The following is a 72089-nucleotide window of genomic DNA, read 5'->3' on the forward strand; positions in this document are numbered from 1 at the left end:
GCCTAGGGCTCCGAAGAGATCTCGTAATTCACTCATATTTCTCTCTAACAAGCTCTAATTTTTTTGATCCATTTCCCATCTCAATAATATTATATAGGGCTGTTATTGACCATGAATTGGGGTCCTAATTCAACCAAACAAAAAAATTGACCTTTCAGGCCAAATCTCCTAGGCAGCTACCTAGGGCTCCGAAGCGATCTCGTAATTCACTCATATTTCTCTCCAACAAGCTTTAATTTTTTTGATCCTTTTCCCATCTCAATTATATTATATAGGGCTGTTATTGTCCATGAATTGGGGTCCTAATTCAACCAAACAAAAAAATTGACCTTTCAGGCCAAATCTCGTAGGCAGCTGCCTAGGGCTCCGAAGAGATCTCGTAATTCACTCATATTTCTCTCTAACAAGCTCTAATTTTTTTGATCCATTTCCCATCTCAATAATATTATATAGGGCTGTTATTGACCATGAATTTGGGTCCTAATTCAACCAAACAAAAAAATTGACCTTTCAGGCCAAATCTCCAAGGCAGCTGCCTAGGGCTCCGAACCGATCTCGTAATTCACTCATATTTCTCTCTAACAAGCTCTAATTTTTTTGATCCATTTCCCATCTCAATAATATTATATAGGGCTGTTATTGACCATGAATTGGGGTCCTAATTCAACCAAACAAAAAAAATTGACCTTTCAGGCCAAATCTCCTAGGCAGCTGCCTAGGGCTCCGAAGCGATCTCGTAATTCACTCATATTTCTCCCTAAAAAGCTCTAATTTTTTTGATCCTTTTCCCATCTCAATAATATTATATAGGGCTGTTATTGTCCATGAATTGGGGTCCTAATTCAACCAAACAAAAAAATTGACCTTTCAGGCCAAATGTCCTAGGCAGCTACCTAGGGCTCCGAAGCGATCTCGTAATTCACTCATATATCTCTCTAACAAGCTTTAATTTTTTTGATCCTTTTCCCATCTCAATAATATTATATAGGGCTGTTATTGTCCATGAATTGGGGTCCTAATTCAACCAAACAAAAAAATTGACCTTTCAGGCCAAATCTCCTAGGCAGCTGCCTAGGGCTCCGAAGCGATCTCGTAATTCACTCATATTTCTCTCTAACATGGTCTAATTTTTTTGAACCTTTTCCCATCTTAATAATATTATATAGAGCTATTATTGACCATGAATTGGGGTCCTAATTCAACCAAACAAAAAAATTGACCTTTCAGGCCAAATCTCCTAGGCAGCTGCCTAGGGCTCCGAAGCGATCTCGTAATTCACTCATATTTCTCTCTAACAAGCTCTAATTTTTTTGATCCATTTCCCATCTCAATAATATTATATAGGGCTGTTATTGACCATGAATTGGAGTCCTAATTCAACCAAACAAAAAAATTGACCTTTCAGGCCAAATCTCCTAGGCAGCTGCCTAGGGCTCCGAAGCGATTTCGTAATTCACTCATATTTCTCCCTAAAAAGCTCTAATTTTTTTGAACCTTTTCCCATCTCAATAATATTATATAGGGCTGTTATTGACCATGAATTGGGGTCCTAATTCAACCAAACAAAAAAATTGACCTTTCAGGCCAAATCTCCTAGGCAGCTGCCTAGGGCTCCGAAGCGATTTCGTAATTCACTCATATTTCTCTCTAAAAATCTCTAATTTTTTTGAACCTTTTCCCATCTCAATAATATTATATAGGGCTGTTGTTGACCATGAATTGGGGTCCTAATTCAACCAAACAAAAAAATTGACCTTTCAGGCCAAATCTCCTAGGCAGCTGCCCAGGGCTCCGAAGCGATTTCGTAATTCACTCATATTTCTCTCTAACAAGCACTAATTTTTTTGAACCTTTTCCCATCTCAATAATATTATTTAGGGCTATTATTGACCATGAATTTGGGTCCTAATTCAACCAAACAAAAAAATTGACCTTTCAGGCCAAATCTCCAAGGCAGCTGCCTAGGGCTCCGAACCGATCTCGTAATTCACTCATATTTCTCTCTAACATGCTCTAATTTTTTTGATCCTTTTCCCACCTGAATAATATTATATAGGGCTGTTAATGACCATGAATTGGGGTCCGAATTCAACCAACCAAAAAAATTGACCTTTCAGGCCAAATCTCCTAGGCAGCTGCCTAGGGCTCCGAAGCGATCTCGTAAGTCACTCATATTTCTCTCTAACAAGCTTTAATTTTTTTGATCCTTTTACCATCTCAATAATATTATATAGGGCTGTTATTGACCATGAATTGGGGTCCTAATTCAACCAAACAAAAAAATTGACCTTTCAGGCCAAATCTCCTAGGCAGCTGCCTAGGGCTCCGAAGCGATCTCGTAATTCACTCATATTTCTCTCTAACAAGCTCTAATTTTTTTGATCCATTTCCCATCTCAATAATATTATATAGGGCTGTTATTGACCATGAATTGGGGTCCTAATTCAACCAAACAAAAAAAATTGACCTTTCAGGCCAAATCTCCTAGGCAGCGGCCTAGGGCTCCGAAGCGATCTCGTAATTCACTCATATATCTCTCTAACAAGCTTTAATTTTTTTGATCCTTTTCCCATCTCAATAATATTATATAGGGCTGTTATTGACCATGAATTGGGGTCCTAATTCAACCAAACAAAAAAATTGACCTTTCAGGCCAAATCCCCTAGGCAGCTGCCTAGGGCTCCGTAGCGATCTCGTAATTCAGTCATATTTCTCCCTAACAAGCTCTAATTTTTTTGAAGCTTTTCCCATCTCAATAATATTATATAGGGCTATTATTGACCATGAATTGGGGTCCTAATTCAGCCAAACAAAAAAATTGACCTTTCAGGCCAAATCTCCTAGGCAGCTGCCTAGGGCTCCGAAGCGATCTCGTAATTCACTCATATTTCTCTCTAACATGGTCTAATTTTTTTGAACCTTTTCCCATCTTAATAATATTATATAGAGCTATTATTGACCATGAATTGGGGTCCTAATTCAACCAAACAAAAAAATTGACCTTTCAGGCCAAATCTCCTAGGCAGCAGCCTAGGGCTCCGAAGCGATCTCGTAATTCACTCAAATTTCTCTCTAACAAGCTCTAATTTTTTTGATCCATTTCCCATCTCAATAATATTATATAGGGCTGTTATTGACCATGAATTGGGGTCCTAATTCAACCAAACAAAAAAATTGACCTTTCAGGCCAAATCTCCTAGGCAGCTGCCTAGGGCTCCGAAGCGATCTCGTAATTCACTCATATTTCTCTCTAACAAGCTTTAATTTTTTTGATCCTTTTCCCATCTCAATAATATTATATAGGGCTGTTATTGACCATGAATTGGGGTCCTAATTCAACCAAACAAAAAAATTGACCTTTCAGGCCAAATCCCCTAGGCAGCTGCCGAGGGCTCCGTAGCGATCTCGTAATTCAGTCATATTTCTCCCTAACAAGCTCTAATTTTTTTGATCCATTTCCCATCTCAATAATATTATATAGGGCTGTTATTGACCATGAATTGGGGTCCTAATTCAACCAAACAAAAAAATTGACCTTTCAGGCCAAATCTCCTAGGCAGCTGCCTAGGGCTCCGAAGCGATCTCGTAATTCACTCATATTTCTCTCTAACAAGCTCTAATTTTTTTGATCCATTTCCCATCTCAATAATATTATATAGGGCTGTTATTGACCATGAATTGGGGTCCTAATTCAACCAAACAAAAAAAATTGACCTTTCAGGCCAAATCTCCTAGGCAGCTGCCTAGGGCTCCGAAGCGATCTCGTAATTCACTCATATTTCTCTCTAACAAGCTTTAATTTTTTTGATCCTTTTCCCATCTCAATAATATTATATAGGGCTGTTATTGACCATGAATTGGGGTCCTAATTCAACCAAACAAAAAAATTGACCTTTCAGGCCAAATCCCCTAGGCAGCTGCCTAGGGCTCCGTAGCGATCTCGTAATTCAGTCATATTTCTCCCTAACAAGCTCTAATTTTTTTGAAGCTTTTCCCATCTCAATAATATTATATAGGGCTATTATTGACCATGAATTGGGGTCCTAATTCAGCCAAACAAAAAAATTGACCTTTCAGGCCAAATCTCCTAGGCAGCTGCCTAGGGCTCCGAAGCGATCTCGTAATTCACTCATATTTCTCTCTAACATGGTCTAATTTTTTTGAACCTTTTCCCATCTTAATAATATTATATAGAGCTATTATTGACCATGAATTGGGGTCCTAATTCAACCAAACAAAAAAATTGACCTTTCAGGCCAAATCTCCTAGGCAGCAGCCTAGGGCTCCGAAGCGATCTCGTAATTCACTCAAATTTCTCTCTAACAAGCTCTAATTTTTTTGATCCATTTCCCATCTCAATAATATTATATAGGGCTGTTATTGACCATGAATTGGGGTCCTAATTCAACCAAACAAAAAAATTGACCTTTCAGGCCAAATCTCCTAGGCAGCTGCCTAGGGCTCCGAAGCGATCTCGTAATTCACTCATATTTCTCTCTAACAAGCTTTAATTTTTTTGATCCTTTTCCCATCTCAATAATATTATATAGGGCTGTTATTGACCATGAATTGGGGTCCTAATTCAACCAAACAAAAAAATTGACCTTTCAGGCCAAATCCCCTAGGCAGCTGCCTAGGGCTCCGTAGCGATCTCGTAATTCAGTCATATTTCTCCCTAACAAGCTCTAATTTTTTTGATCCATTTCCCATCTCAATAATATTATATAGGGCTGTTATTGACCATGAATTGGGGTCCTAATTCAACCAAACAAAAAAATTGACCTTTCAGGCCAAATCTCCTAGGCAGCTGCCTAGGGCTCCGAAGCGATCTCGTAATTCACTCATATTTCTCTCTAACAAGCTCTAATTTTTTTGATCCATTTCCCATCTCAATAATATTATATAGGGCTGTTATTGACCATGAATTGGGGTCCTAATTCAACCAAACAAAAAAAATTGACCTTTCAGGCCAAATCTCCTAGGCAGCTGCCTAGGGCTCCGAAGCGATCTCGTAATTCACTCATATTTCTCTCTAACAAGCTTTAATTTTTTTGATCCTTTTCCCATCTCAATAATATTATATAGGGCTGTTATTGACCATGAATTGGGGTCCTAATTCAACCAAACAAAAAAATTGACCTTTCAAGCCAAATCCCCTAGGCAGCTGCCTAGGGCTCCGTAGCGATCTCGTAATTCAGTCATATTTCTCCCAAACAAGCTCTAATTTTTTTGAAGCTTTTCCCATCTCAATAATATTATATAGGGCTATTATTGACCATGAATTGGGGTCCTAATTCAGCCAAACAAAAAAATTGACCTTTCAGGCCAAATCTCCTAGGCAGCTGCCTAGGGCTCCGAAGCGATCTCGTAATTCACTCATATTTCTCTCTAACATGGTCTAATTTTTTTGAACCTTTTCCCATCTTAATAATATTATATAGAGCTATTATTGACCATGAATTGGGGTCCTAATTCAACCAAACAAAAAAATTGACCTTTCAGGCCAAATCTCCTAGGCAGCAGCCTAGGGCTCCGAAGCGATCTCGTAATTCACTCAAATTTCTCTCTAACAAGCTCTAATTTTTTTGATCCATTTCCCATCTCAATAATATTATATAGGGCTATTATTGACCATGAATTGGGGTCCTAATTCAGCCAAACAAAAAAAATTGACCTTTCAGGCCAAATCTCCTAGGCAGCTGCCTAGGGCTCCGAAGCGATCTCGTAATTCACTCATATTTCTCTCTAACATGGTCTAATTTTTTTGAACCTTTTCCCATCTTAATAATATTATATAGAGCTATTATTGACCATGAATTGGGGTCCTAATTCAACCAAACAAAAAAATTGACCTTTCAGGCCAAATCTCCTAGGCAGCAGCCTAGGGCTCCGAAGCGATCTCGTAATTCACTCAAATTTCTCTCTAACAAGCTCTAATTTTTTTGATCCATTTCCCATCTCAATAATATTATATAGGGCTATTATTGACCATGAATTGGGGTCCTAATTCAGCCAAACAAAAAAAATTGACCTTTCAGGCCAAATCTCCTAGGCAGCTGCCTAGGGCTCCGAAGCGATCTCGTAATTCACTCATATTTCTCTCTAACATGGTCTAATTTTTTTGAACCTTTTCCCATCTTAATAATATTATATAGAGCTATTATTGACCATGAATTGGGGTCCTAATTCAACCAAACAAAAAAATTGACCTTTCAGGCCAAATCTCCTAGGCAGCAGCCTAGGGCTCCGAAGCGATCTCGTAATTCACTCAAATTTCTCTCTAACAAGCTCTAATTTTTTTGATCCATTTCCCATCTCAATAATATTATATAGGGCTGTTATTGACCATGAATTGGGGTCCTAATTCAACCAAACAAAAAAATTGACCTTTCAGGCCAAATCTCCTAGGCAGCTGCCTAGGGCTCCGAAGCGATCTCGTAATTCACTCATATTTCTCTCTAACAAGCTCTAATTTTTTTGATCCATTTCCCATCTCAATAATATTTTATAGGGCTGTTATTGACCATGAATTGGGGTCCTAATTCAACCAAACAAAAAAATTGACCTTTCAGGCCAAATCTCCTAGGCAGCTGCCTAGGGCTCCGAAGCGATTTCGTAATTCACTCATATTTCTCTCTAAAAAGCTCTAATTTTTTTGATCCATTTCCCATCTCAATAATATTATATAGGGCTGTTATTGACCATGAATTGGGGTCCTAATTCAACCAAACAAAAAAATTGACCTTTCAGGCCAAATCTCCTAGGCAGCTGCCTAGGGCTCCGAAGCGATCTCGTAATTCACTCATATTTCTCTCTAACAAGCTTTAATTTTTTTGATCCTTTTCCCATCTCAATAATATTATATAGGGCTGTTATTGACCATGAATTGGGGTCCTAATTCAACCAAATAAAAAAATTGACCTTTCAGGCCAAATCTCCTAGGCAGCAGCCTAGGGCTCCGTAGCGATCTCGTAATTCACTCATATTTCTCTCGAACAAGCTTTAATTTTTTTGATCCTTTTCCCATCTCAATAATATTATATAGGGCTGTTATTGACCATGAATTGGGGTCCTAATTCAACCAAACAAAAAAATTGACCTTTCAGGCCAAATCTCCTAGGCAGCTGCCTAGGGCTCCGTAGCGATCTCGTAATTCACTCAAATTTCTCTCTAACAAGCTCTAATTTTTTTGATCCATTTCCCATCTCAATAATATTATATAGGGCTGTTATTGACCATGAATTGGGGTCCTAATTCAACCAAACAAAAAAATTGACCTTTCAGGCCAAATCTCCAAGGCAGCTGCCTAGGGCTCCGAAGCGATCTCGTAATTCACTCAAATTTCTCTCTAACAAGCTTTAATTTTTTTGATCCTTTTCCCATCTCAATAATATTATATAGGGCTGTTATTGACCATGAATTGGGGTCCTAATTCAACCAAACAAAAAAATTGACCTTTCAGGCCAAATCTCCTAGGCAGCTGCCTAGGGCTCCGTAGCGATCTCGTAATTCAGTCATATTTCTCCCTAACAAGCTCTAATTTTTTTGAAGCTTTTCCCATCTCAATAATATTATATAGGGCTATTATTTACCATGAATTGGGGTCCTAATTCAGCCAAACAAAAAAATTGACCTTTCAGGCCAAATCTCCTAGGCAGCTGCCTAGGGCTCCGAAGCGATCTCGTAATTCACTCATATTTCTCTCTAACAAGCTCTAATTTTTTTGATCCATTTCCCATCTCAATAATATTTTATAGGGCTGTTATTGACCATGAATTGGGGTCCTAATTCAACCAAACAAAAAAATTGACTTTTCAGGCCAAATCTCCTAGGCAGCTGCCTAGGGCTCCGAAGCGATTTCGTAATTCACTCATATTTCTCTCTAAAAAGCTCTAATTTTTTTGATCCATTTCCCATCTCAATAATATTATATAGGGCTGTTATTGACCATGAATTGGGGTCCTAATTCAACCAAACAAAAAAATTGACCTTTCAGGCCAAATCTCCTAGGCAGCTGCCTAGGGCTCCGAAGCGATCTCGTAATTCACTCATATTTCTCTCTAACAAGCTTTAATTTTTTTGATCCTTTTCCCATCTCAATAATATTATATAGGGCTGTTATTGACCATGAATTGGGGTCCTAATTCAACCAAACAAAAAAATTGACCTTTCAGGCCAAATCTCCTAGGCAGCTGCCTAGGGCTCCGAAGCGATCTCGTAATTCACTCATATTTCTCTCTAACAAGCTTTAATTTTTTTTATCCTTTTCACATCTCAATAATATTATATAGGGCTGTTATTGACCATGAATTGGGGTCCTAATTCAACCAAACAAAAAAATTGACCTTTCAGGCCAAATCTCCTAGGCAGCTGCCTAGGGCTCCGTAGCGATCTCGTAATTCACTCAAATTTCTCTCTAAGAAGCTCTAATTTTTTTGATCCATTTCCCATCTCAATAATATTATATAGGGCTGTTATTGACCATGAATTGGGGTCCTAATTCAACCAAACAAAAAAATTGACCTTTCAGGCCAAATCTCCTAGGCAGTTGCCTAGGGCTCCGAAGCGATCTCGTAATTCACTCATATTTCTCTCTAACAAGCTTTAATTTTTTTGATCCTTTTCCCATCTCAATAATATTATATAGGGCTGTTATTGACCATGAATTGGGGTCCTAATTCAACCAAACAAAAAAATTGACCTTTCAGGCCAAATCTCCTAGGCAGCTGCCTAGGGCTCCGAAGCGATCTCGTAATTCACTCATATTTCTCTCTAACAAGCTTTAATTTTTTTGATCCTTTTCACATCTCAATAATATTATATAGGGCTGTTATTGACCATGAATTGGGGTCCTAATTCAGCCAAACAAAAAAATTGACCTTTCAGGCCAAATCTCCTAGGCAGCTGCCTAGGGCTCCGAAGCGATCTCGTAATTCACTCATATTTCTCTCTAACATGGTCTAATTTTTTTGAACCTTTTCCCATCTTAATAATATTATATAGAGCTATTATTGACCATGAATTGGGGTCCTCATTCAACCAAACAAAAAAATTGACCTTTCAGGACAAATCTCCTAGGCAGCAGCCTAGGGCTCCGAAGCGATCTCGTAATTCACCCATATTTCTCTCTAACAAGCTCTAATTTTGTTGATCCATTTCCCATCTCAATAATATTATATAGGGCTGTTATTGACCATGAATTGGGGTCCTAATTCAACCAAACAAAAAAATTGACCTTTCAGGCCAAATCTCCTAGGCAGTTGCCTAGGGCTCCGAAGCGATCTCGTAATTCACTCATATTTCTCTCTAACAAGCTTTAATTTTTTTGATCCTTTTCCCATCTCAATAATATTATATAGGGCTGTTATTGTACATGAATTGGGGTCCTAATTCAACCAAACAAAAAAATTGACCTTTCAGGCCAAATCTCGTAGGCAGCTAGGGCTCCGAAGAGATCTCGTAATTCACTCATATTTCTCTCTAACAAGCTCTAATTTTTTTGATCCTTTTCCCATCTCAATAATATTATATAGGGCTATTATTGACCATGAATTGGGGTCCTAATTCAGCCAAACAAAAAAATTGACCTTTCAGGCCAAATCTCCTAGGCAGCTGCCTAGGGCTCCGAAGCGATCTCTTAATTCACTCATATTTCTCTCTAACATGGTCTAATTTTTTTGAACCTTTTCCCATCTTAATAATATTATATAGAGCTATTATTGACCATGAATTGGGGTCCTAATTCAACCAAACAAAAAAATTGACCTTTCAGGCCAAATCTCCTAGGCAGCTGCCTAGGGCTCCGAAGCGATCTCGTAATTCACTCATATTTCTCTCTAACAAGCTCTAATTTTTTTGATCCATTTCCCATCTCAATAATATTATATAGGGCTGTTATTGACCATGAATTGGGGTCCTAATTCAACCAAACAAAAAAATTGACCTTTCAGGCCAAATCTCCTAGGCAGCTGCCTAGGGCTCCGAAGCGATTTCGTAATTCACTCATATTTCTCTCTAAAAAGCTCTAATTTTTTTGAACCTTTTCCCATCTCAATAATATTATATAGGGCTGTTATTGACCATGAATTGGGGTCCTAATTCAACCAAACAAAAAAATTGACCTTTCAGGCCAAATCTCCTAGGCAGCTGCCTAGGGCTCCGAAGCGATTTCGTAATTCACTCATATTTCTCTCTAAAAATCTCTAATTTTTTTGAACCTTTTCCCATCTCAATAATATTATATAGGGATGTTGTTGACCATGAATTGGGGTCCTAATTCAACCAAACCAAAAAATTGACCTTTCAGGCCAAATCCCCTAGGCAGCTGCCCAGGGCTCCGAAGCGATTTCGTAATTCACTCATATTTCTCTCTAACAAGCTCTAATTTTTTTGAACCTTTTCCCATCTCAATAATATTATATAGGGCTATTATTGACCATGAATTTGGGTCCTAATTCAACCAAACAAAAAAATTGACCTTTCAGGCCAAATCTCCAAGGCAGCAGCCTAGGGCTCCGAAGCGATCTCGTAATTCACTCATATTTCTCTCTAACATGCTCTAATTTTTTTGATCCTTTTCCCACCTCAATAATATTATACAGGGCTGTTAATGACCATGAATTGGGGTCCTAATTCAACCAAACAAAAAAATTGACCTTTCAGGCCAAATCTCCTAGGCAGCTGCCTAGGGCTCCGAAGCGATCTCGTAATTCACTCATATTTCTCTCTAACAAGCTCTAATTTTTTTGATCCATTTCCCATCTCAATAATATTATATAGGGCTGTTATTGACCATGAATTGGGGTCCTAATTCAACCAAACAAAAAAATTGACCTTTCAGGCCAAATCTCCTAGGCAGCTGCCTAGGGCTCCGAAGCGATTTCGTAATTCACTCATATTTCTCTCTAAAAATCTCTAATTTTTTTGAACCTTTTCCCATCTCAATAATATTATATAGGGATGTTGTTGACCATGAATTGGGGTCCTAATTCAACCAAACCAAAAAATTGACCTTTCAGGCCAAATCCCCTAGGCAGCTGCCCAGGGCTCCGAAGCGATTTCGTAATTCACTCATATTTCTCTCTAACAAGCTCTAATTTTTTTGAACCTTTTCCCATCTCAATAATATTATATAGGGCTATTATTGACCATGAATTTGGGTCCTAATTCAACCAAACAAAAAAATTGACCTTTCAGGCCAAATCTCCAAGGCAGCAGCCTAGGGCTCCGAAGCGATCTCGTAATTCACTCATATTTCTCTCTAACATGCTCTAATTTTTTTGATCCTTTTCCCACCTCAATAATATTATACAGGGCTGTTAATGACCATGAATTGGGGTCCTAATTCAACCAAACAAAAAAATTGACCTTTCAGGCCAAATCTCCTAGGCAGCTGCCTAGGGCTCCGAAGCGATCTCGTAATTCACTCATATTTCTCTCTAACAAGCTCTAATTTTTTTGATCCATTTCCCATCTCAATAATATTATATAGGGCTGTTATTGACCATGAATTGGGGTCCTAATTCAACCAAACAAAAAAATTGACCTTTCAGGCCAAATCTCCTAGGCAGCTGCCTAGGGCTCCGAAGCGATCTCGTAATTCACTCATATTTCTCTCTAACAAGCTTTAATTTTTTTGATCCTTTTCCCATCTCAATAATATTATATAGGGCTGTTATTGACCATGAATTGGGGTACTAATTCAACCAAACAAAAAAATTGACCTTTCAGGTCAAATCCCCTAGGCAGCTGCCTAGGGCTCCGTAGCGATCTCGTAATTCAGTCATATTTCTCCCTAACAAGCTCTAATTTTTTTGAAGCTTTTCCCATCTCAATAATATTATATAGGGCTATTATTGACCATGAATTGGGGTCCTAATTCAGCCAAACAAAAAAATTGACCTTTCAGGCCAAATCTCCTAGGCAGCTGCCTAGGGCTCCGAAGCGATCTCGTAATTCACTCATATTTCTCTCTAACAAGCTTTAATTTTTTTGATCCTTTTCCCATCTCAATAATATTATATATGGATGTTATTGACCATGAATTGGGGTCCTAATTCAACCAAACAAAAAAATTGACCTTTCAGGCCAAATCTCCTAGGCAGCTGCCTAGGGCTCCGTAGCGATCTCGTAATTCACTCAAATTTCTCTCTAAGAAGCTCTAATTTTTTTGATCCATTTCCCATCTCAATAATATTATATAGGTCTGTTATTGACCATGAATTGGGGTCCTAATTCAACCAAACAAAAAAATTGACCTTTCAGGCCAAATCTCCTAGGCAGCTGCCTAGGGCTCCGTAGCGATCTCGTAATTCACTCATATTTCTCTCTAAAAAGCTCTAATTTTTTTGATCCATTTCCCATCTCAAAAATATTATATAGGGCTGTTATTGACCATGAATTGGGGTCCTAATTCAACCAAACAAAAAAATTGACCTTTCAGGCCAAATCTCCTAGGCAGCTGCCTAGGGCTCCGAAGCGATCTCGTAATTCACTCATATTTCTCTCTAACAAGCTTTAATTTTTTTGATCCTTTTCCCATCTCAATAATATTATATAGGGCTGTTATTGACCATGAATTGGGGTCCTAATTCAACCAAACAAAAAAATTGACCTTTCAGGCCAAATCTCCTAGGCAGCTGCCTAGGGCTCCGAAGCGATCTTGTAATTCACTCATATTTCTCTCTAACAAGCTTTAATTTTTTTGATCCTTTTCCCATCTCAATAATATTATATAGGGCTGTTATTGACCATGAATTGGGGTCCTAATTCAACCAAACAAAAAAATTGACCTTTCAGGCCAAATCCCCTAGGCAGCTGCCTAGGGCTCCGTAGCGATCTCGTAATTCACTCAAATTTCTCCCTAACAAGCTCTAATTTTTTTGATCCATTTCCCATCTCAATAATATTATATAGGGCTGTTATTGACCATGAATTGGGGTCCTAATTCAGCCAAACAAAAAAATAGACCTTTCAGGCCAAATCTCCTAGGCAGCTGCCTAGGGCTCCGAAGCGATCTCGTAATTCACTCATATTTCTCTCTAACATGGTCTAATTTTTTTGAACCTTTTCCCATCTTAATAATATTATATAGAGCTATTATTGACCATGAATTGGGGTCCTAATTCAACCAAACAAAAAAATTGACCTTTCAGGCCAAATCTCCTAGGCCGCAGCCTAGGGCTCCGAAGCGATCTCGTAATTCACTCATATTTCTCTCTAAAAAGCTCTAATTTTTTTGAACCTTTTCCCATCTCAATAATATTATATAGGGCTGTTATTGACCATGAATTGGGGTCCTAATTCAACAAAACAAAAAAATTGACCTTTCAGGCCAAATCTCCTAGGCAGCTGCCTAGGGCTCCGAAGCGATTTCGTAATTCACTCATATTTCTCTCTAAAAATCTCTAATTTTTTTGAACCTTTTCCCATCTCAATAATATTATATAGGGCTGTTGTTGACCATGAATTGGGGTCCTAATTCAACCAAACAAAAAAATTGACCTTTCAGGCCAAATCTCCTAGGCAGCTGCCCAAGGCTCCGAAGCGATTTCGTAATTCACTCATATTTCTCTCTAACAAGCTCTAATTTTTTTGAACCTTTTCCCATCTCAATAATATTATATAGGGCTATTATTGACCATGAATTTGGGTCCTAATTCAACCAAACAAAAAAATTGACATTTCAGGCCAAATCTCCAAGGCAGCTGCCTAGGGCTCCGAAGCGATCTCGTAATTCACTCATATTTCTCTCTAACATGCTCTAATTTTTTTGATCCTTTTCCCACCTCAATAATATTATATAGGGCTGTTAATGACCATGAATTGGGGTCCTAATTCAACCAAACAAAAAAATTGACCATTCAGGCCAAATCTCCTAGGCAGCTGCCTAGGGCTCCGAAGCGATTTCGTAATTCATTCATATTTCTCTCTAACAAGCTCTAATTTTTTTGATCCATTTCCCATCTCAATAATATTATATAGGGCTGTTATTGACCATGAATTGGGGTCCTAATTCAACCAAACAAAAAAATTGACCTTTCAGGCCAAATCTCCTAGGCAGCTGCCTAGGGCTCCGTAGCGATCTCGTAATTCAGTCATATTTCTCCCTAACAAGCTCTAATTTTTTTGAAGCTTTTCCCATCTCAATAATATTATATAGGGCTATTATTTACCATGAATTGGGGTCCTAATTCAGCCAAACAAAAAAATTGACCTTTCAGGCCAAATCTCCTAGGCAGCTGCCTAGGGCTCCGAAGCGATCTCGTAATTCACTCATATTTCTCTCTAACAAGCTTTAATTTTTTTGATCCTTTTCCCATCTCAATAATATTATATAGGGATGTTATTGACCATGAATTGGGGTCCTAATTCAACCAAACAAAAAAATTGACCTTTCAGGCCAAATCTCCTAGGCAGCTGCCTAGGGCTCCGTAGCGATCTCGTAATTCACTCAAATTTCTCTCTAAGAAGCTCTAATTTTTTTGATCCATTTCCCATCTCAATAATATTATATAGGTCTGTTATTGACCATGAATTGGGGTCCTAATTCAACCAAACAAAAAAATTGACCTTTCAGGCCAAATCTCCTAGGCAGCTGCCTAGGGCTCCGTAGCGATCTCGTAATTCACTCATATTTCTCTCTAAAAAGCTCTAATTTTTTTGATCCATTTCCCATCTCAAAAATATTATATAGGGCTGTTATTGACCATGAATTGGGGTCCTAATTCAACCAAACAAAAAAATTGACCTTTCAGGCCAAATCTCCTAGGCAGCTGCCTAGGGCTCCGAAGCGATCTCGTAATTCACTCATATTTCTCTCTAACAAGCTTTAATTTTTTTGATCCTTTTCCCATCTCAATAATATTATATAGGGCTGTTATTGACCATGAATTGGGGTCCTAATTCAACCAAACAAAAAAATTGACCTTTCAGGCCAAATCTCCTAGGCAGCTGCCTAGGGCTCCGAAGCGATCTTGTAATTCACTCATATTTCTCTCTAACATGCTTTAATTTTTTTGATCCTTTTCCCATCTCAATAATATTATATAGGGCTGTTATTGACCATGAATTGGGGTCCTAATTCAACCAAACAAAAAAATTGACCTTTCAGGCCAAATCCCCTAGGCAGCTGCCTAGGGCTCCGTAGCGATCTCGTAATTCACTCAAATTTCTCCCTAACAAGCTCTAATTTTTTTGATCCATTTCCCATCTCAATAATATTATATAGGGCTGTTATTGACCATGAATTGGGGTCCTAATTCAGCCAAACAAAAAAATAGACCTTTCAGGCCAAATCTCCTAGGCAGCTGCCTAGGGCTCCGAAGCGATCTCGTAATTCACTCATATTTCTCTCTAACATGGTCTAATTTTTTTGAACCTTTTCCCATCTTAATAATATTATATAGAGCTATTATTGACCATGAATTGGGGTCCTAATTCAACCAAACAAAAAAATTGAGCTTTCAGGCCAAATCTCCTAGGCCGCAGCCTAGGGCTCCGAAGCGATCTCGTAATTCACTCATATTTCTCTCTAAAAAGCTCTAATTTTTTTGAACCTTTTCCCATCTCAATAATATTATATAGGGCTGTTATTGACCATGAATTGGGGTCCTAATTCAACAAAACAAAAAAATTGACCTTTCAGGCCAAATCTCCTAGGCAGCTGCCTAGGGCTCCGAAGCGATTTCGTAATTCACTCATATTTCTCTCTAAAAATCTCTAATTTTTTTGAACCTTTTCCCATCTCAATAATATTATATAGGGCTGTTGTTGACCATGAATTGGGGTCCTAATTCAACCAAACAAAAAATTTGACCTTTCAGGCCAAATCTCCTAGGCAGCTGCCCAAGGCTCCGAAGCGATTTCGTAATTCACTCATATTTCTCTCTAACAAGCTCTAATTTTTTTGAACCTTTTCCCATCTCAATAATATTATATAGGGCTATTATTGACCATGAATTTGGGTCCTAATTCAACCAAACAAAAAAATTGACATTTCAGGCCAAATCTCCAAGGCAGCTGCCTAGGGCTCCGAAGCGATCTCGTAATTCACTCATATTTCTCTCTAACATGCTCTAATTTTTTTGATCCTTTTCCCACCTCAATAATATTATATAGGGCTGTTAATGACCATGAATTGGGGTCCTAATTCAACCAAACAAAAAAATTGACCATTCAGGCCAAATCTCCTAGGCAGCTGCCTAGGGCTCCGAAGCGATCTCGTAATTCATTCATATTTCTCTCTAACAAGCTCTAATTTTTTTGATCCATTTCCCATCTCAATAATATTATATAGGGCTGTTATTGACCATGAATTGGGGTCCTAATTCAACCAAACAAAAAAATTGACCTTTCAGGCCAAATCTCCTAGGCAGCTGCCTAGGGCTCCGTAGCGATCTCGTAATTCAGTCATATTTCTCCCTAACAAGCTCTAATTTTTTTGAAGCTTTTCCCATCTCAATAATATTATATAGGGCTATTATTTACCATGAATTGGGGTCCTAATTCAGCCAAACAAAAAAATTGACCTTTCAGGCCAAATCTCCTAGGCAGCTGCCTAGGGCTCCGAAGCGATCTCGTAATTCACTCATATTTCTCTCTAACAAGCTTTAATTTTTTTGATCCTTTTCCCATCTCAATAATATTATATAGGGATGTTATTGACCATGAATTGGGGTCCTAATTCAACCAAACAAAAAAATTGACCTTTCAGGCCAAATCTCCTAGGCAGCTGCCTAGGGCTCCGTAGCGATCTCGTAATTCACTCAAATTTCTCTCTAAGAAGCTCTAATTTTTTTGATCCATTTCCCATCTCAATAATATTATATAGGTCTGTTATTGACCATGAATTGGGGTCCTAATTCAACCAAACAAAAAAATTGACCTTTCAGGCCAAATCTCCTAGGCAGCTGCCTAGGGCTCCGTAGCGATCTCGTAATTCACTCATATTTCTCTCTAAAAAGCTCTAATTTTTTTGATCCATTTCCCATCTCAAAAATATTATATAGGGCTGTTATTGACCATGAATTGGGGTCCTAATTCAACCAAACAAAAAAATTGACCTTTCAGGCCAAATCTCCTAGGCATCTGCCTAGGGCTCCGAAGCGATCTCGTAATTCACTCATATTTCTCTCTAACAAGCTTTAATTTTTTTGATCCTTTTCCCATCTCAATAATATTATATAGGGCTGTTATTGACCATGAATTGGGGTCCTAATTCAACCAAACAAAAAAATTGACCTTTCAGGCCAAATCTCCTAGGCAGCTGCCTAGGGCTCCGTAGCGATCTCGTAATTCAGTCATATTTCTCCCTAACAAGCTCTAATTTTTTTGAAGCTTTTCCCATCTCAATAATATTATATAGGGCTATTATTGACCATGAATTGGGGTCCTAATTCAGCCAAACAAAAAAATTGACCTTTCAGGCCAAATCTCCTAGGCAGCTGCCTAGGGCTCCGAAGCGATCTCGTAATTCACTCATATTTCTCTCTAACATGGTCTAATTTTTTTGAACCTTTTCCCATCTCAATAATATTATATAGGGATGTTGTTGACCATGAATTGGGGTCCTAATTCAACCAAACCAAAAAATTGACCTTTCAGGCCAAATCCCCTAGGCAGCTGCCCAGGGCTCCGAAGCGATTTCGTAATTCACTCATATTTCTCTCTAACAAGCTCTAATTTTTTTGAACCTTTTCCCATCTCAATAATATTATATAGGGCTATTATTGACCATGAATTTGGGTCCTAATTCAACCAAACAAAAAAATTGACCTTTCAGGCCAAATCTCCAAGGCAGCAGCCTAGGGCTCCGAAGCGATCTCGTAATTCACTCATATTTCTCTCTAACATGCTCTAATTTTTTTGATCCTTTTCCCACCTCAATAATATTATACAGGGCTGTTAATGACCATGAATTGGGGTCCTAATTCAACCAAACAAAAAAATTGACCTTTCAGGCCAAATCTCCTAGGCAGCTGCCTAGGGCTCCGAAGCGATCTCGTAATTCACTCATATTTCTCTCTAACAAGCTTTAATTTTTTTGATCCTTTTCCCATCTCAATAATATTATATAGGGCTGTTATTGATCATGAATTGGGGTCCTAATTCAACCAAACAAAAAAATTGACCTTTCAGGCCAAATCTCCTAGGCAGCTGCCTAGGGCTCCGAAGCGATCTCGTAATTCACTCATATTTCTCTCTAACAAGCTCTAATTTTTTTGATCCATTTCCCATCTCAATAATATTATATAGGGCTGTTATTGACCAAGAATTGGGGTCCTAATTCAACCAAACAAAAAAATTGACCTTTCAGGCCAAATCTCCTAGGCAGCTGCCTAGGGCTCCGAAGCGATTTCGTAATTCACTCATATTTCTCTCTAAAAAGCTCTAATTTTTTTGATCCATTTCCCATCTCAATAATATTATATAGGGCTGTTATTGACCATGAATTGGGGTCCTAATTCAACCAAACAAAAAAATTGACCTTTCAGGCCAAATCTCCTAGGCAGCTGCCTAGGGCTCCGAAGCGATCTCGTAATTCACTCATATTTCTCTCTAACAAGCTTTAATTTTTTTGATCCTTTTCCCATCTCAATAATATTATATAGGGCTGTTATTGACCATGAATTGGGGTCCTAATTCAACCAAACAAAAAAATTGACCTTTCAGGCCAAATCTCCTAGGCAGCTGCCTAGGGCTCCGAAGCGATCTTGTAATTCACTCATATTTCTCTCTAACAAGCTTTAATTTTTTTGATCCTTTTCCCATCTCAATAATATTATATAGGGCTGTTATTGACCATGAATTGGGGTCCTAATTCAACCAAACAAAAAAATTGACCTTTCAGGCCAAATCCCCTAGGCAGCTGCCTAGGGCTCCGTAGCGATCTCGTAATTCACTCAAATTTCTCCCTAACAAGCTCTAATTTTTTTGATCCATTTCCCATCTCAATAATATTATATAGGGCTGTTATTGACCATGAATTGGGGTCCTAATTCAGCCAAACAAAAAAATAGACCTTTCAGGCCAAATCTCCTAGGCAGCTGCCTAGGGCTCCGAAGCGATCTCGTAATTCACTCATATTTCTCTCTAACATGGTCTAATTTTTTTGAACCTTTTCCCATCTTAATAATATTATATAGAGCTATTATTGACCATGAATTGGGGTCCTAATTCAACCAAACAAAAAAATTGACCTTTCAGGCCAAATCTCCTAGGCCGAAGCCTAGGGCTCCGAAGCGATCTCGTAATTCACTCATATTTCTCTCTAAAAAGCTCTAATTTTTTTGAACCTTTTCCCATCTCAATAATATTATATAGGGCTGTTATTGACCATGAATTGGGGTCCTAATTCAACAAAACAAAAAAATTGACCTTTCAGGCCAAATCTCCTAGGGAGCTGCCTAGGGCTCCGAAGCGATTTCGTAATTCACTCATATTTCTCTCTAAAAATCTCTAATTTTTTTGAACCTTTTCCCATCTCAATAATATTATATAGGGCTGTTGTTGACCATGAATTGGGGTCCTAATTCAACCAAACAAAAAAATTGACCTTTCAGGCCAAATCTCCTAGGCAGCTGCCCAAGGCTCCGAAGCGATTTCGTAATTCACTCATATTTCTCTCTAACAAGCTCTAATTTTTTTGAACCTTTTCCCATCTCAATAATATTATATAGGGCTATTATTGACCATGAATTTGGGTCCTAATTCAACCAAACAAAAAAATTGACATTTCAGGCCAAATCTCCAAGGCAGCTGCCTAGGGCTCCGAAGCGATCTCGTAATTCACTCATATTTCTCTCTAACATGCTCTAATTTTTTTGATCCTTTTCCCACCTCAATAATATTATATAGGGCTGTTAATGACCATGAATTGGGGTCCTAATTCAACCAAACAAAAAAATTGACCATTCAGGCCAAATCTCCTAGGCAGCTGCCTAGGGCTCCGAAGCGATCTCGTAATTCATTCATATTTCTCTCTAACAAGCTCTAATTTTTTTGATCCATTTCCCATCTCAATAATATTATATAGGGCTGTTATTGACCATGAATTGGGGTCCTAATTCAACCAAACAAAAAAATTGACCTTTCAGGCCAAATCTCCTAGGCAGCTGCCTAGGGCTCCGTAGCGATCTCGTAATTCAGTCATATTTCTCCCTAACAAGCTCTAATTTTTTTGAAGCTTTTCCCATCTCAATAATATTATATAGGGCTATTATTTACCATGAATTGGGGTCCTAATTCAGCCAAACAAAAAAATTGACCTTTCAGGCCAAATCTCCTAGGCAGCTGCCTAGGGCTCCGAAGCGATCTCGTAATTCACTCATATTTCTCTCTAACAAGCTTTAATTTTTTTGATCCTTTTCCCATCTCAATAATATTATATAGGGATGTTATTGACCATGAATTGGGGTCCTAATTCAACCAAACAAAAAAATTGACCTTTCAGGCCAAATCTCCTAGGCAGCTGCCTAGGGCTCCGTAGCGATCTCGTAATTCACTCAAATTTCTCTCTAAGAAGCTCTAATTTTTTTGATCCATTTCCCATCTCAATAATATTATATAGGTCTGTTATTGACCATGAATTGGGGTCCTAATTCAACCAAACAAAAAAATTGACCTTTCAGGCCAAATCTCCTAGGCAGCTGCCTAGGGCTCCGTAGCGATCTCGTAATTCACTCATATTTCTCTCTAAAAAGCTCTAATTTTTTTGATCCATTTCCCATCTCAAAAATATTATATAGGGCTGTTATTGACCATGAATTGGGGTCCTAATTCAACCAAACAAAAAAATTGACCTTTCAGGCCAAATCTCCTAGGCATCTGCCTAGGGCTCCGAAGCGATCTCGTAATTCACTCATATTTCTCTCTAACAAGCTTTAATTTTTTTGATCCTTTTCCCATCTCAATAATATTATATAGGGCTGTTATTGACCATGAATTGGGGTCCTAATTCAACCAAACAAAAAAATTGACCTTTCAGGCCAAATCTCCTAGGCAGCTGCCTAGGGCTCCGTAGCGATCTCGTAATTCAGTCATATTTCTCCCTAACAAGCTCTAATTTTTTTGAAGCTTTTCCCATCTCAATAATATTATATAGGGCTATTATTGACCATGAATTGGGGTCCTAATTCAGCCAAACAAAAAAATTGACCTTTCAGGCCAAATCTCCTAGGCAGCTGCCTAGGGCTCCGAAGCGATCTCGTAATTCACTCATATTTCTCTCTAACATGGTCTAATTTTTTTGAACCTTTTCCCATCTTAATAATATTATATAGAGCTATTATTGACCATGAATTGGGGTCCTAATTCAACCAAACAAAAAAATTGACCTTTCAGGACAAATCTCCTAGGCAGCAGCCTAGGGCTCCGAAGCGATCTCGTAATTCACTCATATTTCTCTCTAACAAGCTCTAATTTTTTTGATCCATTTCCCATCTCAATAATATTATATAGGGCTGTTATTGACCATGAATTGGGGTCCTAATTCAACCAAACAAAAAAATTGACCTTTCAGGCCAAATCTCCTAGGCAGTTGCCTAGGGCTCCGAAGCGATCTCGTAATTCACTCATATTTCTCTCTAACAAGCTTTAATTTTTTTGATCCTTTTCCCATCTCAATAATATTATATAGGGCTGTTATTGTCCATGAATTGGGGTCCTAATTCAGCCAAACAAAAAAATTGACCTTTCAGGCCAAATCTCCTAGGCAGCTGCCTATGTCTCCGAAGCGATCTCGTAATTCACTCATATTTCTCTCTAACATGGTCTAATTTTTTTGAACCTTTTCCCATCTTAATAATATTATATAGAGCTATTATTGACCATGAATTGGGGTCCTAATTCAACCAAACAAAAAAATTGACCTTTCAGGCCAAATCTCCTAGGCAGCCTAGGGCTCCGAAGCGATCTCGTAATTCACTCATATTTCTCTCTAACAAGCTCTAATTTTTTTGATCCATTTCCCATCTCAATAATATTATATAGGGCTGTTATTGACCATGAATTGGGGTCCTAATTCAACCAAACAAAAAAATTGACCTTTCAGGCCAAATCTCCTAGGCAGCTGCCTAGGGCTCCGAAGCGATTTCGTAATTCACTCATATTTCTCTCTAAAAAGCTCTAATTTTTTTGAACCTTTTCCCATCTCAATAATATTATATAGGGCTGTTATTGACCATGAATTGGGGTCCTAATTCAACCAAACAAAAAAATTGACCTTTCAGGCCAAATCTCCAAGGCAGCTGCCCAAGGCTCCGAAGCGATTTCGTAATTCACTCATATTTCTCTCTAACAAGCTTTAATTTTTTTGATCCTTTTCCCATCTCAATAATATTATATAGGGATGTTATTGACCATGAATTGGGGTCCTAATTCAACCAAACAAAAAAATTGACCTTTCAGGCCAAATCTCCTAGGCAGCTGCCTAGGGCTCCGTAGCGATCTCGTAATTCACTCAAATTTCTCTCTAAGAAGCTCTAATTTTTTTGATCCATTTCCCATCTCAATAATATTATATAGGTCTGTTATTGACCATGAATTGGGGTCCTAATTCAACCAAACAAAAAAATTGACCTTTCAGGCCAAATCTCCTAGGCAGCTGCCTAGGGCTCCGTAGCGATCTCGTAATTCACTCATATTTCTCTCTAAAAAGCTCTAATTTTTTTGATCCATTTCCCATCTCAAAAATATTATATAGGGCTGTTATTGACCATGAATTGGGGTCCTAATTCAACCAAACAAAAAAATTGACCTTTCAGGCCAAATCTCCTAGGCAGCTGCCTAGGGCTCCGAAGCGATCTCGTAATTCACTCATATTTCTCTCTAACAAGCTTTAATTTTTTTGATCCTTTTCCCATCTCAATAATATTATATAGGGCTGTTATTGACCATGAATTGGGGTCCTAATTCAACCAAACAAAAAAATTGACCTTTCAGGCCAAATCTCCTAGGCAGCTGCCTAGGGCTCCGTAGCGATCTCGTAATTCAGTCATATTTCTCCCTAACAAGCGCTAATTTTTTTGAAGCTTTTCCCATCTCAATAATATTATATAGGGCTATTATTGACCATGAATTGGGGTCCTAATTCAGCCAAACAAAAAAATTGACCTTTCAGGCCAAATCTCCTAGGCAGCTGCCTAGGGCTCCGAAGCGATCTCGTAATTCACTCATATTTCTCTCTAACATGGTCTAATTTTTTTGAACCTTTTCCCATCTTAATAATATTATATAGAGCTATTATTGACCATGAATTGGGGTCCTAATTCAACCAAACAAAAAAATTGACCTTTCAGGACAAATCTCCTAGGCAGTAGCCTAGGGCTCCGAAGCGATCTCGTAATTCACTCATATTTCTCTCTAACAAGCTCTAATTTTTTTGATCCATTTCCCATCTCAATAATATTATATAGGGCTGTTATTGACCATGAATTGGGGTCCTAATTCAACCAAACAAAAAAATTGACCTTTCAGGCCAAATCTCCTAGGCAGTTGCCTAGGGCTCCGAAGCGATCTCGTAATTCACTCATATTTCTCTCTAACAAGCTTTAATTTTTTTGATCCTTTTCCCATCTCAATAATATTATATAGGGCTGTTATTGTCCATGAATTGGGGTCCTAATTCAGCCAAACAAAAAAATTGACCTTTCAGGCCAAATCTCCTAGGCAGCTGCCTATGTCTCCGAAGCGATCTCGTAATTCACTCATATTTCTCTCTAACATGGTCTAATTTTTTTGAACCTTTTCCCATCTTAATAATATTATATAGAGCTATTATTGACCAAGAATTGGGGTCCTAATTCAACCAAACAAAAAAATTGACCTTTCAGGCCAAATCTCCTAGGCAGCCTAGGGCTCCGAAGCGATCTCGTAATTCACTCATATTTCTCTCTAACAAGCTCTAATTTTTTTGATCCATTTCCCATCTCAATAATATTATATAGGGCTGTTATTGACCATGAATTGGGGTCCTAATTCAACCAAACAAAAAAATTGACCTTTCAGGCCAAATCTCCTAGGCAGTTGCCTAGGGCTCCGAAGCGATTTCGTAATTCACTCATATTTCTCTCTAAAAAGCTCTAATTTTTTTGAACCTTTTCCCATCTCAATAATATTATATAGGGCTGTTATTGACCATGAATTGGGGTCCTAATTCAACCAAACAAAAAAATTGACCTTTCAGGCCAAATCTCCTAGGCAGCTGCCTAGGGCTCCGAAGCGATTTCGTAATTCACTCATATTTCTCTCTAAAAATCTCTAATTTTTTTGAACCTTTTCCCATCTCAATAATATTATATAGGGCTGTTGTTGACCATGAATTGGGGTCCTAATTCAACCAAACCAAAAAATTGACCTTTCAGGCCAAATCTCCTAGGCAGCTGCCCAGGGCTCCGAAGCGATTTCGTAATTCACTCATATTTCTCTCTACCAAGCTCTAATTTTTTTGAACCTTTTCCCATCTCAATAATATTATATAGGGCTATTATTGACCATGAATTTGGGTCCTAATTCAACCAAACAAAAAAATTGACCTTTCAGGCCAAATCTCCAAGGCAGCTGCTTAGGGCTCCGAAGCGATCTCGTAATTCACTCATATTTCTCTCGAACATGCTCTAATTTTTTTGATCCTTTTCCCACCTCAATAATATTATATAGGGCTGTTAATGACCATGAATTGGGGACCTAATTCAACCAAAAAAAAAATTTGACCTTTCAGGCCTAATCTCCTAGGCAGCTGCCTAGTGCTCCGAAGCGATTTCGTAATTCACTCATATTTCTCTCAATCATGCTCTAATTTTTTTGAACCTTTTCCCATCTCAATAATATTAGATAGGGCTATTATTGACCATGAATTGGGGTCCAAATTCAACCATACAAAAAAATTAACCTTTCAGGCCAAATCTCTTAGGCGGCGGCCTAGGGCTCCGAAGCGATCTCGTAATTCACTCATATTTCTCCCTAACAAGCTCTAATTTTTTTGAACCTTTTCCCATCTCAATAATATTATATAGGGCTGTTATTGACCATGAATTGGGGTCCTAATTCAACCAAAAAAAAAATTGACCATTCAGGCCAAATCTCCTAGGCAGCTGCCTAGGGCTCCGAAACGATTTCATAATTCACTCATATTTCTCTCTAACAAGCTCTAATTTTTTGGAACCTTTTCCCATCTCAATAATATTAGATAGGGCTACTATTGACCAAGAATTGGGGTCTTAATTCAACCAAACAAAAAAATTGACCTTTCAGGCCAAATCTCCTATGCAGCTGCCTAGGGCTCCGAAGCGTTCTCGTAATTCACTCACATTTCTCCATAACAAGCTCTAATTTTTTGGAACCTTTTCCCATCTCAATAATATTATATAGGACTATTATTGACCATGAATTGGGGTCCTAATTCAACCAAACAAAAAAATTGACGTTTCAGGCCAAATCTCCTAGGCAGCTGCCTAGGTCTCCGAAGCGATCTCGTAATTCACGCATATGCCTTTCTAACAAGCTCAAATTTTTTTGGTACTTTTCCCATCTAAATAATATTATATAGGGCTGTTATTGACCATTAATTGGGGTCCTAATTTAACCAAACAAAAAAATTGTCCTCTCAGGCCAAATCTCCAAGGCAGCAGCCTATGGCTCCGAAGCGATTTCGTAATTCACTCATATTTCTCTCAAACATGCTCTAATTTTTTTGAACCTTTTCCCATCTCAATAATATTAGATAGGGCTATTATTGACCATAAATTGGGGTCCAAATTCAACCATACAAAAAAATTAACCTTTCAGGCCAAATCTCTTAGGCGGCTGCCTAGGGCTCCGAAGCGATCTCGTAATTCACTCATATTTCTCCCTAAGAAGCTCTAATTTTTTTGAACCTTTTCCCATCTCAATAATATTATATAGGGCTGTTATTGACCATGAATTGGTCTCCTAATTCAACCAAACAAAAAAATTGACCTTTCAGGCCAAATCTCCTAGGCAGCTGCCTAGGCCTCCGAAGCGATTTCGTAATTCACTCATATTTCACCCTAAAAAGCTCTAATTTTTTGGAAACTTTTCCCATCTCAATAATATTAGATTGGACTATTATTGACCATGAATTGGGGTCCTAATTCAACCAAACAAAAAAATTGACCTTTCAGGCCAAATCTACTAGGAAGCTGCCTAGGGCTCCGAAGCGATCTCGTAATTCACTCATATGTCTTTCTAACAAGCTCTAATTTTTTTGGTCCTTTTCCCATCTCAATAATATTATATAGGGCTGTTATTGACCATTAATTGGGATCCTAATTCAACCAAACAAAAAAATTGACCTCTCAGGCCAAATCTCCAAGGCAGCAGCCTATGGCTCCGAAGCGATTTCGTAATTCACTCATATTTCTCTCAAACATGCTCTAGTTTTTTGGAAACTTTTCCCATCTAAATAATATTAGATTGGACTATTATTGACCATGAATTGGGGTCCTAATTCAACCAAACAAAAAAATTGACCTTTCAGGCCAAATCTTCTAGGAAGCCGCCTAGGGCTCCGAAGCGATCTCGTAATTCACTCATATGTCTTTCTAACAAGCTCTAATTTTTTTGGTCCTTTTCCCATCTCAATAATATTATATAGGGCTGTTATTGACCATGAATTGGGATCCTAATTCAACCAAACAAAAAAATAGACCTCTCAGGCCAAATCTCCTAGGCAGCTGCCTAGGGCTCTGAAGCGCTTTCGCAATTCACTCATATTTCTCTCTAACAAGCTCTAATTTTTTCGAACCTTTTCCCATCTCAATAATATTAGATAGGGCTGTTATTTACCATGAATTGGGGTCCTAATTCAACCAAACAAAAAAATTGACCTTTCAGGCCAAATCTCCTAGGCAGCTGCCTAGGGCTCCGAAGCGATCTCGTAATTCACTCATATGTCTTTCTAACAAGCTCTAATTTTTTTGGTCCTTTTCCCATCTCAATAATATTATATAGGGCTGTTATTGACCATGAATTGGGATCCTCATTCAACCAAAAAAAAAATTGACCTCTCAGGCCAAATCTCCTAGGCAGCTGCCTAGGGCTCTGAAGCGATTTTGTAATTCACTCATATCTCTCTCTAACAAGCTCTAATTTTTTCGAACCTTTTCCCATCTCAATAATATTAGATAGGGCTGTTATTTACCATGAATTGGGGTCCTAATTCAACCAAACAAAAAAATTGACCTTTCAGGCCAAATCTCCTAGGCAGCTGCCTAGGGCTCCGAAGCGATCTCGTAATTCACTCATATTTCACCCTAACAAGCTCTAATTTTTTGGAAACTTTTCCCATCTCAATAATATTAGATTGGACTATTATTGACCATGAATTGGGGTCCTAATTAAACCAAACAAAAAAATTGACCTTTCAGGTCAAATCTACTAGGAAGCTGCCTAGGGCTCCGAAGCGATCTCGTAATTCACTCATATGTCTTTCTAACAAGCTCTAATTTTTTTGGTCCTTTTCCCATCTCAATAATATTATATAGGGCTGTTATTGACCATTAATTGGGATCCTAATTCAACCAAACAAAAAAATTGACCTCTCAGGCCAAATCTCCAAGGCAGCAGCCTATGGCTCCGAAGCGATTTCGTAATTCACTCATATTTCTCTCAAACATGCTCTAATTTTTTGGAAACTTTTCCCATCTCAATAATATTAGATTGGACTATTATTGACCATGAATTGGGGTCCTAATTCAACCAAACAAAAAAATTGACCTTTCAGGCCAAATCTTCTAGGAAGCCGCCTAGGGCTCCGAAGCGATCTCGTAATTCACTCATATGTCTTTCTAACAAGCTCTAATTTTTTTGGTCCTTTTCCCATCTCAATAATATTATATAGGGCTGTTATTGACCATGAATTGGGATCCTAATTCAACCAAACAAAAAAATTGACCTCTTAGGCCAAATCTCCTAGGCAGCTGCCTATGGCTCTGAAGCGCTTTCGCAATTCACTCATATTTCTCTCTAACAAGCTCTAATTTTTTCGAACCTTTTCCCATCTCAATAATATTAGATAGGGCTGTTATTTACCATGAATTGGTGTCCTAATTCAACCAAACAAAAAAATTGACCTTTCAGGCCAAATCTACTAGGAAGCTGCCTAGGGCTCCGAAGCGATCTCGTAATTCACTCATATGTCTTTCTAACAAGCTCTAATTTTTTTGGTCCTTTTCCCATCTCAATAATATTATATAGGGCTGTTATTGACCATTAATTGGGATCCTAATTCAACCAAACAAAAAAATTGACCTCTCAGGCCAAATCTCCAAGGCAGCAGCCTATGGCTCCGAAGCGATTTCATAATTCACTCATATTTCTCTCAAACATGCTCTAATTTTTTGGAAACTTTTCCCATCTCAATAATATTAGATTGGACTATTATTGACCATGAATTGGGGTCCTAATTCAACCAAACAAAAAAATTGACCTTTCAGGCCAAATCTTCTAGGAAGCCGCCTAGGGCTCCGAAGCGATCTCGTAATTCACTCATATGTCTTTCTAACAAGCTCTAATTTTTTTGGTCCTTTTCCCATCTCAATAATATTATATAGGGCTGTTATTGACCATGAATTGGGATCCTAATTCAACCAAACAAAAAAATTGACCTCTCAGGCCAAATCTCCTAGGCAGCTGCCTATGGCTCTGAAGCGCTTTCGCAATTCACTCATATTTCTCTCTAACAAGCTCTAATTTTTTCGAACCTTTTCCCATCTCAATAATATTAGATAGGGCTGTTATTTACCATGAATTGGTGTCCTAATTCAACCAAACAAAAAAATTGACCTTTCAGGCCAAATCTCCTAGGCAGCTGCCTAGGGCTCCGAAGCGATCTCGTAATTCACTCATATGTCTTTCTAACAAGCTCTAATATTTTTGGTCCTTTTCCCATTTCAATAATATTATATAGGGCTGTTATTGACCATGAATTGGGATCCTAATTCAACCAAAAAAAAAATTGACCTCTCAGGCCAAATCTCCTAGGCAGCTGCCTAGGGCTCTGAAACGATTTCGTAATTCACTCATATTTCTCTCTAACAAGCTCTAATTTTTTCGAACCTTTTCCCATCTCAATAATATTAGATAGGGCTGTTATTTACCATGAATTGGGGTCCTAATTCAACCAAACAAAAAAATTGACCTTTCAGGCCAAATCTCCTAGGCAACTTCCTAGGGCTCCGAAGCGATCTCGTAATTCACTCATATTTCACCCTAACAAGCTCTAATATTTTTGGTCCTTTTCCCATCTCAATAATATTATATAGGGCTGTTATTGACCATGAATTGGGATCCTAATTCAACCAAAAAAAAAATTGACCTCTCAGGCCAAATCTCCTAGGCAGCTGCCTAGGGCTCTGAAGCGATTTCGTAATTCACTCATATTTCTCTCTAACAAGCTCTAATTTTTTCGAACCTTTTCCCATCTCAATAATATTAGATAGGGCTGTTATTTACCATGAATTGGGGTCCTAATTCAACCAAACAAAAAAATTGACCTTTCAGGCCAAATCTCCTAGGCAGCTGCCTAGGGCTCCGAAGCGATCTCGTAATTCACTCATATGTCTTTCTAACAAGCTCTAATTTTTTTGGTCCTTTTCCCATCTCAATAATATTATATAGGGCTGTTATTGACCATGAATTGGGATCCTAATTCAACCAAAAAAAAAAATTGACCTCTCAGGCCTAATCTCCTAGGCTGCTGCCTAGGGCTCTGAAGCGATTTCGTAATTCACTCATAATTCTCTCTAACAAGCCCTAATTTTTTCGAACCTTTTCCCATCTCACTAATATTAGATAGGGCTGTTATTTACCATGAATTGGGGTCCTAATTCAACCAAACAAAAAAATTGACCTTTCAGGCCAAATCTCCTAGGAAGCTGCCTAGGGCTCTGAAGCGATCTCGTAATTCACTCATATTTCTCTCTAACAAGCTCTAATTTTTTGGAACCTTTTCTCATCTCAATATATTAGATAGGGCTATTATTGACCATGAATTGGGGACCTAATTCAACCAAAAAAAAAATTTGACCTTTCAGGCCTAATCTCCTAGGCAGCTGCCTAGGGCTCCGAAGAGATTTCGTAATTCACTCATATTTCTCTCAATCATGCTCTAATTTTTTTGAACCTTTTCCCATCTCAATAATATTAGATAGGGCTATTATTGACCATGAATTGGGGTCCAAATTCAACCATACAAAAAAATTAACCTTTCAGGCCAAATCTCTTAGGCGGCTGCCTAGGGCTCCGAAGCGATCTCGTAATTCACTCATATTTCTCCCTAACAAGCTCTAATTTTTTTGAACCTTTTACCATCTCAATAATATTATATAGGGCTGTTATTGACCATGAATTGGGGTCCTAATTCAACCAAAAAAAAAATTGACCATTCAGGCCAAATCTCCTAGGCAGCTGCCTAGGGCTCCGAAACGATTTCATAATTCACTCATATTTCTCTCTAACAAGCTCTAATTTTTTGGAACCTTTTCCCATCTCAATAATATTAGATAGGGCTACTATTGACCAAGAATTGGGGTCTTAATTCAACCAAACAAAAAAATTGACCTTTCAGGCCAAATCTCCTATGCAGCTGCCTATGGCTCCGAAGCGATCTCGTAATTCACTCATATTTCTCCATAACAAGCTCTAATTTTTTGGAACCTTTTCCCATCTCAATAATATTATATAGGACTATTATTGACCATGAATTGGGGTCCTAATTCAACCAAACAAAAAAATTGACGTTTCAGGCCAAATCTCCTAGGCAGCTGCCTAGGTCTCCGAAGCGATCTCGTAATTCACGCATATGCCTTTCTAACAAGCTCAAATTTTTTTGGTACTTTTCCCATCTAAATAATATTATATAGGGCTGTTATTGACCATTAATTGGGGTCCTAATTAAACCAAACAAAAAAATTGACCTCTCAGGCCAAATCTCCAAGGCAGCAGCCTATGGCTCCGAAGCGATTTCGTAATTCACTCATATTTCTCTCAAACATGCTCTAATTTTTTTGAACCTTTTCCCATCTCAATAATATTAGATAGGGCTATTATTGACCATAAATTGGGGTCCAAATTCAACCATACAAAAAAATTAACCTTTCAGGCCAAATCTCTTAGGCGGCTGCCTAGGGCTCCGAAGCGATCTCGTAATTCACTCATATTTCTCCCTAACAAGCTCTAATTTTTTTGAACCTTTTCCCATCTCAATAATATTATATAGGGCTGTTATTGACCATGAATTGGTCTCCTAATTCAACCAAACAAAAAAATTGACCTTTCAGGCCAAATCTCCTAGGCAGCTGCCTAGGGCTCCGAAGCGATTTCGTAATTCACTCATATTTCTCTCTAACAAGCTCTAATTTTTGGGAACCTTTTCCCATCTCAATAATATTATATAGGACTATTATTGACCATGAATTGGGGTCCTAATTCAACCAAACAAAAAATTGACCTTTCAGGCCAAATCTCCTAGGCAACTTCCTAGGGCTCCGAAGCGATCTCGTAATTCACTCATATTTCACCCTAACAAGCTCTAATTTTTTGGAAACTTTTCCCATCTCAATAATATTAGATTGGACTATTATTGACCATGAATTGGGGTCCTAATTCAACCAAACAAAAAAATTGACCTTTCAGGCCAAATCTACTAGGAAGCTGCCTAGGGCTCCGAAGCGATCTCGTAATTCACTCATATGTCTTTCTAACATGCTCTAATTTTTTTGGTCCTTTTCCCATCTCAATAATATTATATAGGGCTGTTATTGACCATTTATTGGGATCCTAATTCAACCAAACAAAAAAATTGACCTCTCAGGCCAAATCTCCAAGGCAGCAGCCTATGGCTCCGAAGCGATTTCGTAATTCACTCATATTTCTCTCAAACATGCTCTAGTTTTTTGGAAACTTTTCCCATCTAAATAATATTAGATTTGACTATTATTGACCATGAATTGGGGTCCTAATTCAACCAAACAAAAAAATTGACCTTTCAGGCCAAATCTTCTAGGAAGCCGCCTAGGGCTCCGAAGCGATCTCGTAATTCACTCATATGTCTTTCTAACAAGCTCTAATTTTTTTGGTCCTTTTCCCATCTCAATAATATTATATAGGGCTGTTATTGACCATGAATTGGGATCCTAATTCAACCAAACAAAAAAATAGACCTCTCAGGCCAAATCTCCTAGGCAGCTGCCTAGGGCTCTGAAGCGCTTTCGCAATTCACTCATATTTCTCTCTAACAAGCTCTAATTTTTTCGAACCTTTTCCCATCTCAATAATATTAGATAGGGCTGTTATTTACCATGAATTGGGGTCCTAATTCAACCAAACAAAAAAATTGACCTTTTAGGCCAAATCTCCTAGGCAGCTGCCTAGGGCTCCGAAGCGATCTCGTAATTCACTCATATGTCTTTCTAACAAGCTCTAATTTTTTTGGTCCTTTTCCCATCTCAATAATATTATATAGGGCTGTTATTGACCATGAATTGGGATCCTCATTCAACCAAAAAAAAAATTGACCTCTCAGGCCAAATCTCCTAGGCAGCTGCCTAGGGCTCTGAAGCGATTTTGTAATTCACTCATATTTCTCTCTAACAAGCTCTAATTTTTTCGAACCTTTTCCCATCTCAATAATATTAGATAGGGCTGTTATTTACCATGAATTGGGGTCCTAATTCAACCAAACAAAAAAATTGACCTTTCAGGCCAAATCTCCTAGGCAGCTGCCTAGGGCTCTGAAGCGATCTCGTAATTCACTCATATTTCTCTCTAACAAGCTCTAATTTTTTGGAACCTTTTCTCATCTCAATATATTAGATAGGGCTATTATTGACCATGAATTGGGGACCTAATTCAACCAAAAAAAAAATTTGACCTTTCAGGCCTAATCTCCTAGGCAGCTGCCTAGGGCTCCGAAGCGATTTCGTAATTCACTCATATTTCTCTCAAACATGCTCTAATTTTTTTGAACCTTTTCCCATCTCAATAATATTAGATAGGGCTATTATTGACCATGAATTGGGGACCAAATTCAACCATACAAAAAAATTAACCTTTCAGGCCAAATCTCTTAAGCGGCTGCCTAGGGCTCCGAAGCGATCTCGTAATTCACTCATATTTCTCGCGAAGAAGCTCTAATTTTTTTGAACCTTTTCCCATCTCAGTAATATTATATAGGACTATTATTGACCATGAATTGGGGTCCTAATTCAACCAAACAAAAAATTGACCTTTCAGGCGAAATCTCCTAGGCAGCTGCCTAGGGTTCCGAAGCGATCTCGTAATTCACTCATATGTCTTTCTAACAAGCTCTAATTTTTTTGGTCCTTTTCCGATCTCAATAATATTATATAGGGCTGTTATTGACCATGAATTGGGATCCTAATTCAATCAAACAAAAAAATTGACCTCTCAGGCCAAATCTCCTACGCAGCTAGGGCTCTGAAGCGATTTCGTAATTCACTCATATTTCTCTCTAACAAGCTCTAATTTTTTCGAACCTTTCCCCATCTCAATAATATTAGATAGGGCTATTATTGACCATGAATTGGGGTCCAAATTCAACCATACAAAAAAATTAACCTTTCAGGCCAAATCTCTTAGGCGGCTGCCTAGGGCTCCGAAGCGATCTCGTAATTCACTCATATTTCTCCCTAACAAGCTCTAATTTTTTTGAACCTTTTCCCATCTCAGTAATATTATATAGGACTATTATTGACCATGAATTGGGGTCCTAATTCAACCAAACAAAAAATTGACCTTTCAGGCGAAATCTCCTAGGCAGCTGCCTAGGGTTCCGAAGCGATCTCGTAATTCACTCATATGTCTTTCTAACAAGCTCTAATTTTTTTAGTCCTTTTCCGATCTCAATAATATTATATAGGGCTGTTATTGACCATGAATTGGGATCCTAATTCAATCAAACAAAAAAATTGACCTCTCAGGCCAAATCTCCTAGGCAGCTAGGGCTCTGAAGCGATTTCGTAATTCACTCATATTTCTCTCTAACAAGCTCTAATTTTTTCGAACCTTTCCCCATCTCAATAATATTAGATAGGGCTATTATTGACCATGAATTGGGGTCCAAATTCAACCATACAAAAAAATTAACCTTTCAGGCCAAATCTCTTAGGCGGCTGCCTAGGGCTCCGAAGCGATCTCGTAATTCACTCATATTTCTCCCTAACAAGCTCTAATTTTTTTGAACCTTTTCCCATCTCAATAATATTATATAGGGATGTTATTGACTATGAATTGGGGTCCTAATTCAACCAAAAAAAAAATTGACCATTCAGGCCAAATCTCCTAGGCAGCTGCCTAGGGCTCCGAAACGATTTCATAATTCACTCATATTTCTCTCTAACAAGCTCTAACTTTTTGGAACCTTTTCCCATCTCAATAATATTAGATAGGGCTACTATTGATCAGGAATTGGGGTCCTAATTCAACCAAACAAAAAAATTGACCTTTCAGGCCAATTCTCCTAGGCAGCTGCCTAGGGCTCCGAAGCGATCTCGTAATTCACTCATATTTCTCCGTAACAAGCTCTAATTTTTTGGAACCTTTTCCCATCTCAATAATATTATATAGGACTATTATTGACCATGAATTGGGGTCCTAATTCAACCAAACAAAAAAATTGACCTTTCAGGCCAAATCTCCTAGGCAGCTACCTAGGTCTCCGAAGCGATCTCGTAATTCACGCATATGTCTTTCTAACAAGCTCAAATTTTTTTGGTACTTTTCCCATCTAAATAATATTATATAGGGCTGTTATTGACCATTAATTGGGGTCCTAATTTAACCAAACAAAAAAATTGACCCCTCAGGCCAAATCTCCAAGGCAGCAGCCTATGGCTCCGAAGCGATTTCGTAATTCACTCATATTTCTCTCAAACATGCTCTAATTTTTTTGAACGTTTCCCCATCTCAATAATATTAGATAGGGCTATTATTGACCATGAATTGGGGTCCAAATTGAACCATACAAAAAAATTAACCTTTCAGGCCAAATCTCTTAGGCGGCTGCCTAGGGCACCGAAGCGATCTCGTAATTCACTCATATTTCTCCCTAACAAGCTCTAATTTTTTTGAACCTTTTCCCATCTCAATAATATTATATAGGGCTGTTATTGACCATGAATTGGGGTCCTAATTCAACAAAAAAAAAAAATTGACCATTCAGGCCAAATCTCCTAGGCAGCTGCCTAGGGCTCCGAAACGATTTCATAATTCACTCATATTTCTCTCTAACAAGCTCTAATTTTTTTGAACCTTTTCCCATCTCAATAATATTAGATAGGGCTACTATTGACCAAGAATTGGGGTCTTAATTCAACCAAACAAAAGAATTGACCTTTCAGGCCAAATCACCTAAGCCGCTGCCTAGGGCTCCGAAGCGATCTCGTAATTCACTCATATTTCTCCATAACAAGCTCTAATTTTTTGGAACCTTTTCCCATCTCAATAATATTATATAGGACTATTATTGACCATGAATTGGGGTCCTAATTCAACCAAACAAAAAAATTGACCTTTCAGGCCAAATCTCCTAGGCAGCTGCCTAGGTCTCCGAAGCGATCGCGTAATTCACGCATATGTCTTTCTAACAAGCTCAAATTTTTTTGGTACTTTTCCCATCTAAATAATATTATATAGGGCTGTTATTGACCATTAATTGGGGTCCTAATTTAACTAAACAAAAAAATTGACCTCTCAGGCCAAATCTCCAAGGCAGCAGCCTATGGCTCCGAAGCGATTTCGTAATTCACTCATATTTCTCTCAAACATGCTCTAATTTTTTTGAAAGTTTCCCCATCTCAATAATATTAAATAGGGCTATTATTGACCATGAATTGGGGTCCAAATTCAACCATACAAAAAAATTAACCTTTCAGGCCAAATCTCTTAGGCGGCTGCCTAGGGCACCGAAGCGATCTCGTAATTCACTCATATTTCTCCCTAACAAGCTCTAATTTTTTTGAACCTTTTCCCATCTCAATAATATTATATAGGGCTGTTATTGACCATGAATTGGGGTCCTAATTCAACCAAAAAAAAAAATTGACCATTCAGGCCAAATCTCCTAGGCAGCTGCCTAGGGCTCCGAAACGATTTCATAATTCACTCATATTTCTCTCTAACAAGCTCTAATTTTTTTGAACCTTTTCCCATCTCAATAATATTAGATAGGGCTACTATTGACCAAGAATTGGGGTCTTAATTCAACCAAACAAAAGAATTGACCTTTCAGGCCAAATCTCCTAAGCCGCTGCCTAGGGCTCCGAAGCGATCTCGTAATTCACTCATATTTCTCCATAACAAGCTCTAATTTTTTGGAACCATTTCCCATCTCAATAATATTATATAGGGCTTTTATTGACCATTAATTGGGGTCCTAATTTAACCAAACAAAAAAATTGACCTCTCAGGCCAAATCTCCAAGGCAGTAGCCTATGGCTCCGAAGCGATTTCGTAATTCACTCATATTTCTCTCAAACATGCTCTAATTTTTTTGAACCTTTTCCCATCTCAATAATATTAGATAGGGCTATTATTGACCATGAATTGGGGTCCAAATTCAACCATACAAAAAAATTAACCTTTCTGGCCAAATCTCTTAGGCGGCTGCCTAGGGCTCCGAAGCGATCTCGTAATTCACTCATATTTCTCCCTAAGAAGCTCTAATTTTTTTGAACCTTTTCCCATCTCAATAATATTATATAGGGCTGTTATTGACCATGAATTGGTCTCCTAATTCAACCAAACAAAAAAATTGACCTTTCAGGCCAAATCTCCTAGGCAGCTGCCTAGGGCTCCGAAGCGATTTCGTAATTCACTCATATTTCTCTCTAACAAGCTCTAATTTTTGTGAACCTTTTCCCATCTCAATAATATTATATAGGACTATTATTGACCATGAATTGGGGTTCTAATTCAACCAAACAAAAAATTGACCTTTCAGGCCAAATCTCCTAGGCAACTTCCTAGGGCTCCGAAGCGATCTCGTAATTGACTCATATTTCACCCTAACAAGCTCTAATTTTTTGGAACCTTTTCCCATCTCAATAATATTAGATTGGACTATTATTGACCATGAATTGGGGTCCTAATTCAACCAAACAAAAAAATTGACCTTTCAGGCCATATCTACTAGGAAGCTGCCTAGGGCTCCGAAGCGATCTCGTAATTCACTCATATGTCTTTCTAACAAGCTCTAATTTTTTTGGTCCTTTTCCCATCTCAATAATATTATATAGGGCTGTTATTGACCATGAATTGGGTTCCTAATTCAACCAAACAAAAAAATTGACCTCTCAGGCCAAATCTCCTAGGCAGCTGCCTAGGGCTCTGAAGCGATTTCGTAATTCACTCATATTTCTCTCTAACAAGCTCTAATTTTTTCGAACCTTTTCCCATCTCAATAATATTAGATAGGGCTGTTAATTACCATGAATTGGAGTCCTAATTCTACCCAACAAAAAAATTGACCTTTCAGGCCAAATCTCCTAGGCAGCTGCCTAGGGCTCCGAAGCGATCTCGTAATTCACTCATATGTCTTTCTAACAAGCTCTAATTTTTTTGGTCCTTTTCCCATCTCAATAATATTATATAGGGCTGTTATTGACCATGAATTGGGATCCTAATTCAACCAAAAAAAAAAATTGACCTCTCAGGCCAAATCTCCTAGGCAGCTGCCTAGGTCTCTGAAGCGATTTCGTAATTCACTCATATTTCTCTCTAACAAGCTCTAATTTTTTCGAACCTTTTCCCATCTCAATAATATTAGATAGGGCTGTTATTTACCATGAATTGGTGTCCTAATTCAACCAAACAAAAAAATTGACCTTTCAGGCCAAATCTCCTAGGCAGCTGCCTAGGGCTCCGAAGCGATCTCGTAATTCACTCATATTTCTCTCTAACAAGCTCTAATTTTTTGGAACCTTTTCTCATCTCAATATATTAGATAGGGCTATTATTGACCATGAATTGGGGACCTAATTCAACCAAAAAAAAAAATTGACCTTTCAGGCCAAATCTCCTAGGCAGCAGCCTAGGGCTCCGAAGCGATTTCGTAATTCACTCATATTTCTCTCAAACATGCTCTAATTTTTTTGAACCTTTTCCCATCTCAATAATATTAGATAGGGCTATTATTGACCATGAATTGGGGTCCAAATTCAACCATACAAAAAAATTAACCTTTCAGGCCAAATCTCTTAGGCGGCTGCCTACGGCTCCGAAGCGATCTCGTAATTCACTCATATTTATCCCTTAGAAGCTCTAATTTTTTTGAACCTTTTCCCATCTCAATAATATTATATAGGGCTGTTATTGACCATGAATTGGGGTCCTAATTCAACCAAACAAAAAAATTGACCTTTCAGGCCAAATCTCCTAGGCTGCTGCCTAGGGCTCCGAAACGATTTCATAATTCACTCATATTTCTCTCTAACAAGCTCTAACTTTTTGGAACCTTTTCCCATCTCAATAATAATAGATAGGGCTACTATTGACCAAGAATTGGGTTCCTAATTCAACCAAACAAAAAAATTGACCTTTCAGGCCAAATCTCCTAGGCAGCTGCCTAAGGCTCCGAAGCGATCTCGTAATTCACTCATATTTCTCCATAACAAGCTCTAATTTTTTGGAACCTTTTCCCATCTCAATAATATTATATAGGACTATTATTGACCATGAATTGGGGTCCTAATTCTACCAAACAAAAAAATTGACCTTTCAGGCCAAATCTCCTAGGCAGCTGCCTAGGTCTCCGAAACGATCTCGTAATTCACGCATATGTCTTTCTAACAAGCTCAAATTTTTTTGGAACTTTTCCCATCTAAATAATATTATATAGGGATGTTATTGACCATTAATTGGGGTGCTAATTTAACCAAACAAAAAAATTGACCTCTCAGGCCAAATCTCCAAGGCAGCAGCCTATGGCTCCGAAGCGATTTCGTAATTCACTCATATTTCTCTCAAACATGCTCAAATTTTTTTGAACGTTTCCCCATCTCAATAATATTAGATAGGGCTATTATTGACCATGAATTGGGGTCCAAATTCAACCATACAAAAAAATTAACCTTTCAGGCCAAATCTCTTAGGCGGCTGCCTAGGGCTCCGAAGCGATCTCGTAATTCACTCATATTTCTCCCTAACAAGCTCTAATTTTTTTGAACCTTTTCCCATCTCAATAATATTATATAGGGCTGTTATTGACCATCAATTGGGGTCCTAAGTCAACCAAAAAAAAAAATTGACCATTCAGGCCAAATCTCCTAGGCAACTGCCTAGGGCTCCGAAACGATTTCATAATTCACTCATATTTCTCTCTAACAAGCTCTAATTTTTTGGAACCTTTTCCCATCTCAATAATATTAGATTGGGCTACTATTGACCAAGAATTGGGGTCTTAATTCAACCAAACAAAAGAATTGACCTTTCAGGCCAAATCTCCTAAGCCGCTGCCTAGGGCTCCGAAGCGATCTCGTAATTCACTCATATTTCTCCATAACAAGCTCTAATTTTTTGGCACCTTTTCCCATCTCAATAATATTATATAGGACTATTATTGACCATGAATTGGGGTCCTAATTCAACCAAACAAAAAAATTGACCTTTCAGGCCAAATCTCCTAGGCAGCTGCCTAGGTCTCCGAAGCGATCTCGTAATTCACGCATATGTCTTTCTAACAAGCTCAAATTTTTTTGGTACTTTTCCCATCTAAATAATATTATATAGGGCTGTTATTGACCATTAATTGGGGTCCTAATTTAACCAAACAAAAAAATTGACCTCTCAGGCCAAATCTCCAAGGCAGCAGCCTATGGCTCCGAAGCGATTTCGTAATTCACTCATATTTCTCTCAAACATGCTCTAATTTTTTTGAACGTTTCCCCATCTCAATAATATTAGATAGGGATATTATTGACCATGAATTGGGGTCCAAATTCAACCATACAAAAAAATTAACCTTTCTGGCCAAATCTCTTAGGCGGCTGCCTAGGGCTCCGAAGCGATCTCGTAATTCACTCATATTTCTCCCTAAGAAGCTCTAATTTTTTTGAACCTTTTCCCATCTCAATAATATTATATAGGGCTGTTATTGACCATGAATTGGTCTCCTAATTCAACCAAACAAAAATATTGACCTTTCAGACCAAATCTCCTAGGCAGCTGCCTAGGGCTCCGAAGCGATTTCGTAATTCACTCATATTTCTCTCTAACAAGCTCTAATTTTTGTGAACCTTTTCCCATCTCAATAATATTATATAGGACTATTATTGACCATGAATTGGGGTCCTAATTCAACCAAACAAAAAATTGAACTTTCAGGCCAAATCTCCTAGGCAGCTTCCTAGGGCTCCGAAGCGATCTCGTAATTCACTCATATTTCTCCCTAACAAGCTCTAATTTTTTGGAATCTTTTCCCATCTCAATAATATTAGATTGGACTATTATTGACCATGAATTGGGGTCCTTATTCAACCAAACAAAAAAATTGACCTTTCAGGCCAAATCTCCGAGGCAGCTGCCTAGGGCTCCGAAGCGATCTCGTAATTCACTCATATGTCTTTCTAACATACTCTAATTTTTTTGGTCCATTTCCCATCACAATAATATTATATAGGACTGTTATTGACCATGAATTGGGATCCTAATTCAACCAAACAAAAAAATTGACCATTCATGCCAAATCTCCTGGGCAGCTGCCTAGGGCTCCGAAGCGATCTCGTAATTCACTCATATTTCTCCATAACAAGCTCTAATTTTTTGGAACCTTTTCCCATCTCAATAATATTATATAGGACTATTATTGACCATGAATTGGGGTCCTAATTCTACCAAACAAAAAAATTGACCTTTCAGGCCAAATCTCCTAGGCAGTTGCCTAGGTCTCCGAAGCGATCTCGTAATTCACGCATATGTCTTTCTAACAAGCTCAAATTTTTTTGGTACTTTTCCCATCTAAATAATATTATATAGGGATGTTATTGACCATTAATTGGGGTGCTAATTTAACCAAACAAAAAAATTGACCTCTCAGGCCAAATCTCCAAGGCAGCAGCCTATGGCTCCGAAGCGATTTCGTAATTCACTCATATTTCTCTCAAACATGCTCTAATTTTTTTGAACCTTTTCCCATCTCAATAATATTAGATTGGGCTACTATTGACCAAGAATTGGGGTCTTAATTCAACCAAACAAAAGAATTGACCTTTCAGGCCAAATCTCCTAAGCCGCTGCCTAGGGCTCCGAAGCGATCTCGTAATTCACTCATATTTCTCCATAACAAGCTCTAATATTTTGGAACCTTTTCCCATCACAATAATATTATATAGGACTATTATTGACCATGAATTGGGGTCCTAATTCAACCAAAAAAAAAAATTGACCTTTCAGGCCAAATCTCCTAGGCGGCTGCCTAGGTCTCCGAAGCGATCTCGTAATTCACGCATATGTCTTTCTAACAAGCTCAAATTTTTTTGGTACTTTTCCCATCTAAATAATATTATATAGGGCTGTTATTGACCATTAATTGGGGTCCTAATTTAACCAAACAAAAAAATTGACCTCTCAGGCCAAATCTCCAAGGCAGCAGCCTATGGCTCCGAAGCGATTTCGTAATTCACTCATATTTCTCTCAAACATGCTCTAATTTTTTTGAACCTTTTCCCTTCTCAATAATATTAGATAGGGATATTATTGACCATGAATTGGGGTCCAAATTCAACCATACATAAAAATTAACTTTTCTGGCCAAATCTCTTAGGCGGCTGCCTAGGGCTCCGAAGCGATCTCGTAATTCACTCATATTTCTCCCTAAGAAGCTCTAATTTTTTTGAACCTTTTCCCATCTCAATAATATTATATAGGGCTGTTATTGACCATGAATTGGTCTCCTAATTCAACCAAACAAAAATATTGACCTTTCAGGCCAATTTCGTAATTCACTCATATTTCTCTCTAACAAGCTCTAATTTTTGTGAACCTTTTCCCATCTCAATAATATTATATAGGACTATTATTGACCATGAATTGGGGTCCTAATTCAACCAAACAAAAAATTGACCTTTCAGGCCAAATCTCCTAGGCAACTTCCTATGGCTCCGAAGCGATCTCGTAATTCACTCATATTTCACCCTAACAAGCTCTAATTTTTTGGAACCTTTTCCCATCTCAATAATATTATATTGGACTATTATTGACCATGAATTGGGGTCCTAATTCAACCAAACAAAAAAATTGACCTTTCAGGCCAAATCTTCTAGGCAGCTGCCTAGGGCTCCGAAGCGATCTCGTAATTCACTCATATGTCTATCTAACAAGCTCTAATTTTTTTGGTCCTTTTCCCATCTCAATAATATTATATAGGGCTGTTATTGACCATGAATTGGGATCCTAATTCAACCAAACAAAAAAATAGACCTCTCAGGCCAAATCTCCTAGGCAGCTGCCTAGGGCTCTGAAGCGATTTCGTAATTCACTCATATTTCTCTCTAACAAGCTCTAATTTTTTCGAACCTTTTCCCATCTCAATAATATTAGATAGGGCTGTTATTTACCATGAATTGGTGTCCTAATTCAACCAAACAAAAAAATTGACCTTTCAGGCCAAATCTCCTAGGCAGCTGCCTAGGGCTCCGAAGCGATCTCGTAATTCACTCATATTTCTCTCTAACAAGCTCTAATTTTTTGGAACCTTTTCTCATCTCAATATATTAGATAGGGCTATTATTGACCATGAATTGGGGACCTAATTCAACCAAAAAAAAAAATTGACCTTTCAGGCCAAATCTCCTAGGCAGCAGCCTAGGGCTCCGAAGCGATTTCGTAATTCACTCATATTTCTCTCAAACATGCTCTAATTTTTTTGAACCTTTTCCCATCTCAATAATATTAGATAGGGCTATTATTGACCATGAATTGGGGTCCAAATTCAACCATACAAAAAAATTATCCTTTCAGGCCAAATCTCTTAGGCGGCTGCCTAGGGCTCCGAAGCGATCTGGTAATTCACTCATATTTCTCGCTAAGAAGCCCTAATTTTTTTGAACATTTTCCCATCTCAGTAATAATATATAGGACTATTATTGACCATGAATTGGGATCCTAATTCAACCAAACAAAAAATTGATCTTTCAGGCGAAATCTCCTAGGCAGCTGCCTAGGGCTCAGAAGCGATCTCGTAATTCACTCATATGTCTTTCTAACAAGCTCTAATTTTTTTGGTCCTTTTCCCATCACAATAATATAATATAGGGCTGTTATTGACCATGAATTGGGATCCTAATTCAACCAAACAAAAAAATTGACCTCTCAGGCCAAATCTCCTAGGCAGCTAGGGCTCTGAAACGATTTCGTAATTCACTCATATTTCTCTCTAAAAAGCTCTAATTTTTGTGAACCTTTTCCCATCTCAATAATATTATATAGGACTATTATTGACCATGAATTGGGGTCCTAATTCAACCAAACAAAAAATTGACCTTCCAGGCCAAATCTCCTAGGCAACTTCCTAGGGCTCCGAAGCGGTCTCGTAATTCACGCATATGTCTTTCAAACAAGCTCTAATTTTTTTGGTACTTTTCCCATCTCAATAATATTATATAGGGCTGTTATTGACCATGAATTGGGGTCCTAATTCAACCAAACAAAAAAATTGACCACTCAGGCCAAATCTCCAAGGCAGCAGCCTATGGCTCCGAAGCGATTTCGTAATTCACTCATATTTCTCTCAAACATGCTCTAATTTTTTTGAACCTTTTCCCATCTCAATAATATTAGATAGGGCTATTATTGACCATGAATTGGGGTCCAAATTCAACCATACAAAAAAATTAACCTTTCAGGCCAAATCTCTTAGGCGGCTGCCTACGGCTCCGAAGCGATCTCGTAATTCACTCATATTTATCCCTTAGAAGCTCTAATTTTTTTGAACCTTTTCCCATCTCAATAATATTATATAGGGCTGTTATTCACCATGAATTGGGGTCCTAATTCAACCAAACAAAAAAATTGACCTTTCAGGCCAAATCTCCTAGGCTGCTGCCTAGGGCTCCGAAACGATTTCATAATTCACTCATATTTCTCTCTAACAAGCTCTAACTTTTTGGAACCTTTTCCCATCTCAATAATATTAGATAGGGCTACTATTGACCAAGAATTGGGTTCCTAATTCAACCAAACAAAAAAATTGACCTTTCAGGCCAAATCTCCTAGGCAGCTGCCTAGGGCTCCGAAGCGATCTCGTAATTCACTCATATTTCTCCATAACAAGCTCTAATTTTTTGGAACCTTTTCCCATCTCAATAATATTATATAGGACTATTATTGACCATGAATTGGGGTCCTAATTCTACCAAACAAAAAAATTGACCTTTCAGGCCAAATCTCCTAGGCAGCTGCCTAGGTCTCCGAAACGATCTCGTAATTCACGCATATGTCTTTCTAACAAGCTCAAATTTTTTTGGTACTTTTCCCATCTAAATAATATTATATAGGGATGTTATTGACCATTAATTGGGGTGCTAATTTAACCAAACAAAAAAATTGACCTCTCAGGCCAAATCTCCAAGGCAGCAGCCTATGGCTCCGAAGCGATTTCGTAATTCACTCATATTTCTCTCAAACATGCTCAAATTTTTTTGAACGTTTCCCCATCTCAATAATATTAGATAGGGCTATTATTGACCATGAATTGGGGTCCAAATTCAACCATACAAAAAAATTAACCTTTCAGGCCAAATCTCTTAGGCGGCTGCCTAGGGCTCCGAAGCGATCTCGTAATTCACTCATATTTCTCCCTAACAAGCTCTAATTTTTTTGAACCTTTTCCCATCTCAATAATATTATATTGGGCTGTTATTGACCATCAATTGGGGTCCTAAGTCAACCAAAAAAAAAAATTGACCATTCAGGCCAAATCTCCTAGGCAACTGCCTAGGGCTCCGAAACGATTTCATAATTCACTCATATTTCTCTCTAACAAGCTCTAATTTTTTGGAACCTTTTCCCATCTCAATAATATTAGATTGGGCTACTATTGACCAAGAATTGGGGTCTTAATTCAACCAAACAAAAGAATTGACCTTTCAGGCCAAATCTCCTAAGCCGCTGCCTAGGGCTCCGAAGCGATCTCGTAATTCACTCATATTTCTCCATAACAAGCTCTAATTTTTTGGCACCTTTTCCCATCTCAATAATATTATATAGGACTATTATTGACCATGAATTGGGGTCCTAATTCAACCAAACAAAAAAATTGACCTTTCAGGCCAAATCTCCTAGGCCGCTGCCTATTTCTCCGTAGCGATCTCGTAATTCACGCATATGTCTTTCTAACAAGCTCTAATTTTATTGGTACTTTTCCCATCTCAATAATATTATATAGGGCTGTTATTGACCATGAATTGGGATCCTAATTCAACAACAAAAAAAAATTGACCTCTCAGGCCAAATCTCCTAGGCAGCTGCCTAGGGCTCTGAAGCGATTTCGTAATTCACTCATATTTCTCTCTAACAAGCTCTAATTTTTTCGAACCTTTTCCCATCTCAATAATATTAGATAGGGCTGTTATTTACCATGAATTGGGGTCCTAATTCAACCAAACAAAAAAATTGACCTTTCAGACCAAATCTCCTAGGCAGCTGCCTAGGGCTCCGAAGCGATCTCGTAATTCACTCATATGTCTTTCTAACAAGCTCTAATTTTTTTGGTCCTTTTACCATCTCAATAATATTATATAGGGCTGTTATTGACCATGAATTGGGATCCTAATTCAACCAAACAAAAATATTGACCTTTCAGACCAAATCTCCTAGGCAGCTGCCTAGGGCTCCGAAGCGATTTCGTAATTCACTCATATTTCTCTCTAACAAGCTCTAATTTTTGTGAACCTTTTCCCATCTCAATAATATTATATAGGACTATTATTGACCATGAATTGGGGTCCTAATTCAACCAAACAAAAAATTGAACTTTCAGGCCAAATCTCCTAGGCAGCTTCCTAGGGCTCCGAAGCGATCTCGTAATTCACTCATATTTCTCCCTAACAAGCTCTAATTTTTTGGAATCTTTTCCCATCTCAATAATATTAGATTGGACTATTATTGACCATGAATTGGGGTCCTTATTCAACCAAACAAAAAAATTGACCTTTCAGGCCAAATCTCCGAGGCAGCTGCCTAGGGCTCCGAAGCGATCTCGTAATTCACTCATATGTCTTTCTAACATGCTCTAATTTTTTTGGTCCATTTCCCATCTCAATAATATTATATAGGACTGTTATTGACCATGAATTGGGATCCTAATTCAACCAAACAAAAAAATTGACCATTCATGCCAAATCTCCTGGGCAGCTGCCTAGGGCTCCGAAGCGATCTCGTAATTCACTCATATTTCTCCATAACAAGCTCTAATTTTTTGGAACCTTTTCCCATCTCAATAATATTATATAGGACTATTATTGACCATGAATTGGGGTCCTAATTCTACCAAACAAAAAAATTGACCTTTCAGGCCAAATCTCCTAGGCAGTTGCCTAGGTCTCCGAAGCGATCTCGTAATTCACGCATATGTCTTTCTAACAAGCTCAAATTTTTTTGGTACTTTTCCCATCTAAATAATATTATATAGGGATGTTATTGACCATTAATTGGGGTGCTAATTTAACCAAACAAAAAAATTGACCTCTCAGGCCAAATCTCCAAGGCAGCAGCCTATGGCTCCGAAGCGATTTCGTAATTCACTCATATTTCTCTCAAACATGCTCTAATTTTTTTGAACCTTTTCCCATCTCAATAATATTAGATTGGGCTACTATTGACCAAGAATTGGGGTCTTAATTCAACCAAACAAAAGAATTGACCTTTCAGGCCAAATCTCCTAAGCCGCTGCCTAGGGCTCCGAAGCGATCTCGTAATTCACTCATATTTCTCCATAACAAGCTCTAATTTTTTGGAACCTTTTCCCATCTCAATAATATTATATAGGACTATTATTGACCATGAATTGGGGTCCTAATTCAACCAAAAAAAAAAATTGACCTTTCAGGCCAAATCTCCTAGGCGGCTGCCTAGGTCTCCGAAGCGATCTCGTAATTCACGCATATGTCTTTCTAACAAGCTCAAATTTTTTTGGTACTTTTCCCATCTAAATAATATTATATAGGGCTGTTATTGACCATTAATTGGGGTCCTAATTTAACCAAACAAAAAAATTGACCTCTCAGGCCAAATCTCCAAGGCAGCAGCCTATGGCTCCGAAGCGATTTCGTAATTCACTCATATTTCTCTCAAACATGCTCTAATTTTTTTGAACCTTTTCCCTTCTCAATAATATTAGATAGGGATATTATTGACCATGAATTGGGGTCCAAATTCAACCATACAAAAAAATTAACTTTTCTGGCCAAATCTCTTAGGCGGCTGCCTAGGGCTCCGAAGCGATCTCGTAATTCACTCATATTTCTCCCTAAGAAGCTCTAATTTTTTTGAACCTTTTCCCATCTCAATAATATTATATAGGGCTGTTATTGACCATGAATTGGTCTCCTAATTCAACCAAACAAAAATATTGACCTTTCAGGCCAATTTCGTAATTCACTCATATTTCTCTCTAACAAGCTCTAATTTTTGTGAACCTTTTCCCATCTCAATAATATTATATAGGACTATTATTGACCATGAATTGGGGTCCTAATTCAACCAAACAAAAAATTGACCTTTCAGGCCAAATCTCCTAGGCAACTTCCTATGGCTCCGAAGCGATCTCGTAATTCACTCATATTTCACCCTAACAAGCTCTAATTTTTTGGAACCTTTTCCCATCTCAATAATATTATATTGGACTATTATTGACCATGAATTGGGGTCCTAATTCAACCAAACAAAAAAATTGACCTTTCAGGCCAAATCTTCTAGGCATCTGCCTAGGGCTCCGAAGCGATCTCGTAATTCACTCATATGTCTATCTAACAAGCTCTAATTTTTTTGGTCCTTTTCCCATCTCAATAATATTATATAGGGCTGTTATTGACCATGAATTGGGATCCTAATTCAACCAAACAAAAAAATAGACCTCTCAGGCCAAATCTCCTAGGCAGCTGCCTAGGGCTCTGAAGCGATTTCGTAATTCACTCATATTTCTCTCTAACAAGCTCTAATTTTTTCGAACCTTTTCCCATCTCAATAATATTAGATAGGGCTGTTATTTACCATGAATTGGGGTCCTAATTCAACCAAACAAAAAAATTGACCTTTCAGGCCAAATCTCCTAGGCAGCTGCCTAGGGCTCCGAAGCGATCTCGTAATTCACTCATATGTCTTTCTAACAAGCTCTAATTTTTTTGGTCCTTTTCCCATCTCAATAATATTATATAGGGCTGTTATTGACCATGAATTGGGATCCTAATTCAACCAAAAAAAAAAATTGACCTCTCAGGCCAAATCTCCTAGGCAGCTGCCTAGGGCTCTGAAGCGATTTCGTAATTCACTCATATTTCTCTCTAACAAGCTCTAATTTTTTCGAACCTTTTCCCATCTCAATAATATTAGATAGGGCTGTTATTTACCATGAATTGGGGTCCTAATTCAACCAAACCAAAAAATTGACCTTTCAGGCCAAATCTCCTAGGCAGCTGCCTAGGGCTCCGAAGCGATCTCGTAACTCACTCATATTTCTCCATAACAAGCTCTAATTTTTTGGAACCTTTTCCCATCTCAATAAAATTATATAGGACTATTATTGACCATGAATTGGCGTCCTAATTCAACCAAACAAAAAAATTGACCTTTCAGGCCAAATCTCCTAGGCAGCTGCCTAGGGCTCCGAAGCGATTTCATAATTCACTCATATTTCTCTCTAACATGCCCTAATTTTTTTGAACCGTTTCCCATCTCAATAATATTATATAGGGCTATTATTGACCATGAATTGGAGTCCTAATTCAACCAAACAAAAAAATTGACCTTTCAGGGCAAATCTCCTAGGCAGCTGCCTAGGGCTCCGAAGCGATCTCGTAATTCACTCATATTTCTCTCTAACAAGCACTAATTTTTTTGATCCTTTTCCCATCTCAATAATAATATATAGGACTATTATTGACCATGAATTAGGGTCCTAATTCAACCAAACAAAAAAATTGACCTTTCAGGCCAAATCTCCTAGGCCGCTGCCTAGTTCTCCGTAGCGATCTCGTAATTCACGCATATGTCTTTCTAACAAGCTCTAATTTTATTGGTACTTTTCCCATCTCAATAATATTATATAGGGCTGTTATTGACCATGAATTGGGATCCTAATTCAACCAAAAAAAAAAATTGACCTCTCAGGCCAAATCTCCTAGGCAGCTGCCTAGGGCTCTGAAGCGATTTCGTAATTCACTCATATTTCTCTCTAACAAGCTCTAATTTTTTCGAACCTTTTCCCATCTCAATAATATTAGATAGGGCTGTTATTTACCATGAATTGGGGTCCTAATTCAACCAAACAAAAAAATTGACCTTTCAGACCAAATCTCCTAGGCAGCTGCCTAGGGCTCCGAAGCGATCTCGTAATTCACTCATATGTCTTTCTAACAAGCTCTAATTTTTTTGGTCCTTTTACCATCTCAATAATATTATATAGGGCTGTTATTGACCATGAATTGGGATCCTAATTCAACCAAACAAAAAAATAGACCTCTCAGGCCAAATCTCCTAGGCAGTTGCCTAGGGCTCTGAAGCGATTTCGTAATTCACTCATATTTCTCTCTAACAAGCTCTAATTTTTTCGAACCTTTTCCCATCTCAATAATATTAGATAGGGCTGTTATTTACCATGAATTGGGGTCCTAATTCAACAAAACAAAAAAATTAACCTTTCAGGCCAAATCTCCTAGGCAGCTGCCTAGGGCTCCGAAGCGATCTCGTAATTCACTCATATGTCTTTCTAACAAGCTCTAATTTTTTTGGTCCTTTTCCCATCTCAATAATATTATATAGGGCTGTTATTGACCATGAATTGGGATCCTAATTCAACCAAAAAAAAAAATTGACCTCTCAGGCCAAATCTCCTAGGCCGCTGCCTAGGGCTCTGAAGCGATTTCGTAATTCACTCATATTTCTCTCTAACAAGCTCTAATTTTTTCGAACCTTTTCCCATCTCAATAATATTAGATAGGGCTGTTATTTACCATGAATTGGGGTCCTAATTCAACCAAACCAAAAAATTGACCTTTCAGGCCAAATCTCCTAGGCAGCTGCCTAGGGCTCCGAAGCGATCTCGTAATTCACTCATATTTCTCCATAACAAGCTCTAATTTTTTGGAACCTTTGCCCATCTCAATAATATTATATAGGACTATTATTGACCATGAATTGGGGTCCTAATTCAACCAAACAAAAAAATTGACCTTTCAGGCCAAATCTCCTAGGCAACTGCCTAGGGCGCCGAAGCGATTTCATAATTCACTCAGATTTCTCTCTAACAAGCTCTAATTTTTTGGAACCTTTGCCCATCTCAATAATATTATATAGGACTATTATTGACCATGAATTGGGGTCCTAATTCAACCAAACAAAAAAATTGACCTTTCAGGCCAAATCTCCTAGGCAGCTGCCTAGGGTTCCGAAGCGATTTCATAATTCACTCATATTTCTCTCTAACAAGCCCTAATTTTTTTGAACCGTTTCCCATCTCAATAATATTATATAGGGCTATTATTGACCATGAATTAGAGTCCTAATTCAACCAAACAAAAAAATTGACCTTTCAGGGCAAATCTCCTAGGCAGCTGCCTAGGGCTCCGAAGCGATCTCGTAATTCACTCATATTTCTCTCTAACAAGCACTAATTTTTTTGATCCTTTTCCCATCTCAATAATAATATATAGGACTATTATTGACCATGAATTAGGGTCCTAATTCAACCAAACAAAAAAATTGACCTTTCAGGCCAAATCTCCTAGGCCGCTACCTAGTTCTCCGTAGCGATCTCGTAATTCACGCATATGTCTTTCTAACAAGCTCTAATTTTATTGGTACTTTCCCCATCTCAATAATATTATATAGGGCTGTTATTGACCATGAATTAGGGTCCTAATTCAACCAAACAAAAAAATTGACCTCGCAGGCCAAATCTCCAAGGCAGCAGCATAGGGCTCCGAAGCGATTTCGTAATTCTCTCATATTTCTCTCAAACAAGCTCTAATTTTTTTGAACCTTTTCCCTTCTCAATAATATTAGATAGGGCTACTATTGACCAAGAATTGGGGTCCTAATTCAACCAAACAAAAAAATTGACCTTTCAGGCCAAATCTCCTAGGCAGCTGCCTAGGGCTCCGAAGCGATCTCGTAATTCAATCATATTTCTCTCTAACAAGCTCTAATTTTTTGGAACCATTTCCCATCTCAATAATATTAGATAGGGCTATTATTGACCATGAATTGGGGACCTAATTCAACCAAACAAAAAAATTGACCTTTCAGGCCAAATCTCCTAGGCAGCTGCCTAGGGCTCTGAAGCGATTTCATAATTCACTCATATTTCTCTCTAACAAGCCCTAATTATTTTGAACCGTTTCCCATCTCAATAATATTATATAGGGCTATTATTGACCATGAATTGGAGTCCTAATTCAACCAAACAAAAAAATTGACCTTTCAGGCCAAATCTCCTAGGCAGCTTGCCTAGGGCTTCGAAGCGATCTCGTAATTCACTCATATTTCTCTCTAACAAGCTCTAATTTTTTTGATCCTTTTCCCATCACAATAATATTATAAAGGGCTGTTATTGACCATGAATTGGGTTCCAAATTCAACCAAACAAAAAAATTGACCTTTCAGGCCAAATCTCTTAGGCAGCTGCCTAGGGCTCCGAAGCGTTCTCGTAATTCACTCATATTTCTCCATAACAAGCTCTAATTTCTTGGAACCTTTTCCCATCTCAATAATATTATATAGGATTATTATTGACCATGAATTGGGGTCCTAATTTAACCAAACAAAAAAATTGACCTTTCAGGCGAAATCTCCTAGGCCGCTGCCTAGGTCTCCGAAGCGATCTCGTAATTCACGCATATGTCTTTCTAACAAGCTCAAATTTTTTTGGAACTTTTCCCATCTCAATAATATTATATAGGGCTGTTATTGACCATGAATTTGTCTCCTAATTCAACCAAACAAAAAAATTGACCTTTCAGACCAAATCTCCTAGGCAGCTGCCTAGGGCTCCGAAGCGATTTCGTAATTCACTCATATTTCTCTCTAACAAGCTCTAATTTTTGTGAACCTTTTCCCATCTCAATAATATTATATAGGACTATTATTGACCATGAATTGGGGTCCTAATTCAACCAAACAAAAAATTGAACTTTCAGGCCAAATCTCCTAGGCAGCTTCCTAGGGCTCCGAAGCGATCTCGTAATTCACTCATATTTCTCCCTAACAAGCTCTAATTTTTTGGAATCTTTTCCCATCTCAATAATATTAGATTGGACTATTATTGACCATGAATTGGGGTCCTTATTCAACCAAACAAAAAAATTGACCTTTCAGGCCAAATCTCCGAGGCAGCTGCCTAGGGCTCCGAAGCGATCTCGTAATTCACTCATATGTCTTTCTAACATGCTCTAATTTTTTTGGTCCATTTCCCATCTCAATAATATTATATTGGACTGTTATTGACCATGAATTGGGATCCTAATTCAACCAAACAAAAAAATTGACCATTCATGCCAAATCTCCTGGGCAGCTGCCTAGGGCTCCGTAGCGATCACGTAATTCACTCATATTTCTCTCTAACAAGCTCTAATTTTTTTGATCCTTTTCCCATCTCAATAATACTATATAGGGCTGTTATCGAATATGAATTGGGGTCCTAATTCAACCAAACAAAAAAATTGACCATTCAAGCCAAATCTCCTGGGCAGCAGCCTAGGGCTCCGAAGAGATCACGTAATTCACTCATATTTCTCTCTAACAAGCTCTAATTTTTTTGATCCTTTTCCCATCTCAATAATATTATATAGGGCTGTTATCGACCATGAATTAGGATCCTAATTCAACCAAACAAAAAAATTGTCCTCTCAGGCCAAATCTCCTAGGCAGCTGCCTAGGGCTCTGAAGCGATTTCGTAATTCACTCATATTTCTCTCTATCAAGCTCTAATTTTTTCGAACCTTTCCCCATCTCAATAATATTAGATAGGGCTATTATTGACCATGAATTGGGGTCCTAATTCAACCAAACAAAAAAATTGACCTTTCAGGCCAAATCTCCTAGGCAGCTGCCTAGGGCTCCGAAGCGATCTCGTAATTCATTCATATTTCTCTCTAACAAGCTCTAATTTTTTGGAACCTTTTCCCATCTCAATAATATTATATAGGGCTGTTATTTACCACGAATTGGGGTCCTATTTCAACCAAACAAAAAAATTGTCCTCTCAGGCCAAATCTCCTAGGCAATTGCCTAGGGCTCCGAAGCGATCTCGTAATTCACTCATATTTCTCTCTAACGAGCTCTAATATTTTTGATCCTTTTCCCATCTCAATAATATTATATAAGGCGTTATTGACCATGAATTGGGGTCCTAATTCAACCAAACAAAAAAATTGACCTTTCAGGCCAAATCTCCTAGCCAGCGGCCTAGGGCTCCGAAGCGATTTCGTAATTCTCTCATATTTCTCTGTAACAATCTCTAATTTTTTGGAACCTTTTCCCATCTGAATAATATTATATAGGACAATTATTGACCATGAATTGGGGCCCTAATTCAACCAAACAAAAAAATTGACCTTTCAGGCCAAATCTCCTAGGCAGCTGCCTAGGGCTCCGGAGCGATCTCGTCATTCACTCATATTTCTCCCTAACAAGCTCTAATTTTTTGGAATATTTTCCAATCTCAATAATATTATATAGGACTATTATTGACCATGAATTGGGGTCCTAATTCAACCAAACAACAAAATTGACCTTTCAGGCCAAATCTCCTAGGCAGCTGCCTCGGTCTCCGAAGCGATCTCGTAATTCACTCATATTTCTCCCTAACAAGCTCTAATTTTTTGGAACCTTTTCCCATCTTAATAATATTATATAGGTCTATTATTGACCATGAATTGGGGTCCTAATTCAACCAAACAAAAAAATTGACCTTTCAGGTCAAATCTCCTAGGCAGCAGCCTCGGTCTCCGCAGCGATCTCGTAATTCACGCATATGTCTTTCTAACAAGCTCTAATTTTTTTGGTACTTTTCTCATCTCAATAATATTATATAGGGCTGTTATTGACCATGAATTGGGGTCCTAATTCAACCAAACAAAAAAATTGACCTTTCAGGCCAAATCTCCTAGGCAGCTGCCTAGGGCTCTGAAGCGATCTCGTAATTCAATCATATTTCTCTCTAACAAGCTCTAATTTTTTGGAACCTTTTCCCATCTCAATAATATTAGATAGGGCTATTATTGACCATGAATTGGGGAACTAATTCAACCAAACAAAAAAATTGACCTTTCAGGCCAAATCTCCTAGGCAGCTGCCTAGGCCTCTGAAGCGATTTCATAATTCACTCATATTTCTCTCTAACAAGCCCTAATTTTTTTGAACCGTTTCCCATCTCAATAATATTATATAGGGCTATTATTGACCATGAATTGGAGTCCTAATTCAACCAAACAAAAAAATTGACCTTTCAGGCCAAATCTCCTAGGCAGCTGCCTAGGGCTCCGAAGCGATCTCGTAATTCACTCATATTTCTCTCTAACAAGCACTAATTTTTTTGATCCTTTTCCCATCTCAATAATATTATATAGGGCTGTTATTGACCATGAATTGGGTTCCTAACTCAACCAAACAAAAAAATTGACCTTTCAGGCCAAATCTCCTAAGCAGCTGCCTAGGGCTCCGAAGCGATCTCGTAGTTCACTCATATTTCTCCATAACAAGCTCTAATATTTTGGATCCTTTTCCCATCTCAATAATAATATATAGGACTATTATTGACCATGAATTAGGGTCCTAATTCAACCAAACAAAAAAATTGACCTTTCAGGCCAAATCTCCTAGGCCGCTGCCTAGTTCTCCGTAGCGATCTCGTAATTCACGCATATGTCTTTCTAACAAGCTCTAATTTTATTGGTACTTTTCCCATCTCAATAATATTATATAGGGCAGTTATTGACCATGAATTAGGGTCCTAATTCAACCAAACAAAAAAATTGACCTCGCAGGCCAAATCTCCAAGGCAGCAGCCTAGGGCTCCGAAGCGATTTCGTAATTCACTCATATTTCTCTCAAACAAGCTCTAATTTTTTTGAACCTTTTCCCTTCTCAATAATATTAGATAGGGCTACTATTGACCAAGAATTGGGGTCCTAATTCAACCAAACAAAAAAATTGACCTTTCAGGCCAAATCTCCTAGGCTGCTGCCTAGGGCTCCGAAGCGATCATGTAATTCAATCATATTTCTCTCTAACAAGCTCTAATTTTTTGGAACCTTTTCCCATCTCAATAATATTAGACAGGGCTATTATTGACCATGAATTGGGGACCTAATTCAGCCAAACAAAAAAATTGACCTTTCAGGCCAAATCTCCTAGGCAGCTGCCTAGGGCTCCGAAGCGATTTCATAATTCACTCATATTTCTCTCTAACATGCCCTAATTTTTTTGAACCGTTTCCCATCTCAATAATATTATATATGGCTATTATTGACCATGAATTGGAGTCCTAATTCAACCAAACAAAAAAATTGACCTTTCAGGCCAAATCTCCTAGGCGGCTGCCTAGGGCTTCGAAGCGTTCTCGTAATTCACTTATATTTCTCTCTAACAAGCTCTAATTTTTTTGATCCTTTTCCCATCACAATAATATTATATAGGGCTGTTATTGACCATGAATTGGGTTCCTAATTCAACCAAAAAAAAAAAATTGACCTTTCAGGCCAAATCTCCTAGGCAGCTGCCTAGGGCTCCGAAGCGATCTCGTAATTCACTCATATTTCTCCATAACAAGCTCTAATTTTTTGAAACCTTTTCCCATCTCAATAATATTATATAGGACTATTATTGACCATGAATTGGGGTCCTAATTCAACCAAACAAAAAAATTGACCTTTCAGGCCAAATCTCCTAGGCCGCTGCCTAGGTCTCCTAGCGATCTCGTAATTCACGCATATGTCTTTCTAACAAGCACAACTTTTTTTGGTACTTTTCCCATCTCAATAATATTATATAGGGCTGTTATTGACCATGAATTGGGGTCCTAATTCAACCAAACAAAAAAATTGACCTCTCAGGCCAAATCTCCAAGGCAGCTGCCTAGGGCTCCGAAGCGATTTCGTAATTCACTCATATTTCTCTCACACATGCTCTAATTTTTTTGAACCTTTTCCCATCTCAATACTATTATATAGGGCTATAATTGACCATGAATTTGGGTCCAAATTCAACCATACAAAAAAATTAACCTTTCAGGCCAAATCTCTTAGGCGGCTACCTAGGGCTCCGAAGCGATCTCGTAATTCACTCATATTTCTCCCTAAGAAGCTCTAATTTTTTTGAACCTTTTCCCATCTCAATAATATTATATTGGGCTGTTATTGACCATGAATTGGTCTCCTAATTCAACCAAACAAAAAAATTGACCTTTCAGACCCAATCTCCTAGGCAGCTGCCTAGGGCTCCGAAGCGATTTCGTAATTCACTCATATTTCTCTCTAACAAGCTCTAATTTTTGTGAACCTTTTCCCATCTCAATAATATAATATAGGACTGTTATTGACCATGAATTGGGGTCCTAATTCAACCAAACAAAAAATTGAACTTTCAGGCCAAATCTCCTAGGCAGCTTCCTAGGGCTCCGAAGCGATCTCGTAATTCACTCATATTTCACCCTAACAAGCTCTAATTTTTTGGAATCTTTTCCCATCTCAATAATATTAGATTGTACTATTATTGACCATGAATTGGGTTCCTAATTCAACCAAGCAAAAAAATTGATCTTTCAGGCCAAATCTCCGAGGCAGCTGCCTAGGGCTCCGAAGCGATCTCGTAATTCACTCATATGTCTTTCTAACAAGCTCTAAATTTTTGGTCCTTTTCCCATCTCAATAATATTATATAGGGCTGTAATTGACCATAAATTGGGATCCTAATTCAACCAAACAAAAAAATTGACCATTCAAGAAAAATCTCCTGGGCAGTTGCCTAGGGCTCCGAAGCGATCACGTAATTCTCTCATATTTCTCTCTAACAAGCTCAAATTTTTTTGATCCTTTTCCCATCTCAATAATATTATATAGGGCTGTTATCTAACATGAATTGGGGTCCTAACTCAACCAAACAAAAAAATTGACCATTCAAGCCAAATCTCCTGGGCCGCAGCCTAAGGCTCCGAAGCGATCACGTAATTCACTAATATTTCTCTCTAAGAAGCTCTAATTTTTTTGATCCTTTTCCCATCTCATTAATATTATAAAGGGCTGTTATCGAACATGAATTGGGGTCCTAATTCAACAAAACAAAAAAATTGATCTTTCAGGCCAAATCTCCTAGGCAGCTGCCTAGGGCTCCGTAGCGATCTCGTAATTCACTCATATTTCTCTCTAAGAAGCTCTAATTTTTTTGATCCTTTTCCCATCTCAATAATATTATATACGGCTGTTATTGACCATGAATTGGGATCCTAATTCAACCAAACAAAAAAATTGACCTCTCAGGCCAAATCTCCTAGGCAGCTGCCTAGGGCTCTGAAGCGATATCGTAATTCATTCATATTTCTCTCTAACAAGCTCTAATTTTTTGGAACCTTTTCCCATCTCAATAATATTAGATTGGACTATTATTGACCATGAATTGGGGTCCTAATTCAACCAAGCAAAAAAATTGATCTTTCAGACCAAATCTCCGAGGCAGCTGCCTAGGGCTCCGAAGCGATCTCGTAATTCACTCATATGTCTTTCTAACAAGCTCTAATTTTTTTGGTCCTTTTCCCACCTCAATAATATTATATAGGGCTGTAATTGACCATAAATTGGGATCCTAATTCAACCAAACAAAAAAATTGACCATTCAAGACAAATCTCCTGGGCAGCTGCCTAGGGCTCCGAAGCGATCATGTAATTCACTCATATTTCTCTCTAACAAGCTCTAATTTTTTCGAACCTTTTCCCATCTCAATAATATTAGATAGGGCTATTATTGACCATGAATTGGGGTCCTAATTCTACCAAACAAAAAAATTGACCTTTCAGGCCAAATCTCCTAGGCAGCTGCCTAGGGCTCCGAACCGATCTCGTAATTCATTCATATTTCTCTCTAACAGGCTCTAATTTTTTGGAACCTTTTCCCATCTCAATAATATTAGATAGGGCTATTATCGAACATGAATTGGGGTCCTAATTCAACCAAACAAAAAAATTGACCTTTCAGGCCAAATCTCCTAGGCAGCTCCCTAGGGCTCCGAAGCGATCTCGTAATTCACTCATATTTCTCTCTAAGAAGCTCTAATTTTTTGGAACCTTTTCCCATCTCAATAATATTAGATAGGGCTATTATTGACCATGAATTGGGGAACTAATTCAACCAAACAAAAAAATTGACCTTTCAGGCCAAATCTCCTAGGCAGCTGCCTAGGGCTCTGAAGCGATTTCATAATTCACTCATATTTCTCTCTAACAAGCCCTAATTTTTTTGAACCGTTTCCCATCTCAATAATATTATATAGGGCTATTATTGACCATGAATTGGAGTCCTTATTCAACCAAACAAAAAAATTGACCTTTCAGGCGAAATCTCCTAGGCAGCTGCCTAGGGCTCCGAAGCGATCTCGTAATTCACTCATATTTCTCTCTAACAAGCACTAATTTTCTTGATCCTTTTTCCATCTCAATAATATTATATAGGGCTGTTATTGACCATGAATTGGGTTCCTAACTCAACCAAACAAAAAAATTGACCTTTCAGGCCAAATCTCCTAAGCAGCTGCCTAGGGCTCCGAAGCGATCTCGTAGTTCACTCATATTTCTCCATAACAAGCTCTAATATTTTGGATCCTTTTCCCTTCTCAATAATAATATATAGGACTATTATTGACCATGAATTAGGGTCCTAATTCAACCAAACAAAAAAATTGACCTTTCAGGCCAAATCTCCTAGGCCGCTGCCTAGTTCTCCGTAGCGATCTCGTAATTCACGCATATGTCTTTCTAACAAGCTCTAATTTTATTGGTACTTTTCCCATCTCAATAATATTATATAGGGCTGTTATTGACCATGAATTAGGGTCCTAATTCAACCAAACAAAAAAATTGACCTCGCAGGCCAAATCCCCAAGGCAGCAGCATAGGGCTCCGAAGCGATTTCGTAATTCACTCATATTTCTCTCAAACAGGCTCTAATTTTTTTGAACCTTTTCCCTTCTCAATAATATTAGATAGGGCAATTATTGACCATGAATTGGGGTCCAATTTCAACCATACAAAAAAATTAACCTTTTAGGCCAAATCTCCTAGGCAGCTCCCTAGGGCTCCGAACCGATCTCGTAATTCACTCATATTTCTCTCTAAGAAGCTCTAATTTTTTGGACCCTTTTCCCATCTCAATAATATTAGATAGGGCTATTATTGACCATGAATTGGGGACCTAATTCAACCAAACAAAAAAATGGACCTTTCAGGCCAAATCTCCTAGGCAGCTGCCTAGGGCTCTGAAGCGATTTCATAATTCACTCATATTTCTCTCTATCAAGCCCTAATTTTTTTTAACCGTTTCCCATCTCAATAATATTATATAGGGCTATTATTGACCATGAATTGGAGTCCTAATTCAACCAAACAAAAAAATTGACCTTTCAGGCCAAATCTCCTAGGCAGCTGCCTAGGGCTTCGAAGCGATCTCGTAATTCACTCATATTTCTCTCTAACAAGCTCTAATTTTTTTGATCCTTTTCCCATCACAATAATATTATATAGGGCTGTTTCTGACCATGAATTGGGTTCCTAACTCAACCAAACAAATAAATTGACCTTTCAGGCCAAATCTCCTAAGCAGCTGCCTAGGGCTCCAAAGCGATCTCGTAATTCACTCATATTTCTCCATAACAAGCTCTAATTTTTTCGAACCTTTTCCCATCTCAATAATATTATATAGGACTATTATTGACCATGAATTAGGGTCCTAATTCAACCAAACAAAAAAATTGACCTTTCAGGCCAAATCTCCTAGGCCGCTGCCTAGTTCTCCGAAGCGATCTCGTAATTCACGCATATGTCTTTCTAACAAGCTCTAATTTTATTGGTACTTTTCCCATCTCAATAATATTATATAAGGCAGTTATTGACCATGAATTAGGGTCCTAATTCAACCAAACAAAAAAATTGACCTCGCAGGCCAAATCTCCAAGGCAGCAGCCTAGGGCTCCGAAGCGATTTCGTAATTCACTCATATTTCTCTCAAACAAGCTCTAATTTTTTTGAACCTTTTCCCTTCTCAATAATATTAGATAGGGCTACTATTGACCAAGAATTGGGGTCCTAATTCAACCAAACAAAAAAATTGACCTTTCAGGCCAAATCTCCTAGGCTGCTGCCTAGGGCTCCGAAGCGATCATGTAATTCAATCATATTTCTCTCTAACAAGCTCTAATTTTTTGGAACCTTTTCCCATCTCAATAATATTATACAGGGCTATTATTGACCATGAATTGGGGACCTAATTCAGCCAAACAAAAAAATTGACCTTTTAGGCCAAATCTCCTAGGCAGCTGCCTAGGGCTCCGAAGCGATTTCATAATTCACTCATATTTCTCTCTAACATGCCCTAATTTTTTTGAACCGTTTCCCATCTCAATAATATTATATATGGCTATTATTGACCATGAATTGGAGTCCTAATTCAACTAAACAAAAAAATTGACATTTCAGGCCAAATCTCCTAGGCGGCTGCCTAGGGCTTCGAAGCGTTCTCGTAATTCACTTATATTTCTCTCTAACAAGCTCTAATTTTTTTGATCCTTTTCCCATCACAATAATATTATATAGGGCTGTTATTGACCATGAATTGGGTTCCTAATTCAACCAAAAAAAAAAATTGACCTTTCAGGCCAAATCTCCTAGGCAGCTGCCTAGGGCTCCGAAGCGATCTCGTAATTCACTCATATTTCTCCATAACAAGCTCTAATTTTTTGGAACCTTTTCCCATCTCAATAATATTATATAGGACTATTATTGACCATGAATTGGGGTCCTAATTCAACCAAACAAAAAAATTGACCTTTCAGGCCAAATCTCCTAGGCCGCTGCCTAGGTCTCCTAGCGATCTCGTAATTCACGCATATGTCTTTCTAACAAGCTCAACTTTTTTTGGTACTCTTCCCATCTCAATAATATTATATAGGGCTGTTATTGACCATGAATTGGGGTCCTAATTCAACCAAACAAAAAAATTGACCTCTCAGGCCAAATCTCCAAGGCAGCTGCCTAGGGCTCCGAAGCGATTTCGTAATTCACTCATATTTCTCTCACACATGCTCTAATTTTTTTGAACCTTTTCCCATCTCAATACTATTATATAGGGCTATAATTGACCATGAATTTGGGTCCAAATTCAACCATACAAAAAAATTAACCTTTCAGGCCAAATCTCTTAGGCGGCTACCTAGGGCTCCGAAGCGATCTCGTAATTCACTCATATTTCTCCATAAGAAGCTCTAATTTTTTTGAACCTTTTCCCATCTCAATAATATTATATTGGGCTGTTATTGACCATGAATTGGTCTCCTAATTCAACCAAACAAAAAAATTGACCTTTCAGACCCAATCTCCTAGGCAGCTGCCTAGGGCTCCGAAGCGATTTCGTAATTCACTCATATTTCTCTCTAACAAGCTCTAATTTTTGTGAACCTTTTCCCATCTCAATAATATAATATAGGACTGTTATTGACCATGAATTGGGGTCCTAATTCAACCAAACAAAAAATTGAACTTTCAGGCCAAATCTCCTAGGCTGCTTCCTAGGGCTCCGAAGCGATCTCGTAATTCACTCATATTTCACCCTAACAAGCTCTAATTTTTTGGATTCTTTTCCCATCTCAATAATATTAGATTGTACTATTATTGACCATGAATTGGGTTCCTAATTCAACCAAGCAAAAAAATTGATCTTTCAGGCCAAATCTCCGAGGCAGCTGCCTAGGGCTCCGAAGCGATCTCGTAATTCACTCATATGTCTTTCTAACAAGCTCTAAATTTTTGGTCCTTTTCCCATCTCAATAATATTATATAGGGCTGTAATTGACCATAAATTGGGATCCTAATTCAACCAAACAAAAAAATTGACCATTCAAGAAAAATCTCCTGGGCAGTTGCCTAGGGCTCCGAAGCGATCACGTAATTCTCTCATATTTCTCTCTAACAAGCTCAAATTTTTTTGATCCTTTTCCCATCTCAATAATATTATATAGGGCTGTTATCTAACATGAATTGGGGTCCTAACTCAACCAAACAAAAAAATTGACCATTCAAGCCAAATCTCCTGGGCCGCAGCCTAGGGCTCCGAAGCGATCACGTAATTCACTAATATTTCTCTCTAAGAAGCTCTAATTTTTTTGATCCTTTTCCCATCTCATTAATATTATATAGGGCTGTTATCGAACATGAATTGGGGTCCTAATTCAACAAAACAAAAAAATTGATCTTTCCGGCCAAATCTCCTAGGCAGCTGCCTAGGGCTCCGTAGCGATCTCGTAATTCACTCATATTTCTCTCTAAGAAGCTCTAATTTTTTTGATCCTTTTCCCATCTCAATAATATTATATAGGGCTGTTATTGACCATGAATTGGGATCCTAATTCAACCAAACAAAAAAATTGACCTCTCAGGCCAAATCTCCTAGGCAGCTGCCTAGGGCTCTGAAGCGATCTCGTAATTCATTCATATTTCTCTCTAACAAGCTCTAATTTTTTGGAACCTTTTCCCATCTCAATAATATTAGTTTGGACTATTATTGACCATGAATTGGGGTCCTAATTCAACCAAGCAAAAAAATTGATCTTTCAGGCCAAATCTCCGAGGCAGCTGCCTAGGGCTCCGAAGCGATCTCGTAATTCACTCATATGTCTTTCTAACAAGCTCTAATTTTTTTGGTCCTTTTCCCACCTCAATAATATTATATAGGGCTGTAATTGACCATAAATTGGGATCCTAATTCAACCAAACAAAAAAATTGACCATTCAAGACAAATCTCCTGGGCAGCTGCCTAGGGCTCCGAAGCGATCATGTAATTCACTCATATTTCTCTCTAACAAGCTCTAATTTTTTCGAACCTTTTCCCATCTCAATAATATTAGATAGGGCTATTATTGACCATGAATTGGGGTCCTAATTCAACCAAACAAAAAAATTGACCTTTCAGGCCAAATCTCCTAGGCAGCTGCCTAGGGCTCCGAACCGATCTCGTAATTCATTCATATTTCTCTCTAACAAGCTCTAATTTTTTGGAACCTTTTCCCATCTCAATAATATTAGATAGGGCCATTATCGAACATGAATTGCGGTCCTAATTCAACCAAACAAAAAAATTGACCTTTTAGGCCAAATCTCCTAGGCAGCTCCCTAGGGCTCCGAAGCGATCTAGTAATTCACTCATATTTCTCTCTAAGAAGCTCTAATTTTTTGGACCCTTTTTACATCTCAATAATATTAGATAGGGCTATTATTGACCATTAATTGGGGACCTAATTCAACCAAACAAAAAAATTGACCTTTCAGGCCAAATCTCCTAGGCAGCTCCCTAGGGCTCCGAAGCGATCTCGTAATTCACTCATATTTCTCTCTAAGAAGCTCTAATTGTTTAGATCCTTTTCCCATCTCAATAATATTATATAGGGCTGTTATCGAACATGAATTGGGGTCCTAATTTAACAAAACAAAAAAATTAACCTCTCAGGCCAAATCTCCTAGGCAGCTGCCTAGGGCTCCGAAGCGATTTCGTAATTCACACATATTTCTCTCTAACAAGATCTAATTTTTTGGAACCTTTTCCCATCTCAATAATATTAGATAGGGCAATTATTGACCATGAATTGGGGTCCAATTTCAACCATACAAAAAAATTAACCTTTTAGGCCAAATCTCCTAGGCAGCTCCCTAGGGCTCCGAACCGATCTCGTAATTCACTCATATTTCTCTCTAAGAAGCTCTAATTTTTTGGACCCTTTTCCCATCTCAATAATATTAGATAGGGCTATTATTGACCATGAATTGGGGAACTAATTCAACCAAACAAAAAAATTGACCTTTCAGGCCAAATATCCTAGGCAGCTGCCTAGGGCTCCGAAGCGATTTCGTAATTCACCCATATTTCTCTCTAACAAGCTCTAATTTTTTTGATCCTTTTCCCATCTCAATAATATTATATAGGGCTTTTATCGAACATGAATTGGGGTCCTAATTCAACCAAACAAAAAAATTGACCATTGAAGCCAAATCTCCTGGGCAGCTGTCTAGGGCTCCGAAGCGATTTCGTAATTCACACATATTTCTCTCTAACAAGATCTAATTTTTTGGAACCTTTTCCCATCTCAATAATATTAGATAGGGCAATTATTGACCATGAATTGGGGTCCTAATTCAACAAAACAAAAAAATTGACCTCTCAGGCCAAATCTCCTAGGCAGCTGCCTAGGGCTCCGAAGCGATTTCGTAATTCACACATATTTTTCTCTAACAAGATCTAATTTTTTTGATCCTTTTCCCATCTCAATAATATTATATAGGGCTTTTATTGACCATGAATTGGGGTCCTAATTCAACCAAACAAAAAAATTGACCTCTCAGGCCAAATCTCTTTGGCAGCTGCCTAGGGCTCCGAAGAGATTTCGTAATTCACTCATATTTCTCGCTCACAAGTTCTAATTTTTTTGAACCTTTTCCCATCTCAATAATATTATATAGGGCTGTTATTGACCATGAATTGGGGTCCTAATTCAACCAACAAAAAAAAATTGACCTTTCAGGCCAAATCTCCTAGGCAGCTGCCTAGGGCTCCGAAGCGATCTCGTAATTCATTCATATTTCTCTCTAACAAGCTCTAATTTTTTTGGTCCTTTTCCCATCTCAATAATATTATATAGGGCTGTTATTGACCATGAATTGGGGTCCTAATTCAACCAAACAAAAAAATTGACCTCTCAGGCCAAATCTCTTAGGCAGCTGCCTAGGGCTCCGTAGGGATTTCGTAATTCACTCATATTTCTCTCTAACATGCTCAAATTTTTTTGAACCTTTTCCCATCTCAATAATATTATATAGGACTATTATTGACCTAGAATTGGGGACCTAATTCAACCAAACATAAAAATTGACCATTCAAGCCAAATCTCCTGGGCAGCTGCCTAGGGCTCCGAAGCGATCACGTAATTCACTCATATTTCTCTCTAACAAGCTCTAAATTTTTTGATCCTTTTCCCATCTCAATAATATTATATAGGGCTGTTATTGACCATGAATTGGGGTCCTAATTCAACCAAACAAAAAAATTGACCTTTCAGGCCAAATCTCCTTGGCAGCTGCCTAGGGCTCCGAAGCGATCTCGTAATTCAGTCATATTTCTCCCTAACAAGCTCTTATTTTTTTGAACCTATTCCCATCTCAATAATATTTTATAGGGCGGTTATTGACCATGAATTGGCGTCCTAATTCAACCAAACAAAAAAATTGACCTTTCAGGCCTAATCTCCTAGGCAGCTGCCTAGGTCTCCGAAGCGATCACGTAATTCACTCATATTTCTCTCTAACAAGCTCTAATTTTTTTGATCCTTTTCCCATCACAATAATATTATATAGGGCTGTTATTGACCATGAATTGGGTTCCTAATTCAACCAAAAAAAAAAATTGACCTTTCAGGCCAAATCTCCTAGGCAGCTGCCTAGGGCTCCGAAGCGATCTCGTAATTCACTCATATTTCTCCATAACAAGCTCTAATTTTTTGGAACCTTTTCCCATCTCAATAATATTATATAGGACTATTATTGACCATGAATTGGGGTCCTAATTCAACCAAACAAAAAAATTGACCTTTCAGGCCAAATCTCCTAGGCCGCTGCCTAGGTCTCCTAGCGATCTCGTAATTCACGCATATGTCTTTCTAACAAGCTCAACTTTTTTTGGTACTCTTCCCATCTCAATAATATTATATAGGGCTGTTATTGACCATGAATTGGGGTCCTAATTCAACCAAACAAAAAAATTGACCTCTCAGGCCAAATCTCCAAGGCAGCTGCCTAGGGCTCCGAAGCGATTTCGTAATTCACTCATATTTCTCTCACACATGCTCTAATTTTTTTGAACCTTTTCCCATCTCAATACTATTATATAGGGCTATAATTGACCATGAATTTGGGTCCAAATTCAACCATACAAAAAAATTAACCTTTCAGGCCAAATCTCTTAGGCGGCTACCTAGGGCTCCGAAGCGATCTCGTAATTCACTCATATTTCTCCATAAGAAGCTCTAATTTTTTTGAACCTTTTCCCATCTCAATAATATTATATTGGGCTGTTATTGACCATGAATTGGTCTCCTAATTCAACCAAACAAAAAAATTGACCTTTCAGACCCAATCTCCTAGGCAGCTGCCTAGGGCTCCGAAGCGATTTCGTAATTCACTCATATTTCTCTCTAACAAGCTCTAATTTTTGTGAACCTTTTCCCATCTCAATAATATAATATAGGACTGTTATTGACCATGAATTGGGGTCCTAATTCAACCAAACAAAAAATTGAACTTTCAGGCCAAATCTCCTAGGCTGCTTCCTAGGGCTCCGAAGCGATCTCGTAATTCACTCATATTTCACCCTAACAAGCTCTAATTTTTTGGATTCTTTTCCCATCTCAATAATATTAGATTGTACTATTATTGACCATGAATTGGGTTCCTAATTCAACCAAGCAAAAAAATTGATCTTTCAGGCCAAATCTCCGAGGCAGCTGCCTAGGGCTCCGAAGCGATCTCGTAATTCACTCATATGTCTTTCTAACAAGCTCTAAATTTTTGGTCCTTTTCCCATCTCAATAATATTATATAGGGCTGTAATTGACCATAAATTGGGATCCTAATTCAACCAAACAAAAAAATTGACCATTCAAGAAAAATCTCCTGGGCAGTTGCCTAGGGCTCCGAAGCGATCACGTAATTCTCTCATATTTCTCTCTAACAAGCTCAAATTTTTTTGATCCTTTTCCCATCTCAATAATATTATATAGGGCTGTTATCTAACATGAATTGGGGTCCTAACTCAACCAAACAAAAAAATTGACCATTCAAGCCAAATCTCCTGGGCCGCAGCCTAGGGCTCCGAAGCGATCACGTAATTCACTAATATTTCTCTCTAAGAAGCTCTAATTTTTTTGATCCTTTTCCCATCTCATTAATATTATATAGGGCTGTTATCGAACATGAATTGGGGTCCTAATTCAACAAAACAAAAAAATTGATCTTTCCGGCCAAATCTCCTAGGCAGCTGCCTAGGGCTCCGTAGCGATCTCGTAATTCACTCATATTTCTCTCTAAGAAGCTCTAATTTTTTTGATCCTTTTCCCATCTCAATAATATTATATAGGGCTGTTATTGACCATGAATTGGGATCCTAATTCAACCAAACAAAAAAATTGACCTCTCAGGCCAAATCTCCTAGGCAGCTGCCTAGGGCTCTGAAGCGATCTCGTAATTCATTCATATTTCTCTCTAACAAGCTCTAATTTTTTGGAACCTTTTCCCATCTCAATAATATTAGTTTGGACTATTATTGACCATGAATTGGGGTCCTAATTCAACCAAGCAAAAAAATTGATCTTTCAGGCCAAATCTCCGAGGCAGCTGCCTAGGGCTCCGAAGCGATCTCGTAATTCACTCATTTGTCTTTCTAACAAGCTCTAATTTTTTTGGTCCTTTTCCCACCTCAATAATATTATATAGGGCTGTAATTGACCATAAATTGGGATCCTAATTCAACCAAACAAAAAAATTGACCATTCAAGACAAATCTCCTGGGCAGCTGCCTAGGGCTCCGAAGCGATCATGTAATTCACTCATATTTCTCTCTAACAAGCTCTAATTTTTTCGAACCTTTTCCCATCTCAATAATATTAGATAGGGCTATTATTGACCATGAATTGGGGTCCTAATTCAACCAAACAAAAAAATTGACCTTTCAGGCCAAATCTCCTAGGCAGCTGCCTAGGGCTCCGAACCGATCTCGTAATTCATTCATATTTCTCTCTAACAAGCTCTAATTTTTTGGAACCTTTTCCCATCTCAATAATATTAGATAGGGCCATTATCGAACATGAATTGCGGTCCTAATTCAACCAAACAAAAAAATTGACCTTTTAGGCCAAATCTCCTAGGCAGCTCCCTAGGGCTCCGAAGCGATCTAGTAATTCACTCATATTTCTCTCTAAGAAGCTCTAATTTTTTGGACCCTTTTTACATCTCAATAATATTAGATAGGGCTATTATTGACCATTAATTGGGGACCTAATTCAACCAAACAAAAAAATTGACCTTTCAGGCCAAATCTCCTAGGCAGCTCCCTAGGGCTCCGAAGCGATCTCGTAATTCACTCATATTTCTCTCTAAGAAGCTCTAATTGTTTAGATCCTTTTCCCATCTCAATAATATTATATAGGGCTGTTATCGAACATGAATTGGGGTCCTAATTTAACAAAACAAAAAAATTAACCTCTCAGGCCAAATCTCCTAGGCAGCTGCCTAGGGCTCCGAAGCGATTTCGTAATTCACACATATTTCTCTCTAACAAGATCTAATTTTTTGGAACCTTTTCCCATCTCAATAATATTAGATAGGGCAATTATTGACCATGAATTGGGGTCCAATTTCAACCATACAAAAAAATTAACCTTTTAGGCCAAATCTCCTAGGCAGCTCCCTAGGGCTCCGAACCGATCTCGTAATTCACTCATATTTCTCTCTAAGAAGCTCTAATTTTTTGGACCCTTTTCCCATCTCAATAATATTAGATAGGGCTATTATTGACCATGAATTGGGGAACTAATTCAACCAAACAAAAAAATTGACCTTTCAGGCCAAATCTCCTAGGCAGCTGCCTAGGGCTCCGAAGCGATTTCGTAATTCACCCATATTTCTCTCTAACAAGCTCTAATTTTTTTGATCCTTTTCCCATCTCAATAATATTATATAGGGCTTTTATCGAACATGAATTGGGGTCCTAATTCAACCAAACAAAAAAATTGACCATTGAAGCCAAATCTCCTGGGCAGCTGTCTAGGGCTCCGAAGCGATTTCGTAATTCACACATATTTCTCTCTAACAAGATCTAATTTTTTGGAACCTTTTCCCATCTCAATAATATTAGATAGGGCAATTATTGACCATGAATTGGGGTCCTAATTCAACAAAACAAAAAAATTGACCTCTCAGGCCAAATCTCCTAGGCAGCTGCCTAGGGCTCCGAAGCGATTTCGTAATTCACACATATTTTTCTCTAACAAGATCTAATTTTTTTGATCCTTTTCCCATCTCAATAATATTATATAGGGCTTTTATTGACCATGAATTGGGGTCCTAATTCAACCAAACAAAAAAATTGACCTCTCAGGCCAAATCTCTTTGGCAGCTGCCTAGGGCTCCGAAGAGATTTCGTAATTCACTCATATTTCTCGCTCACAAGTTCTAATTTTTTTGAACCTTTTCCCATCTCAATAATATTATATAGGGCTGTTATTGACCATGAATTGGGGTCCTAATTCAACCAACATAAAAAAATTGACCTTTCAGGCCAAATCTCCTAGGCAGCTGCCTAGGGCTCCGAAGCGATCTCGTAATTCATTCATATTTCTCTCTAACAAGCTCTAATTTTTTTGGTCCTTTTCCCATCTCAATAATATTATATAGGGCTGTTATTGACCATGAATTGGGGTCCTAATTCAACCAAACAAAAAAATTGACCTCTCAGGCCAAATCTCTTAGGCAGCTGCCTAGGGCTCCGTAGGGATTTCGTAATTCACTCATATTTCTCTCTAACATGCTCAAATTTTTTTGAACCTTTTCCCATCTCAATAATATTATATAGGACTATTATTGACCTAGAATTGGGGACCTAATTCAACCAAACATAAAAATTGACCATTCAAGCCAAATCTCCTGGGCAGCTGCCTAGGGCTCCGAAGCGATCACGTAATTCACTCATATTTCTCTCTAACAAGCTCTAAATTTTTTGATCCTTTTCCCATCTCAATAATATTATATAGGGCTGTTATTGACCATGAATTGGGGTCCTAATTCAACCAAACAAAAAAATTGACCTTTCAGGCCAAATCTCCTTGGCAGCTGCCTAGGGCTCCGAAGCGATCTCGTAATTCAGTCATATTTCTCCCTAACAAGCTCTTATTTTTTTGAACCTATTCCCATCTCAATAATATTTTATAGGGCGGTTATTGACCATGAATTGGCGTCCTAATTCAACCAAACAAAAAAATTGACCTTTCAGGCCTAATCTCCTAGGCAGCTGCCTAGGTCTCCGAAGCGATCACGTAATTCACTCATATTTCTCTCTAACAAGCTCTAATTTTTTTGATCCTTCTCCCATCTCAATAATATTATATAGGGCTGTTATTGACCATGAATTGGGGTCCTAATTCAACCAAACAAAAAAATTGACCTTTCAGGCCAAATCTCCTAGGCAGCTGCCTAGGGCTCCGAAGCGATCTCGTAATTCAGTCATATTTCTCCGTAACAAGCCCTAATTTTTTTGAACCGTTTCCCATCTCAATAATATTATATAGGGCTGTTATTGACCATGAATTGGAGTCCTAATTCAACCAAACAAAAAAATTTACCTTTCAGGCCAAATCTCCTAGGCAACTGCCTAGGGCTCCGAAGAGATCTCGTAATTCACTCATATTTATCTCTAACAAGCTCTAATTTTTTTGATCCTTTTCCCATCTCAATAATATTATATAGGGCTTTTATTGACCATGAATTGGGGTCCTAATTCAACCAAACAAAAAAAATTGACCTCTCAGGCCAAATCTCTTTGGCAGCTGCCTAGGGCTCCGAAGCGATTTCGTAATTCACTCATATTTCTCTCTAACAAGCTCTAATTTTTTTGAACCTTTTCCCATCTCAATAATATTACATAGGGCTGTTATTGACCATGAATTGGGGTCCTAATTCAACCAACAAAAAAAAATTGACCTTTCAGGCCAAATCTCCTAGGCAGCTGCCTAGGGCTCCGAAGCGATCTCGTAATTCACTCATATTTCTCTCTAACAAGCTCTAATTTTTTGGAACCTTTTCCTATCTCAATAATATTAGATAGGGCTATTATTTACCATGAATTGGGGTCCTAATTCAACCAAACAAGAAAATTGACCTTTCAGGCCAAATCTCTTGGGCAGCTGCCTAGGGCTCCGAAGCGATCACGTAATTCACTCATATTTCTCTCTAACAAGCTCTAATTTTTATGATCCTTTTCCCATCTCAATAATATTATATAGGGCTGTTATCGAACATGAATCGGGGTCCAAATTCAAGAAAACAAAAAAATTGACCTTTCAGGCCAAATCTCCTAGGCAGCTGCCTAGGGCTCCGAAGCGATCTCGTAATTCACTCATATTTCTCTCTAAGAAGCTCTAATTTTTTTGATCCTTTTCCCATCTCAATAATATTATATAGGGCTGTTATTGACCATGAATTGGGATCCTAATTCAACCAAACAAAAAAATTGACCTCTCAGGCCAAATCTCCTAGGCAGCTGCCTAGGGCTCTGAAGCGATTTCGTAATTCACTCATATTTCTCTCTAACAAGCTCTAATTTTTTGGAACCTTTTCCTATCTCAATAATATTAGATAGGGCTATTATTTACCATGAATTGGGGTCCTAATTCAACCATACAAGAAAATTGACCTTTCAGGCCAAATCTCCTGGGCAGCTGCCTAGGGTTCCGAAGCGATCACGTAATTCACTCATATTTCTCTCTAACAAGCTCTAATTTTTTTGATCCTTTTCCCATCTCAATAATATTATATAGGGCTGTTATCGA

This window comes from Humulus lupulus, chromosome 8 (assembly GCF_963169125.1).
Source record: "Humulus lupulus chromosome 8, drHumLupu1.1, whole genome shotgun sequence".
NCBI lineage: Eukaryota > Viridiplantae > Streptophyta > Magnoliopsida > Rosales > Cannabaceae > Humulus > Humulus lupulus.